This window comes from Odontesthes bonariensis, chromosome 10, assembly GCF_027942865.1.
Source record: "Odontesthes bonariensis isolate fOdoBon6 chromosome 10, fOdoBon6.hap1, whole genome shotgun sequence".
Lineage (NCBI taxonomy): Eukaryota > Metazoa > Chordata > Actinopteri > Atheriniformes > Atherinopsidae > Odontesthes > Odontesthes bonariensis.
In genome coordinates this window covers 3501424-3573093 of record NC_134515.1, presented here as the reverse complement: position 1 = coordinate 3573093, position 71670 = coordinate 3501424, and the positions used below count along the sequence as shown (strand labels likewise).

Below are 71670 nucleotides of genomic sequence, written 5' to 3'. Positions count from 1 at the left end.
ACCCTGTCCGTCTTCTTCCTGTTGTACTTCCTGTTGGCCTGCTGGACCTACGGTGTGTCCGTGCCCAGCGGCCTCTTTGTGCCGTCACTCCTCTGCGGGGCGGCGTTTGGACGTCTGGTGGCAAACATCCTCAAAGTGTAAGAACAAAGTTCTCTTTCTGTTATCACAAATCTAGTTTTATGCTTCTTATTCATTCGATGGAACCGTTACATCTGCGCTAGTTGAGCAACAAGAATGAAAGAATAAAAGAATGAAGGGAAAATCTGTGGATGCTACATTTACTATATTTAATTTCAAAGCAACCCGGGAGTTAGCAAACTGATCACATTTTACAGAAATGTTCATTTCACATTAATCTGACACTAGCTGCTGTTAGATTAAAAAGATGGGGCAGATGCTATCATTCTCTTTAATGGATTAAACCAAAATGCTCATTGTGCGGCTCCTCAAGCTTTAATTGGCGGCTCGCACTCGCATAGTAGCTTATAACAATATGGTAACAATAACAATACATTTTTTCAAATAACACACAGCGAATACTGCACAGTATTAAGTATTTTTATTAAGTATTAATTAAGGCTTAATGGTGTTTCCTAAAGGGGGCTCTGTTAAACCTGGCAACGCAGCCCGCTTAAACCACCGTCACACCTGACCTCAGAGCACGCTAGCTCCTTTAGCCAGAGCACGCTAGCTCCTTTAGCCAGCGCCAGATGCAGGCACAATGGATCGGTTTTTGATTAGAAAAGGGCAAAAACCAGCACAAAAACCATGCTCATCCTGAATGTCTCACTATGATTACAACAACAAACTACAAATACAACATGAAGAAAGTCGAGGACATGTACGCCAGCTTCCACTCATCCCAGTATTAAGGTAAATTTGATTGTAGTGACCATTTGTCCATAAAAAACAAATTAAACTTAAACCAAACTAAATGAAAAGGCCACTGATGCATCATGGGGGATGTGGTTTAACGCAGGCAAAAGGAGATGAATGTCCAAAATGAATTCTGGCGTTTTCTGATGATTTATTTCAAAACAATAAAAGAAACAATAGAACAAAGAAAACCTGCTGCTCTCTCCTTTTCCCTGTTAAAAAACCATCGGCCCACCCAGGTGCATGCTGGGACTCCAGGTGCCCAGTGTGACCCAATTACCAAAATATTCTAAACAAATAACTAACAAAGAATATTAGCAAAAAATCTAATCTAAATAAAGCACTGAAATGAATCAAATAAAGTTACTCATAATTAGCAAATTAAATTTACAACTAGAAGCAAAAAACAAAAACTAACTTTACAAAAAGCTCCTACAGTGGTCTGAATTGAAAATGTATTGGCTGTGTTGTTTCTTTTTTATATGTAGAAATGCATATTTGCAAAAGGGCACTTTAGTATGTAAAAGTGGCTCTTCCCTTGATTTTGCTGCCAATGTGGCTCTGGTGAAATAAATAGTGAGTATCACTGGATTAAAGGATCCATCTGCAGGTATACTTTTGCTGCTATTAACCCACGAAACCCCGCGGTACCCTTTGAATAAGTGACCTGCAGTAACCGCCGGCTGTGTAAAATGGACGGATGCATCATCGTTGGAGACGTGAAGTTACGAGCGAGCGGTGGATTGATGGAGAACAGCCCCCCCATTGCAAACTCTGCCCTGATGTACACCTGCTTCCTCCTCCGTTTGACTCTAAATGCGACTGTAATTCACTGTAATGTCATATAAGATAGATATAGATAGATACTTTATTGATCCCGAAGAAAATTCAAGCATCCAGTAGCAAGACATAATAAGCAATACAAATGTTATACAATTATAAACACTTTAAAAACAATCTAAGAATTTAAAAAAATAAATAAATTTTAAAAACAGTTTAAAAATCAGTTTAAAAATATAAAGTGACCAATGAAATGAGACCAAAGTGAAATATAAAGTGAAATTCAGAAGTGCCATCACTGAGAGCTGTTGTACAGCCTGATGACCGGAGGAACAAAAGAGTTTTTGAGTCTGTTGGTGGAGCAGGAAGTGAAATATAAGAAGTGAAACCTGTGATTTGGGCTTTCCGGCACACTGCCCCTCCGCTGACCTCAGCTGGGAGCTACAGTCCATCCATCATGTTTACACGGCCTAACGCTGTGATGACGTTCCCCCCGTTCATGGGTCAGTCCACCAGTGTAAAGCTAAACTATAGCAGAATAACTGTAGCTGTTTCCAGTCTTTGTGCTAAGCTAAGCTAACCATGAGCAAAAGTGTGATGTGCTGCCTGTAGGACTTTGGCCTCCTCGGCCGGGGGGGTCTGAGCCTTTATTGACTTCATGCTTCTCACAGCGAGTCTCTCCTCTGGCAGGAAACTGGGAATGGACATCTACTCCGGGACGTTTGCGCTGATCGGAGCCGCCGCCTTCCTCGGAGGCGTGGTCAGAATGACCATCAGCCTCACTGTCATCCTCATCGAATCCACCAATGAAATCACGTTCGGGCTGCCCATCATGATCACACTCATGGTAAGCAGTTCATGTGATGTTTGGCAGCAGTTTCAGACCTTTGGGAGAACATTTAAAGATGTTGTTGATCTACAATAACTACTACTATAATAATAATAATCTACAATAACCGTCTTTTTAACCAACACCAACAGACGTTTGCACATCACTCCTGTTCTTAACTCCCTCCATTGGCTTCCTGTCCTTTATAGAACTGATTTTAAACTTTTAATGTGTGTTTTTAAAGCTCTTATCGGCCTCGCCCCGTCGTATTTATCTGAGCTTTTAACAGTCCTGGCAGAGCTCTGAGGTCAGCAGATCAGTTTCTGCTGGAAGTGCCCAGGTCAGAATACAAACCCTGGGGTGAGCGAGCCTTTTCCCAAAGCTGCCCCCAGGCTCTGGAATAAGCCCCCCGTCCAGCTGCGTCTTATTTCTGACCCGGGCCTCTTCACATCCAGGCTCCGTGATCTTTTCTTCCTTTTAACATCGTAGAGCTTTTTATTTTCTATTTATTTTGATGTTGAAAAAAGCAAAAAAAAAGCTGGAAAAAGTGATAGTTTTGTGGCTTTTTGAAGGAATAAAAGAGCAATTTAATGTGAATCCTGTGGAAATAGCAGCAACTTCTGGAACTGTTGGCTTTCCACGACTCTATTTGCCTTTTGGATGTTATCGGAGAAAATGGATTGTGGCAGATATCTTTCCCCAGGTTTACTCCTCGCTAACAGCTGGAATCCCTAAGAATATAGACATTTGATCAAACAGGTCAAATGCTACGAGCGACTTCTATTCTGATCCGGGCTTGTTGGTAACAGGTTCACTTGTGTTGACTGTTAGGTTGCCAAGTGGACCGGAGACTTCTTCAACAAGGGCATCTATGACATCCACATCCAGCTGAGAGGAGTCCCGCTGCTGGAGTGGGAGACCGAGGTTGAAATGGACAAGTAAGAGTTCGGTTTCTGATGGTTTTATATAGATTTAAAGGGATAGTTCGCCTCTTTTGACATGAAGCTGTGTAACATCCCATATCAGCAACATCATTTCTGAACATCTTCTTACCCCCTGCTGCGTCCTGTGAGCAGAGTTCCAGCCTCGTTTTGGTGTTGATGAAGGTAGTCCGGCTAGTTGGCTGGGGCTTAAAAAATAAAGCGTCTTGCTTCTCAAAACAATATGCGTTCAACAGAGTAATACATTTGCATCACAAAATGGTTCTCCAGGAAAAAGTCAGACCTCACAATCGCTTGGCCCTATTTTCTCTCCCTTCGTATCACTGCCTGCTGCCGACAGCTGACAGAATCAGAATCAGAAAAGGTTTTATTGCCAAGGAATTTGGCCTGGTCTGTTTGGTGCCATAAAAACTAAAAATATAATAATAATAAAAAAAAGTAATAAATGTCAATAAATTAATCAGCCGCGCCTGTTACGGTGTTTGCTGCTCGGTCTACACAGCAGGCAGTGATACGAAGGGAGAGAAAATAGGGCCAAGAGATTGTGAGGTCTGACTTTTTCCTGGAGAACCATTTTGTGATGCAAATGTATTACTCTGTTGAACGCATATTGTTTTGAGAAGCAAAACTCTTTATTTTTTAAACCCCAGCCAACTAGCCGGACTACCTTCATCAACACCAAAACGAGGCTGGAACTCTGCTCACAGGACGCAGCAGGGGGTAAGAAGATGTTCAGAAATGATGTTGCTGATATGGGATGTCATACAGCTTCATGTCAAAAGAGGCGAACTATCCCTTTAAAGTATATGGAGAATTATCGTAAGCTGCCATCAAAAAAAAACAAAAAACAGAAGTTTCAGTTGCTTCCCTTTTTCCCTCCGAGGCTGACTGCCAGTGACATCATGGAGCCCAACTTGACCTACGTGTATCCCCACACCCGAGTGCAGTCCCTGGTCAGCATCCTGCGCACCACCGTGTACCACGCCTTCCCCGTGGTCACTGAAAACCGGCAGAACGAGCAGGACTTCATGAAGGGCAACATCCTGATCAGCAACAACATTCGCTTCAAGGTTGGTGCCACAACACTTTGAGGATTTTACTCTGACCGGCACACAGTAAATTCTTTCAGAAATGGCGGTGTTGTTGTTCTGAGAGGAAGGAGCTAAACCGGAAAAGTGATTCTGGAAATGATGTTGTTAGCCGACCAATCACAACCCTTGAGGTCTCCGCGAGTCTCCGACTCCTCGACGGATAGATAGATAGGAATGATGGAAATCAGGCCTTACACGACTACTTTCAGCACTACTTTATGTTAAACTTCAGCTTTCAGTTGTTAGTTTGAGCATTTGAACCACCTGGTTAGGTTTAGGCATCACAAACTATTTGGTTAGGATGAGGAAAACATCCCCACTTTTAGTATAAAAATAAAAATAAAAAAGCTTTTTTTTTTTATCTCCATTTACAAAATGTACAAACCAGATGCAGAAAAAGCCTTTTTTTTTTTTTTTTTTTTTGCTTCCAGCACATCAAGATTAAAAAATAAATGGCTGTTGCGTCTTCGGGAGGGTCGACCATAAATCAGCCTTTAGTTACATTGGATGGAAATCTGCAGCTGTTGGAGGAACTTAACTCTTTTTCATATGTATTTATGTCCTCAGTTAGAACAAACGTGTCAGGAAGTGTTGAGACTGACGCCTTGTTGGTTCTTGATCTTTTCAGGAATATTTCAGAGGACTGCAAATAAATGGCTGTACAAGCCAAAAACAGCCGTTCCTGTTTTAACAGTTTAGATTGGCCGTGACGACAGAACTGTTCCATGTCTGTAAACTGCTTGACTTTCGCACGCAGAAATCTAGCGTAGTGTCCCGTGCGGCGGAACAGCGGCGGCGCAGCCAGTCGATGAAGTCCTACCCGTCCAGCGAGCTGAGGAACGTCTGCGATGAGCAGAACGCCGTGTCGGAGCCGGCGGAGGAGGGCGAGGACATGCTTCAGCAGATGTTGGAGAGAAGGTGGGTCGGACTCCACCTGTTTGTTCAAGGTCCAACAGACAATCTTAGAAACCGCCGGGTGCCCGACAATTTCAGTCCAAATCTAATGAAACCGAAGCCAGAAGGGACATTTAACTTGGATCTCTTTATCTCAAGTAAACCAAAGCAAAGATGACTTTTCCTTCTCTTTCTGTGAGTCTTAACCCATTGGCGCCTAAAGCACCTGCAAAAAAAGCTGCTCAATGCCTAAGCCAGTTTTTAGAAAAGGTCCCCAATGCCTGAGGTTTTTTTTAACTAAAAACAATTAATTGAAAACACCTAAGAACAATTCAATAGTCTCAGCCTCTGAAACACATAAAGACATGAAATAATTTGCATTTTAAAGGTTAAATTCTCTGCTTTTATTCCGTCATGTTCATTCAGCATTAACACCAACACATTATCATTAAAAAAAAATAAAAAAGATGAGTCAATACACACACAAACACACACACAGACACACACACGATTCAGGATAATACCCAATGCTGCTATTTATTATACTACTATTACTATACTATAACTAATCATCATTACTATTATTATCATCATTATTATTATTAGTATTAGTAGTAAATGTAGGCACCACTTCAGCTACATTTCTGGCCATGATAGAGACGTCATTGCAAAATTATAATATCAGCAATAATAATGAATGATAAAAAGAAACTGCAATATATCTTGCATTTTGCAGTTATACTGTAAACTTCAGTGACACGACTTCTAAAACATCATAGTTATACTGCAGTAATTCGCACCGGGCTCTCTTTTTTTTTTTTTTACATAAAGGCAACGCCACTCAAATAAGAATGAGAATTGTCAGAATGAAGCGCAAGAATAAATAATTACCTCCAGATCATGTCAAAACGATCTCGTGCCATCACTCGGGCGACATTTGTCTGATACAGCCACTTGCTCTGCCTCCAGTAATCCCGGCGAGTTAGTAGTTTGATTATTCCAAAAGTTAGGCAGATACCGATGAAAGATTTCATCTCCTGCTTTGACACGGGGCTCCACTTCGTGTTGGGTGGTGTGTGGCCGCGCGCCTGATCCGCATATAAGTTTGTCTGTGTCACCAACATATCCCAAACTTCATCAGTGAAAATATGCGAGAACACATCTAAAGGACTTGCATCTTCAGATATTGGCACCTTCAGCCCCGGTGTACGAGTAAACTTTTGTTGACGTCGGGGGCAAAATCCAGCGGACTGCCAGTCTACTTGAAAGCCAAAAAATTCCTCGTCCTCATCCTCTCCAAACAAATACCAATCATTGTGCATTACATGCGCCTTGAAAATAATGATAAATGAACAATGTTGCGCTACGCAACAACTGGCGTTAGGGACCATGTTGCGCAACGCAACAACCGGCGTTAGGCACAATGTTGCGCTACGCAACATCCGGCGTCAATGGGTTAAACTGAGGACACTCAGGAAACCTGTAAGAAGGTTTCAAGCCTTAATCAAGTGGTCAAAATAACAATAATCAACAATCTGAGACAGTGCGACAACCTAAAGCTTAACTTTCCTTACGGTTTGATTTAAGGATTCCAAAATGTGAAATTTGTTGCGTAACACACGTTAAATCTTCTCAGTGAGGAAATGAGGAAAACGGACACTTCAAGAGAACCAGAGAGGAGTGTTTGGGTGTTCTCTGACAGCGAGAGCCTGTTCAACACACTGTGTTGAACCGTTTACGGTCACTTCACACCTCTGATTCAGGTTAATGGTCACTCTTCGGGTTTATACTGGGACATTTTTCCATTCAGTTATTGGGGAGTGATTTCATGTCCACAAATCAACAGTAGGCGGCTTCATTCACTGAGTCTCAGTCGCCTCCCGGCAGTGACGGCATACACATCAGGATTCAAGCACTTGTGCAACATGAGGATCGGCTGATTAACAGAAAGAATTGACATTTAATTCAATGACAAATTGGTTTGTAATCATGAAAAATTAAAAAAAAAAAAAAAACTATTTGCTCCAAAATTTGCTGTGTGCTGCTTGTTTGAGATGAAGACGATTGAAATAACTGGAAAGCAGCGCACCTTTGTGGTGTCGGAGCCCCTGGGAGTCTCAGGCCTGGGATGGTGCATCACAAAAGTCAAATTACTTCAAAATTAACCATAAACGCAGCGTTTTAGGGTCCACAAACTTCTCTAGTGTTGCTTTAAAAGCAGCGACAGTCACGCTAAGCATGAAGCAGTCTGTAGTAAAAGAGAAGAATCCTATCACAGTTCAGATGAAGGATGAATCCCTCGACTGAGGACACCTTTTAAGTGATCCTGTGCAGCACCGTTCAGATAAGGAGGTCCCTGAAATCCACGCAGTCTCACCCAAGTTAGCTTTCCAACATGAAAACTGTTCAATAATTCTCTACAAGTGTCATCCATCTCTGGAGCTTTTCTTCTTCTTCTTCTGTAGTCTACTCCAACCCAGGACTTAAGCCCCCAACAGAGTGTGACGATGGGGGTGTAAAACTCAGGTTTTAGTCCTTCAGGTGAAGAAGGAGGAGGAGGAGGAGGAGGCTAACTTTGTGTTGTTGCTGTCCACCCGCAGGCACGCTCCCTACCCTAACCTGTACCCGGATCAGTCTCCCAGCGAGGAGTGGACCATGGAGGAGCGCTTCAGACCGCTCACCTTCCACGGCCTGATCCTGCGCTCCCAGCTGGTCAACCTGCTCGTCCGAGGGGTTTGCTACTCTGAAAACCAGTCGGTCAGTCTCCGCCGCAGGTTGGTCTGCACGTCGCAGATGTTTCTGACTTCTCACGATGCCTTTTTCCCCGCAGAGCGCCACTCAGCCCAGGTTGTCGTATGCGGAGATGACTGAAGATTACCCCCGTTACCCTGACATCCACGACCTGGACCTCACCCTGCTGAATCCCCGCATGATAGTGGTACGACCCGTTTCACCGCCCGGTCAGACGACTGCTTCTCCAGAGAGAAAGTTAAAGGGATAGTTCGCCTCTTTTGACATGAAGCTGTATGACATCCCGTATCAGCAACATAATTTATGAACATCTTCTTACCCCCTGCTGCGTCCTGTGAGCAGAGTTCCAGCCTCGTTTTGGTGTTGATGAAGGTAGTCCGGCTAGTTGGCTGGGGCTTAAAAAATAAAGCGTTTTGCTTCTCAGAACAATATGCGTTCAACAGAGTAATACATTTGCATCACAAAATGGTTCTCCAGGAAAAAGTCAGACCTCACAATCGCTTGGCCCTATTTTCTCTCCCTTCGTATCACTGCCTGCTGTGCAGAGCGAGCAGCAAACACCGTAACAGGCGCGGCTGTCAGCAGGCGGCAGCAGGCAGGGATATGAAGGGAGAGAAAATAGGGCCAAGCGATTGTGAGCTCTGACTTTTTCCTGGAGAACCATTTTGTGATGCAAATGTATTACTCTGTTGAACGCATATTGTTCTGAGAAGCAAAACGCTTTATTTTTTAAACCCCAGCCAACTAGCCGGACTACCTTCATCAACACCAAAACGAGGCTGGAACTCTGCTCACAGGACGCAGCAGGGGGTAAGAAGATGTTCATAAATGATGTTGCTGATATGGGATGTCATACAGCTTCATGTCAAAAGAAGCGAACTATCCCTTTAAGGTTAAACTAGATCATTGAGTTGATAAACTAGACAATGATCCCTGTGTTCCCAGGATGTCACCCCCTACATGAACACGAGTCCTTACACGGTTTCACCCGACACCCGCATCTCCCAGGTGTTCAACCTGTTCAGGACTATGGGCCTGCGACACCTGCCGGTGGTCAATGCCGTCGGAGAAGTGAGTGAAAACAGGGGCTGCCTCTTTATTTCAGTGTGTAGATCAGGCAGAGGTGGGTAGAGTAGCCAAAAATTGTACTCAAGTAAAAGTACTGTTACCTCAGAATAATATGACTCAAGTAAAAGTAAAAAGTAGTCATCCAAATAATTACTTGAGTAAGAGTAAAAAAGTGCTTGGTGAAAAAACTACTCAAGTACTGAGTAACTGTTGAGTAACGTCTGATTTATTTGTTAACACAAGCATTCAATCAGACAGACAAAAATACTAAATAATCATCTTTAGGCCAATTAGAGTTCATCCAATTGATAAAATAAATTAAAATGAATTAATTCATTACAAAATAGCTTAAATTAAAATAATCCAGGTAAATTCAAGAACTTATATAAAAAATAAAAGAGACTTAGGAAATGTTTAAAACATGTGTAACCCATATGTAACCTAAAAAACAAACATTCACCTATCCATGGGGGGAAAACGAGTTTAGGAAACTTAGCGCTACATGTTTCCTCAAGTTAGATGTTGAGTTTCTGCTGAAATGTGCGTTTGTTTTGGTTGCCACAGAAGACACATAATGTAGCTGCTGTTTCTCACTCTTTGTAAGGTAAACATGCTTTCAGTATGAGGCCTCGTCTGCGTCTTCATTTCCCACCGTTGGTTCTGACATTTTTCATCTGTTTCTTTGTTTGTTTGCTACGACTGCTAATGCTAAAGCTAACCCGTCCCGCCGCTGAGATCGAGTACGGTCACGTGACCAGACCGCACGGCTGCGTCTGATTGGTGGAACACAGTCAGGTGGTAGAGCCTTTGGTGGAAGTCTAAGGCTGTGTTCGAAACTACATACTACATACTTCCATACAACATACTTCCATACTGCATACTCATCGATCAGACAGTATCCAGAGTGTTTACCCACAATGCATTTCGCTCCTGCCCAAGCCAAAATCAGCCAAATTCTCTTAAGCTCTAAACTCTGTAAACTTTAGCAACATTTGAAACATTTTCAGGTGAGAAAGTAGTCGTTTAGATCCCCAACGTGTTGAAAACCTGACAAAATACCGGCTGTTTACAATTTTGTTCCCACGAATTCGGCGCTACTAAAGCTAGCCGCAGTGAGCTAACGCACTTCCGGTTATTTTCACAAAATAAAATACCCGTTGCCTTTTATCATAGGGAAAGCCATTACCATACAATTGGTGCTTTTGTTTTGAAAACAGGAAGTGAACCTACCCTCGTTGTAGCTAGCTTGAAACTGCCGTTTTGACAGGAAATGACGATCGGCGACGTCACGTTACGTTGCATCTTGGGTAGTTTGAGTATGAGTAGTAACCTCATGATGCATACCCAACATTTCGGAGAATCTAGTATGCATCCGGGAACTTCTCGCTTACTCAAACTCGCATACTAACTCAAAAAGTTAGTAGGAGAAGTATGCAGTTTCGAACACAGTCTCTCTCTGTCAGAATAAAACATTAAAATGAGGCGTACGCGGGGGGATAAAAATAATGAGGCGTAGAATACCAAAGAGGTAAGAAGAAAAGTAACCAGCTCATTGTAGCCTAATGTAGCGGAGTAAGAGGACAGTTTCTGCTGCACACATCTACTCAAGTAAAAGTAAAAAGTATAGAGATTTAAAACTACTCCTAGAAGTATAATTATTTTAAAAAACTTACTAAAGTAAATGTAACTCGTTACTACCCACCTCTGAGATCAGGGCACATGAGGGGAAACTGTTCTAACTCTTATTTATCACCCGCCTTCTCCTCCAGATCGTCGGAATAATCACAAGACACAACCTAACCCACGAGTTCCTGGTGGCCAAACTGCGGCAGCACTACATCACCATCTGACCCGACTTTGGACATCCCGTCACAGCTCCGTTCAGCCCGGTTTCTCTCTCGGTTTGTCTCTGGTAAACATCTCCTTTCTCTCGCAGGTACAGCTGGGAGGACACGTTTCAGTTCAGTTTCCCTTCCTCTGCTTTTTTCCTCAGATGGTGGGAGTGTTCAGATAAATCTGTGTCAGTCTGACACGACCGATGAGCCTCAGGGCAGAAGTGTTCCCTGCAGTTATAAGACTTTGGTGATTAGACTGATGGCTGTTCACTAACTCCCCCTTTTTCATGTTTAAAATGATTATGTTGCTGCTGTGGTCGTACGTTTAAAAATAAAACTGGAATAACCGTCAGTACCGAACAAAACGCCAGCCTCAAAGCTTTCAGATTATTTTCCCACCGCCTGAAGAAGCCACCGGTTAAACAGTCTTTGGCTGTAATCTGCGTCCGGTGGCCAGATTTACTAAACCAGTCAGATAAGTGCGAGGTCGTTACCACGGCCATTTTGTAGCCAACTCATGGTGTGACCCTGCTCACCTCCAGTATATGGAAGCGGTGTTATTATTAAAGGTGAAGAAAACTCTTCAGGCCCAACAGGGGTCCATAAAAAAACAACAAAACCAGAAGAAGAAGTTCAAACTGCAAGAAGCTTTAGAGCAGCAGCTGTTGTGTGATCTTATTCTGATGTCATCTGTCACTTCTGGTTTTATTTCTTCACTTAACTCCTAAGAAAAGTGCTAAATAGGTTATGTTATGATCACAGCTGTGGGTACCTGAGGTCCGTTTCACAAAGCAGGTTTAGTGAAAACTGAGTTTATTAACCCTGAAATGAGGGAAACTCTGAGTTTTCCGTTTCACAAAGGGAGGCAACTCGACCAGAGAAAGAGGGGTAACTCCAGCCTGTTTCACAGAGAGAGGTAACTTAAGCTCTAGGTCAGTTACCATAGTAACGGACTCTATGAAGCCTGGTCGGGACCAGGTTTTACTCAATGAACCTGGAGTTTCTCTCTGTCTCCGCCCTCTTTCAGCCACATTATTGCGATTGCAAAGGACTATATTTTAAACTTCTTTCTAAAAATGTGTTGAAACTCATTAAGATTTCCAATTCGAGGTTGGTGAAAAACGTAGCCCCTCCTCTTCCCGTTGCCATGGTGACTCGTCGAATCGGGGCTCCATTGATGCTGGCTTTTTAAAGTTGTGGCGCACACGCTAAACTCGAGTTGATTAAACTCACTCAAATCAGCGTTTCTGGAACCGAAAACTCAGAGTTTTCTATCTCAGAGTTCAGGAATAGACTCAGAGTTTGTTGAACCTGCTTTGTGAAACGGACCCCAGGTCAGCTCAGATTTCTCCCGGTGAATATAGAAGGACATTCCTGGCTGAGCAGTGTGTACAGATGGCGTTTTCATGCTTTTTCCGTGCTGTTGAACTTACAAACCTTGGTCACACGGCACGATGCATTTAAATAATTTTTACTCTCTGAAAGGGAAGCAAACGTCTGGAGTCGCCTCCTGTTTGTTAAAATGCTGCCGTGCAAACGGGAAACAGCTGCAGGGATTTATTTAAATGCGCAAACATGAGTATAAATACGGTAAATAAGACAAAAACACCCTCTGAGACGAGCTTTCTGTCCTTTCTTTAAGGAGTCTTCAGGAATAGTTCTCCAGGCTTCTTGAAGGACATCCCAAAGCTCTTCTTTGGATGTGGGCTGCCTTTTGTTCCGTTCTCTGCCAACATGATCCCACACTGCTTCAGTAATGTTGAGCTCCGGGCTCTGGGGAGGATTCATCCCTCCATCAGACCTGCTGCCACTGATTTTCACTCCACTTCTTGTGTCCTTTGGCACAGCTCAGCCTTTTCTCCCTGTTTCCCTTCCTTAAAGGGACACTTTGTAATTTCTTCCCCCATCTAGTGGTGCAATTTTATTTTGCAAAGTTGAATGAATTTGCTCTCTAGCGCCTCACGTTTTCAAATGTGCGCTGCAACTTCTTGAACTACGGCAAGCGGAATGTGTCAAGATTCAAGAAGCTATAGCTTCAGACTCAAGGTCCATACAAACAAAAAGAAATCAAGACACACAGTACAAAGGATTACATAACACACATACAACAACACTATGAATACAGATGACAGATAACATGTCAGATAACATAACATCTCCTTTGGTGTGCAAGCAACGCAATTAGTCATATTCCGGGAGTTACCGGAAGTGACGTCGACACAGCGTTAGCATTAGCCTGCGTTAGCAATAGGAGCATTAGCAGCGGTAAATAAACTCCCGGTAAACTTACAAACTTTCTAATGCCTCGTTTTGTGAGTTAAGAGCCTATGTGTACTACGGCAGAAGTTTGGTAACAATCAATGCATTATTAGTGGGATAATTTATGAGATAAAATCTATTTAGCATTTTTTTATTTTTTTTTTTAAACTTTATTAGTAAATCAACAAAATAACAGTTTACAAATGTGAGCATAACGCCAAAAAGAAGATATCCAGGGGGAGCATAGGAATAATAATAAAAAGAAGAAGATGATGCACTTACAAAAAGAAAGCTAATGAACACAAAGACATATGTGCCAAGGAATAAAATCTATTTAGCATTAGCGGCTGTAATAAGCCATTTGGCGGAAATGACGTCACAATGACGTCATTTCTGCTTGTAGGCCTGGTGGGGAAATCGCGATTCGAAGTGCTTTATGTCCCTCTCGGCACTTCGTCGTTTTTCATAGACCAGAAGGACATGGCAGCCTCCATAGAGCTTACCCGCTCTATGTAGATGCAGACAAGTTATTCTTCACTCAGGAGGATAAGGGAGATTTTTGATAGAGATCATTTTACACCAATGAGGACTAACTTATGAATGAATATGTTGATTTGAGCTAATAAATGACTTAATTTATTACATAGTGTCCCTTTAAGAACGGCTTCTTGTGTCCTTTGGCACAGCTCAGCCTTTTCTCCCTGTTTCCCTTCCTTAAGAACGGCTTCCTGACAGCCACCCTTCCATGGAGCCCATTTCTGATGAGGCTTGGGCCAACAGCAGATGGATCAGCTGAAGGTCCAGATGCATCTCTCAGCTCCTGTGTCAGGTCTTTGCTGGATGTTTTCCTCTTTCTTAAGGACATCACTTTCAGATCCTGTTCATCTGCTGTAGATAGTTCTTTAGGCCTGACACTTCTTTTTCTGTCCTCCACTTGTCCAGTTTCCTCAAATGTTTTAAGGACACACTGCACACCATGCTGAGATATGGCAAGTTTTCAGCTAACAGCTCTTTGGGAATCACCTTGTTGCTGCAGAAATCCTGTTTTCTGTCTGTCAGACTGTGTTATCTTTGCTGTTTTTCACACATGCAGCTAAAGAAATGGGAACAAATGATGTGTCTCTGTGACAGGCTGCTGGGAACAAAGAGCCTAAAGATCCAGTTTAAAACAGCTTCTTTGCTAAGTTGGACACAACACTGGTTCATCCCTTGAGTTAGGAGCCTTTTTCCTGCCTGAATGGTTCATAGCTCAGAGTTAAGTGGCTTAATGAAGAAAAAAGGTTCAAGGGCTGGACTGAAAATGAGTGAAAAAGCAGAAAATGTCCAAAGAAATCTGGCTGTTTGGAAGGAAAATATAAAGAAAGGAAGGATAGATCCAGGAACTAAGTAGCTCTTCCAGAACTCTTAAATAAATCCTGTCAGCTCAAAGTCTTCCCAGACATCTTCAGCCATCTTAAGTGGCTTAACAAAGAAAAAACACATTCCTCTGAAGATGTTCGGGTACAAGGACTGAAGTTGAGGGGAAAAAGCAGAAAAATGTCCAAAGAGAAACTCTGAAAGAGCTTCAGGAAGCTGGAGAACTGTTGATCAGGACACTTTAAAGATGACAGGAAGTCTGGCTGCTCAGAGGGAAAAAATATGAAGAAATGAGAGACACGAGTCACCCCAGGTCCTCTGCTTTCAGTGCCACCGCACCTCTTAAATAAATTTAACACCACAGCAGGGTTTGTGCCAAACACAGACTGTTAGTAAATCTGTCATTTGGACCAGAAGAACGCGTTGCCAGTTTGAACTTTTGTCTTTTCCTTGTTTTTTTTTTTTGACTGAATGGCGTCTTTGCTCATTGTTGACTGAAGGTCATAAAAGCCCCCCACTGAACCGAACTTCCACCCGCAGAGGATTCACAACTCAATCTGTTCATTTTGCTTTGTTGTTGTTGTCACTGTAGCACTTTTGTGTTTGTTTGGAGGATTTAGTGTGACTGACTGGATTTTATGCACTAAAAGTGGACAGACCTGTGTTGAACTAAACCTCAGTTATGTTTTAGGTTTGCTTATTAACCATTCTGGTTCGTCCCAGTTTGGTCACATTTCTAACCACTTCAGCAGCCTGTGTGTCCATGGGCATTTGTTTTGCACTAATAACACGTATTAATCTGTTTTTTTTTATGTTGTGGTAAACACATTAAATGAGCTAAGAGGACTGTATTTGTCTCAGGTTGTGCTCACCAAGCTTGTTATTATGTACTGCAGACTTTCTAAGACTTGATTCCTAAAAATACAAACTGGAAAAATCCTGTTTGGTCCTGAATTATTAGTTTGTTCATTGGCGTAATATGTTTTGGTCTCATATCATTCCATCCTTCAGCAAATGAAGGTAAAAGGAAGCAGAATGAATCTGTTTATAACTGGATATACAGTCCTCTGGGTGTCAGGGATGAGAATTACTTGCAATCACAACGGCACATACATGTACATTATATATTATTTGTCTTATTATTTGCTTTATATTTAATTTAAGAGAGTATTTTTTTATACAATTTCTAATTGTATGATTTTTTTTTTTTTTTCTTTTTTTTTTTGATGATTAAGTCATGCAGTTGTGTTTTTTGTGGACCACAAAGTCGTTTTGTTTGGGGGGGCTGCTGAGCTCTCATTTCCATGTTGTTCATTCCAAATACCACATGTGGCGGCAGGCGAGGGGCAGAGTGTGAGATTAACGGAAACTCCTGGGGAGCTTGTTTGCCAAATATCGTTTTCTTGAGTTTCTCTTTTAACGGACTTGTGTAATTCCTACAAATCTGGAAAATTTGTCAACATGGCAACAAAATAAAAGAGGTCACTCTGTTTCCGTGGGAGAAAACAGGCAGGAGTCTTGTCTTGTTTTCATTATTGTTCAAATAAATAAAGTTTTTTTTTTTCCCTTCATGGACACTCTATGTCTGTCTTTGTTTTTATTTTAACCGGAGAAATGAGGCTGAAAACCAATTGAAGTTTTTCGAAGGACGTGCATCGTACTCAAAGTCGTCGTCAAAGTCTGATAAATATCCTGCCATGTTGCACTAAACTAGTAGCAGTAAACTCTGTGTGAAGTTAGCCGACCGTCACAGAGCTGTGTTCGAAACCGCATACTTCCAAACTACATTCTGCATACTCATCGATCAGACAGTATGCAGAGCGTTTACCCACAATGCATTTCGCTCCTGCCCGAGCCGAAATCAGCCGGCCTGAAGCTGATTTCCCTTAAGCTCTAAACTCTGTAAACTTTAGCAACATTTGAAACATTTTCAGGCGAGAAAGTAGTCGTTTAGATCCCCAACGTGTTGAAAACCTGACAAAATTACCGGCTATTTACAGTGTTGTTCCCACGAATTCAGCGCTACTAAAGCTAGCCGCAGTGAGCAACGCACTTCCGGTTATTTTCACAAAATAAAATACCCGTTGCCTTTTATCATAGGGAAAGCCATTACCATACAATTGGTGCTTTTGTTTTGAAAACAGGAAGTGAACCTGCCCTCGTTGTAGCTAGCTTGAAACTGCCGTTTTGACAGGAAATGACGATCGGCGACGTCACGTTACGTTGCATCTTGGGTAGTTTGAGTATGAGTAGTAACCTCATGATGCATACCCAACATTTCAGAGAATCTAGTATGCATCCGGGAACTTCTTGCTTACTCAAACTCGCATACTAACTCAAAAAGGTAGTATGAGTAGTAGGAGAAGTATGCGGTTTCGAACACAGCCTCTATAGCCCTATTCGGACGGGACTAGTTTAATGGGGGGACCTGGGGTAAAGTAATAATAACCGGGAAATCTAGTCCCGTCCGAACGCGCCATGTCAGTAAAGATAGCGGAGTATGTCGGTAAACTTTGCCGAGAATTCTACCTCCTGTGAAACGGTCCGGAGTATCTACCATAGGTAATACTAATCCCGTGCGAATGCGACCTTCGGTAATAAGTACGGAATATGTCGTCACATCCTTTTAAAGAGAGAAACAATTAGGTGTGTCTGTTTGCAAACATGGAGGTTCTGGATGAAGCGCTGCTTGCAAGCACGCATGCTTCGACCTGGTCGGCGCCATGTCTGTGTACAGATGGGGTTTACGGAAGTGAAATGAAGACGTGCATAGCATCCAGGATGTGACGGTTGTGCGTAACCAACAACTCCTCCCATGTTAGATGAATATTACAGGGATTTCTTGTCCCGTCCGAATTGGTCATTTCTTCTCCCTGGCGTCGTCTGGTTAACCAACATTAGCATACGTCCCCCCATTGAACTAGTCCCATCCGAATAGGGCTTATGTCTATGTCACAGAACACGGAGTGAATGAGCTGTGCTGCAGCGGTGCGCGTTGATGACATCATCCCAGTAGATGCGTATGTAGAAAGCTTCCTATAAGCCCCCCCGATAACAACAACACGGCAGCTCTGAGCTAACAGTGCAATAGTACGCGTTCATTCATTCATTGGTCTTAAAGTATCGGTGAAATAAAGACAGATAATGCCTTATTTAGAGGCTGTATTGTCTCTGCCCTGTTCACTCCCGTTATATGGATATACGCCGATCTCCAGTGATCTAAATATCTTCCGAAGGACGCCGACTTTCACTAAACTGTTATCGGTGAGTAGATGAAGGTATTTTATGCCAGAAATAAGGTCCAGATTTTAAAACAATGAACTTCTCCTTTAAATATGTTTTTATGTTTTTCTAAATGACAGTAAGACAGAAGTCACAGTGTTTGGCTGCCATGGACTTTACAGTGACTGTGTTGATGCTCCGCCCCTTACCTCGGTTCAAAAACTGCTCTGTCATGAGGAGCCTCAGCGTCACTATTGACACTGATTTTAAATTTGACAGGCAAGTTGGATCTGTAGTCCAAAGTGCCTTTTTCCAGCTGCGACTTCTGGCCAGGGGAAAACCTCACCTCTCTCCCAGTGACCTGGAGAAGGGGATTCATAATTTTATTTTTTCCAGACCGGATTATTGTAGCTCGTTGTACGTAGGTTTAGACTAGCAAAATGCTGCTGCTGCTCAGCTCTTAACAGGTACAGAGAGACGGGAACATATAACCCCAGCTCTGGCCTCTCTGCACTGGCTTCCTGTCTGCTTCAGAATTGATTTTAAGATCCTGATGTTTGTTTTTAAAATTTTAAACGGTCTGAACTCATACATGTTCACAGACCAATCAGAGCTCTGAGGTCGGCAAACAAACTTTACCTGGATGGGCCTAAATGCAGGCTAAAAACGAAAGGCCATCGAGCTTTTGCAGCGGCTGCCCCTAAACTGTGGAATGGGTCACCATGGTTACCGCTGCATATTCGTTCATCAGAAACGCACAAAATTTTTAAAACATCTCTTGAAACCCACCTTTTCTCCCAGGCTTTCAGACCTGGGTGAAACAAATGTTGTCTAATGTAAATGTAAATTGTTTTTATCTCTTGCTGGATTTCTTTGTTAAATGTATCTGTTGAATTTTATTGTTATTTATTTGTGTAAAGCACTTTGGTCAACCCAGGTTGTTTTAAGATGCTCTATAAATAAACCTGACCTTGACCTAAATATCTTCCGAAGGACGCCGACTTTCACCAAACTGTTATCGGTGAGTAGATGAACATATTTTATGGCAGAAATAAGGTCCAGCTTTAAAAAAAACGAACTTCCCCTTAAGTCACACAATCGAGTGCTTCTTGTCTTACTGATGACATGAGTCTTAAATTAGCAGAATTTGCTCCATGAAAGATTTTCAGCCTTTTCCTTCATATGATTGGTGAGATCATCTTTAGTTAGAAAAACTATACTTCTATTTTCTGATTTAAGAGTTAGTCATTTAAATTTTAAGGCTTTTATAGAGAAACTCTGCAGTTCAGGTGGATGAATCTGACTTGCTGTTTGTTTCCAGCTTGTAACTTCAGATCACTGTCTTTATAGGAACCCTGCTTCCAACCGTGTGTTTCTTAATGTAACCATGACAACAAAAGGCTTCTAATTACACACATTGAAAGCTCAGCATGCTGCAACTTGAGAAAATGAATGCAAATAGAAATAAGCAAAAAAAACAAAGAAATCTGCATTGATTTGACAGCGCGTGTTCTGCTAATACACACAACACATGATACACACAACACATGCAAATAGAGAACCACAGACGGCGCAGATTGCTGCAATGCATGCAAATTATCGCGATAATGCACTTTAGATTCTATGGGATGGTGTGGAGCTTCTGCATCAACTTTAATCCAGCTTATCGGTTGTTTTAAGCAGTTAAATCATCTGTAATCATTCATTTTGTGTGTGAAGTCATTATGATCTAAACATGTGACAAACTGTGTTTATGTGTGTTAGCTGCAGGCTTAAACCCTGAAGTCTGTGTGTAGCCGACATACGTTTATGTAGGTAACAGAATATATATGTATATAAATCGTGGGTGGTTGAGCTTTTATAATCATCATTGTAGTCTGAGAAGAACAGGAAGTGAGACTAAAAAGGAGTGAAAGAAGCTGACTGCTGTGGTAAGAGAGGGCAGAAAGCTGGTGACCAACTGTGCAGTAAAGACTGATTCTCTATCATTATGTGATGTTCGTACAGTGATTCATAAAGTTGACAACACATGACTTCATACAATAAACATGTCAATAAGTCTTTTTTGTGCTGGTATCATTAGTTAATTAGGAGATCTTACTGTCAGCGGTGCGTTGCTTCCTTTCTTTCTCAGATTTTCTGTCTCCATCTCTACATTACGGCTGATCAATTCTATCGATATTGCGATATATATCGATGTTTCGTTTCTCGATAAAGTATCTATTTTTCAGCCACGAATATCAATTCTTTTTTTTTTTTTTTAAAGCAAACTTTATTGAAACGTCAGATGTTACAATGAGTGAAAACACAGAACATTAAGGTAATACAATACAATGCCAGGTGGTCACATTATACAAAACAGTGATAAATTAGTTGATAAAAATGTTGTATAAACTCTCACGTTTGTGACATGTTCGTTTGTTTCTGTTTGTCTGGCTGTGTTTTCCTTCCGGTTCAAAGGTCGGACCACCGGTCCAATCAGTGACGATTCATGTCAGATCACACTGTCCCTTTTTTCCCCCCAGAAAATGATGTAAGTGTATTGAATCGTATCCAATCGTTTCGTTGGCTGAATATTGTGTATCGTGTCATATCATATCGTATCCTATTGAATCATATCGTATTGTATCCAATTGTATCGTAGCGAATGGTATCGTACCGTATCAAATCGTATCGTAACGTATTGTATCGTAACGTATTGTATCGAATCGTATTGTACCGTACCGTATCGAATTGTATCTAATCGAATCGTATCATATCGTTTCGTAGCGAATCGTATCGTTGGCTGAATTTCGTATATTGTATCGAATCGTTGGCTGAATATCGTGTATTGTATTGAATTGTTGGCTGAATATCGTGTATCATGTCGTATCAAATCGTATCGTTGACTGAATATCATGTATCGTATCGAATCATATCGTATCGAATCATATCGTATCTTATCGTATCATATTGAATCGTTGGCTGAATATCTTGTATTGTATCATATCGAATTGTCTCGTATCGTTGGCTGAATATCGTGTATCGTATCATATCGTATCGCATCGAATCTATTGTATCGTATCGTATCGTATCGTTGGCTGAATATCGTGTATGGTATGGAATCGTATCGTATTGTATTGTTGGCTGAATATCGTGTATCGTATCATATCGTATCGTATCACCATCGTATCGCATCGAATCTATTGTATCGTTGGCTGAATATCGTGTATCGTATCATATCGTATCGAATCGTATCGTATTGTATCGTTGGCTGAATATCGTGTATCGTATCGTATCATATCGTATCGAATCGTATCGTATTGTATCGTTGGCTGAATATCGTGTATCGTATCATGGTGTGCACTGGTAATCCATATCAAATTTCGTGGCGAAAAGTTGCTTCTGTCGTGTTTTATTTGACATTTTGTACTGGATGTTCGTGGATATTACTCCGCCACCGCTAAGAAAATAGTCCGAGCATGAACGCGCTGCCAAATAAAACACGCAAATTGATGCAAAAACAACAGGTACTGTCACATAAATATAAAATATAACAGGAACATGGTGCAAGTTTCATGAAAACAAGCAAAACCCAAAGCTGTATCTATGTATTTTTTCTTTTTGTGGGAGGAGGCCGGAGAGAGAACCCACGCATTCACGGGGAGAACATGTAAAACTTAGGTAAATCTGATCTCACTGAACTTTTAAAATCTAATTTAATTTAAAACCTACCAACAAACCAGACCAGCTAAGTTCAATCGTGTTAAATCTTGCTCGTTCCGAGCATGCACGGCTTCATTTATACAAGCATAAGAAAACTCATAAAATACACATTTCTAAATCAAACGTATGATTATTGTCTGTATAAATCAATGTAACCACACTTATTACAGGATGAAGCACTTCCAACAACATGGCTACAGCTCATCTTGTCCTTTGGTGGTCTCCTCCTCAGCCTTGTGAAAGACCTCCCCGTCGGCCTGCCTCCTCCAGCTCAGCCTGACGTCTCCACTCACTCCCCGCTCCATCAGCTTCTGTTTGATCTGAGAAAAAGGAAACGTAGAGGCCTGAAGTGCACCTGCTGTTGTTTACTTACATCCTGCATCCTGCTCTCAGCTGGTTATAATAAAACATTCTGTCAGTGGGGTCACATGGCACTGAAAGGATCGGATTATTGGCTAAATTACAATCAGACTGAGCTGAGCGAGGGTAATTCTCCTTGGATATATGGCGGTGAATGAATGGGATCAGAGGCACAAAGCGTGTCATACCCCGGTATGATAGGTGGCGCTGTACCCATTCCAGCTGTTGCTAATAGAGCCACTTCCTGTTGACCTCTTCACCACCAACAACAACAACAAACTCAGGCATTGGAGAAAGATGGAGAACGCAGAGCAAGATGAAGCTACGTCCCTCTACATTTGGTCTGTGATGAGCTGCTTGTTGCACAAACTCGATGCCCAACGGAGCATTCTCCATCAGCCAATAATCCGATCCTTTCAGCGCCATGTGACCCCGCTGAGTGACGGGGGCTGTGTTCGAAACCGCATACTACATACTTCCATACTGCATACTCATCGATCAGACAGTATGCAGAGCGTTTACCCACAATGCATTTCGCTCCTGCCCGAGCCGAAATCAGCCGGCCTGAAGCTGATTTCCCTTAAGCTCTAAACTCTGTAAACTTTAGCAACATTTGAAACATTTTCAGGCGAGAAAGTAGTCGTTTAGATCCCCAACGTGTTGAAAACCTGACAAAATACCGGCTATTTACTATTTTGTTCCCACGAATTAGGCGCTACTAAAGCTAGCCGCAGTGAGCAACGCACTTCCGGTTATTTTCACAAAATAAAATACCCGTTGCCTTTTATCATAGGGAAAGCCATTACCATACAATTGGTGCTTTTGTTTTGAAAACAGGAAGTGAACCTACCCTCGTTGTAGCTAGCTTGAAACTGCCGTTTTGACAGGAAATGACGATCGGCGACGTCACGTTACGTTGCATCTTGGGTAGTTTGAGTATGAGTAGTAACCTCATGATGCATACCCAACATTTCGGAGAATCTAGTATGCATCCGGGAACTTCTCGCTTACTCAAACTTGCTTACTAACTCAAAAAGGTAGTATGAGTAGTGGGAGTAGTATGCGGTTTCGAACACAGACGGGGTTTACCTGCTTCAGCATGTCGTCCTGCACAGCAGGGTCACTGAGATCCAGAGAGGAGGGTCTCACCAGCTTCAGTCTCATCACTTGCTTTAAAAGAGGTGTGTCTTTGAAAGCAAAAGGAAAAAGTTTCATCGGTCAGCAGGCTGAATTCAGTGAGGTTTCACTTTATGAATGAACACATAGTGATCGTGTTCTTAGTCGGTTAAACATCTCTGCTGAGGGTTCCCGGGGGGAGCTCAGGGTCAACGTTCCTCTGCTGATAACGACCCCCGAGGCTTTAAAACACTGCAGTGTTTGTTCTGAATAAAAAAGGCTGAATAAGGACATCTTTGCTGCCCTCATGCCACATCTGACGTCACAATAACTGGCACTTTGGTGTCATTTCAGCAAACCCAACCAGGAAGTGTTTTTGGAAACTGCAGGTGTGTCGCTGAAGAACAAACATCATCTACATAAGAGCAAAGAAAACGGAATGTTTTGATTTGTTGTTATTTTAACGTTTACCTAAAAGCAGAATTTTTATTTATTTTTTGTAGGATATTTCTTACAATGTATTATAATTTATTATAATATTATATATTTCATATTATAATTTTGTCAGGATATGTCTTTATGGAGAGCAAACTATTTGAACCCCTTAACGCCTGAATTTATATAGCTGTATATAAAAAAGAATGTTTTGTGTGTGTTTTAGCCTTTAAGTTGATGGTAAATAATGCTGAGATTATTAATTTCACTTTTGGACAAAAAATAAATAGAATTTTTGGTATGTTGCAAATTTGCGACAACAGGCATCCTGGTCAATTTGGAGTCAACGGTTACTCCGGCTACGGTTTGTAGCATATATGCGACAATAGGCGTTAAGGGGTTAAAATATTTAAATATAGTTATTTAAAGTTTAAGTTAATCTATTCTGGAATAATATTTCTGTCTGCTTTATTCATATTTATGTTAAAGAAAACATTTAGTTTCTGTGTGTTCAATAAATGTTCGTCCTGTTCGGCCCGCGACCTAAAGTGTGCTTTGAGTTTGACACCCCTGATCTACACGCTCACCTTCCTTCTCACAAAGACTTTGCTGCTCGTTAAAAGACTCAACGGTGAATTATGCTCTGAGGTGGATTCGCTCTTATGACTCGGTTCTTTACAGGGTGCCGCTTAGGGTCACATTCAAGGTTATGAACGAATGACTCATACGATCGTGTCAGTTGGAGGACTTGCTGTTGAAGCTCACCACCCAAATGTTTGCACTGCACCATCTACATTTAAATTTAAATGTCCTTTTTCTATCAGCTATAAAATCTTTACTCTGGCTTCCAGTCAGTCACAGAATAGATTTTAAAAGCCTGCTGATGGTTTACATCTGTGATGTGTTCAGAGAATATAAAGCCAGCAGAGCTCTTAGATCCAAGGACTCAGGTCAGCTGGTCCAGTCCAGAGTCCAGACTAAACATGGAGAAGCAGCATTTAGCTGTTATGCTGCAAACAAGTGGAACAAACTGCCACTGGAGATTAAACTTTCACCAAATGGAGACATTTTTAAATCCAGGTTAAAAACATTTCTGTTCTCATGTGTCTATGCATGAAATCTGCACGATATCTTTGAACTTATCTGGACTGTTGCTGGTTTTTAAATTCATTTAAATGATTTTATTTGTTTCTCTTTATATTCTTTTATGTATTTTTAATGCTTCTTCCACTCCCTGCTGCAATGCTTTTATTTTATGTAAAGCACTTTGAACTGTTTTGTACATGAAATGTGCTATATAAATAAATTTGATTGGATTGGATTGGATTGGATTGGATTGGATTTGATAAAACTCTTATTTTCTGGAGTAGACCCATCAGTGTCCAGTTTATGGTGCGGCACACTTTTCCTGAGACGTTCACAGTTTCTGACAATAAATCAGAATAACCTAAATCCTCTGACTCTTTCTGGAATGAGGTTCATAATTTATGGCTTCAAATCTATTAACCACAGCTGGTACAGACTATTACCAAACTACCAAACATCTGAATCAAATTCCCATCAACTTCAGCCAAACAAACTCATAGTAAACTTGTTGCTCCCATTGAGTCATGACTCACCAATAAGGCAAACAAATGGCAGTTTTGAGTCACAGTACCGGTCCTCCCATTTTCCAGAATCATCAAAGTTTGCTGCGACACAATGTTTGTCCAAGTTGTTCGGTTCCCCCGTTGACCAGTAGTTGAATGTGGACTGAGATCCATTCGGCAGCTTCCAGGAATTACTTTTGCGAAGCCCAATCCAGACCTTTGTTCCTGTAGGTATCAGCGCCTTAACGTCCTCGTTATGGGACCAGTTCCCGATGCTGGCCAAGTCTGTGTGATGCTGTCTGCAGTAACTCTGAGCCTCAGTCCAGCGCATGTCATCATTGATGTAGAGAAAGGTCACGTTCGATCCTGAAAACAGACCGCGGTGACAAGCAGTGTGGAACCATGAATGAATTATGCTACAATTCATGAGTCTACCGAACTAATTCTTTATTTTTTTTTGTACTTTATTTTTATAGAAAGAAACAATATACAGAAGAAACACATAGAACAAACAGTTCTTCACCTACACATTCAAACAGACATTATGCTGATGACACAAGTCGGTTCATACAGTAATGGCTCAGTGAGCATCTCTTGGGGCCACAAACACCAGAGATGGGGACTCGAGTCACTGTGACTTGGACTCGAGTCGACTCAAGTCGCTGTTTTGATGACTTGTGACTCGACAAAAAAGAAAAGACTTGAGACTTGACTCGGACTTGGAAGTTAAAGACTCGGCACTTGACTTGAGACACGATGACTTGAATGACTTGAGAGTTATTCAGTTCATGTTTTCAGTTTGAATATAAAATTAATAATTAAAAAAATAATATCGATTACCCAGCGGGACCGAGAGTCATTGTCTTCGGCTTTCCTAATTACCATTTTGACAGCAAAAGACGAACAGCACCGAGCAAGACATGCGGCATCAACATCTCAGACAGCCAGACGACAACTTCCAACTTTGTTCGTCATTTGAAGATCCATTCTGACCAGTAAGTGGTTGTCAAATGAGCTAATATTATCCTGTTAGCCTAGTCGGTAGTTAGCTAACGATAGCTTGAAATGATACGGGGTTGGGGGACAGTTACTTATATCTTGTCTTTTCACTTTATTAAGATCAGATTCTGAAAATTTAGCGTATAAAATTGCAATAAAAAGGTGACTTTGACTTGACTTGCCCAAGAAAAAAATACTTGAGACTTGAGACTTACTTGAGACTGGCACATGTGTGACTTGGTCCCATCTCTGACAAACACAATCCATTTTTACCAGTATTGCGCATACTTATCGCTCCGTAGACTTAGCGAAAAGGTCATCCTTTCTATATTTTGAATGTTTGTCACAACATCTGTCCAGTCTGTCTCTGTTGGGGGTGAAGCCTGCAGCCATTTCCGGGTTAGCCTACAGTTTTCTTGCTGGCTGCTAATAATATTTTTAAGAGATATTTGTCTCACATCAGTAAATGGGGGTGCAATATTGCCGAGATAGATTGTGGAAAAAAAGCAGTGAATTTCATGGCCAAAAATATTTTGGATTATCCGCATGATCTCTTGCCAGTATGGTTGAATAGCTGGGTTGCTCCAGAATATGTGAAAATGGTCTGCTAGCTGTTCTCCACAGTTCCTCCAGCATAAACCTCTGACTGTCTCCTCTGTCTGCACACATTTTAACTTAGGAGTTATGAAATATCTCTACCGAACTAATTCAATGAAATCAGAAGCAGAGAAAGCCATAACATTTGTTGTGCAAACACACTTTTAACATCAGCATCTTTCTGTAGTTTTTATGTAGAAGCCTCGCTCCACTGTCTGTTTCCTTGAATGACTTGCTGCTATCAGTTGTGTGTTTTGCCTTTAAGTGATATTTTAGACTGGAACTACTACGCTGAGAAGACAATTCAACTTGGCAGTGTTTACAGATGACTTTGGTTCTGTCGACTCCGCCGTCTGGAAGAACTTTAACATGAAAATGGCCGAGTAAAAGTTCCGTACCCTTCTCCATGTTTGGTGGATCCGCCGATTACTTTCTTTTCCTGTTCCACAGCAGACAGCAGCAGACTTTTACAAAATAAAAGCCTGTGAGCAACAGACTTTTACAAAATAAAAGCCTGTGAGCAACAGACTTTTACAAAATAAAAGCCTGTGAGCAACAGACTTTTACAATAATAAAAGCCTGTGAGCAACAGACTTTTACAATAATAAAATAAATAATAAAACAGGGCGTAGTGGTTTGAGCAGCCGCCCCATGTACAGAGGCTATAGTCCTCGCTGCAGCTGGCCCCGGTTCGAGTCCCGCATCAGATGGCCCTGTGCTGCGTGTTGTTCCCCCTCTCTCTGCCCCCTGCTTCCTGTCTCTTTGAACTTTCCTTTCAATCAAAGGCACATAAGCTCCCCTCCCCCTCCCCAAAAAATGCATTAATGCACGATAAAATATTTATTGGCATTAAATAACTAACGAGTTAACTCGATAATAACGAGTTAACTCGCCCAGCCCTGGATGTTTTAGCACTGAACAGAGAGTTTAACTGCAGAAATACCAAACTGCTGTTTTATCTTAAAGAAAAGGATTCAAAGGGAGGATTTATACGCCCTCTGTGTTTAAATAATTCATTCATGAGTAAAAGAGTCCAGATTAAATAAACAGGAAACGCACAAGCTTACAAACGCCAGTGCTGCTGGTTGAAAAACATTTTACATTTCTTGATTTGTCATTTCTCCACATATGGTTTTAAAAAAGGCATCACGTATTATTCTGGGTATCAGTTTGAAATTCTAATATGGTAAATAAAAAAAACTCCTCACCTCTCTCATAGCATATTGGCTTCAGGTAATTGTCACAATTATTATCATTCCACCCTCCACTGTCAAACATGGAAACGCAGTCTTCTTGACCATCCCAGTTGTTTGGTTGCCCATCGTTCCAGTTGCTGAAGCTCGTCACATCATAATGACTGTCGGACCAACTCCAGGAGTACTCCCCGCTGCTCAACCCGATCCAGGCTCGCTGCAAACAGCAGACGTGTCATCAGCCGCAGTTTTAAATGGACGTGTTTGACTTTATTCCAGCATATTACAGTTATTACGGTTATTACGGTTTTCACAGCAGGTTTCAGTTTCAACATTTTTCCCCTAAAAAAAAAAAAAAGGAAAATAAAGCTTCTCATTCCCAGCTAAGTCTCACCAGAAAATATGACATTTAAACATGTGTATCAAATCAAATCAAATCAAATTTATTTGTAGCACATTTCATGTACAAAACAGTTCAAAGTGCTTTACATAAAATAAAAGCATTGCAGCAGGGAGTGGAAGAAGCATTAAAAATACATAAAATAATATAAAGAGAAACAAATAAAATCATTTAAATGAATTTAAAAACAAGCAACAGTCCAGATAAGTTCAAAGATAGCGTGCAGATTTCATGCATAGACACATGAGAACAGAAATGTCTTTAACCTGGATTTAAAAATGTCTCCATTTGGTGAAAGTTTAATCTCCACTGGCAGTTTGTTCCACTTGTTTGCAGCATAACAGCTAAATGCTGCTTCTCCATGTTCAGTCTGGACTCTGGACTGGACCAGCTGGCCTGAGTCCTTGGATCTAAGAGCTCTGCTGGCTTTATATTCTCTGAACATGTCACAGATTGTAAACCATCAGCAGGCTTTTAAAATCTATTCTGTGACTGACTGGAAGCCAGAGTAAAGATTTTAAAGCTGCTGTGATGTGTTCAGATCTCTTAGTCCGGGTTAAAACTCCAGCAGCAGCGTTCTGGATGAGCTGCAGATGTTTAATGTGTACATGCAAGACGGCCTCAAGCAGCCGCGGCTGGAACCAGAGATCCGCTTCAGACCAACCAGGTGTTTATTCACCTACAAAGAACTGATAACAACACACCTGCAGACCCCCGTCTCACAGGTAGAATGAGGTCATTTTATCCACTAACACTCCCTCCTCCCCATATAACAAGGCCGCCTGAATTCCCCTAAAACCCACCAGAAATCTACAAACCTGATAACTTATCAAAACATTTTAACTGACATGTTTTATATAGGGCTGGGCAACGATTAAAATTTTTTTTTTAAGTATTTTTTGGGGCTTTTTATGCCTTTAATGTTAGGACAGTTCAAAAGAGACAGGAAGCAGAGAGAGGGGAAAGACATGCAGCAAAGGGCCGCTCGGTGCGGGAGTCGAACCGAGGCCAGCTGCAGCGAGGACTGTAGCCTCTGAACATGGGGCGCCTGCTCAACCCACTACGCCACTGACCGCCAATGATTAAAATGTTTAATCTAATTAATCACATGATTTCCCTGATTAATCACGATTAATCGCATTTGTACACAAAATCCAAAAATGAATCCAAAAGTAGTGTATAGCTTTTAGCATTTAGTTTTATTTTAAATGTGCTGCCATATGAATGAATGTGCCATAACATTTGTTGTGCAAACACACTTTTAACATCAGCATCTTTCTGTAGTTTTTATGTAGAAGCCTCGCTCCACTGTCTGTTTCCTTGAATGACTTGCTGCTATCAGTTGTGTGTTTTGCCTTTAAGTGATATTTTAGACTGGAACTACTACCCGTACCCTTCTCCATGTTTGGTGGATCCGCCGATTACTTTCTTTTCCTGTTCCACAGCAGACAGCAGCAGACTTTTACAAAATAAAAGCCTGTGAGCAACAGACTTTTACAAAATAAAATAAATAAATAATAAAACAGGGGTGGTTTGTGGCGTAGTGGGTTGAGCAGGCGCCCCATGTACAGAGGCTATAGTCCTCGCTGCAGCTGGCCCCGGTTCGAGTCCCGCATCGGACGGCCCTGTGCTGCATGTCGTTCCCCTTCTCTCTGCCCCCTGCTTCCTGTCTCTCTGAACTCCCCTATCCATTAAAGGCACAAAAGCCCCCTTAAAAAAAATTTGTCAATTTTTTTTTGTAATTGAAAAAAACGCGATAAAATATTTATCGGTGTTAAATAATTAACGAGTTTACTCTCCCAGCTCTGGTTTTATACAAATGGGAAATTATTAAAGGACTTCACTTAAATCTAATATCTCAGTTCAGATTTGTATCACATGTGTTATTTTGCAAACAAACTATGAAATACTCACAGCTGAGTTAGACATTTACAGATAGTGGCAGTAAAAGTAACTCTTGTGACTCATATAATCACCAAAAATACTTTTAAACAAGTAAGATGTGAAAAGTGAACTTACATTTAAGGTGGACGCGTCCAATTGGCTCAGATCTACCAGGTCGTTCAGGATGTCCACGTCCTCCATGCTGTTTACAGTGACCATGTCTATGTAGTTCTCTGTGCAGAAACTACGAGCTTCTTCCCAGGTCTTCAGCTCATAAACAAACCGGTACTGACGCTCAACGAGAAGGGAGCGGCCGCACAGGGCTGCAGGGACACACGTGAACACATCGATTAGCTTCCAGCTTCAACTCGACACAGGTTACATCCTGAAGGTGACATTCAGTTCACTTATGTGTTCTTCAGTGAAGAACTTCCAGTAAAACAGTCCCAAATGGTACGGAGTGCTTATCCTTATTCACTCGTAGCGTCTTCATTTAGGGGAAGTTTGTTTCTTTTTAAACCTGGACCTTATTTCTGGCATAAAATACGTTCATCTACTCACGATAACAGTTTGGTGAAAGTCGGTGTCCTTCGGAAGATATTTAGATCACTGGAGAGCGGCGTATATCCATATAACGGGAGAGAACAGGGCAGAGACAATACAGCCTCTAAATAAGGCATTATCTGTCTTTATTTCAATACTTTAAGACCAATGAATGAATGAACGCGTACTATTGCGCTGTTAGCTCAGAGCTGCCGTGTTGTTATCCGGGGCTATCGGGGGGCTTATAGGAAGCTATAGATCTCCAGAGATCTAAATATCTTCAGAAGGATGCCGACTTTCACCAAACTGTTATCAGTGAGGAGATGAACACATTTTATGCCAGAAATAAGGTCCAGGTTTAAAAAAACCGAACTTCTCCTTTAAATATGTTTTTCTTTCATATTTTCTAAAATAACACGTTTGTATCTGGTTCTGCCAGAGGTTTCTTCCTGTTCAAAGGAAGAAAGTTTCAGTTTCAGTGCAATCTCAACTTTCAACTTCAACTTTCCACTTTATTGTCTCCAAAATGGGCCATTGAATGTGCAGCAAGACAAAGCACAGAGAACAACAACAGATAACACAGGACAAACATAAAGTGCAATTGGTCAGTAAAAGGTTAAAAGGACCATAAATATGGTGTAAAATAAGATAAAAACATCATAAATAAATAAATAAAATAAGAAACATCATCACACCATAAAATGCCATAGACAACACCAGGGATCAGGTCAAGTGATCAATGAGGATGTGAATTTAAAAGGGAGATGGCACTGGGGACAAATGAATACTTAAATCTGTTGGTTTTTACAGAGGGGAACCTAAAGCGTGAGGCAGATGGAAGTAGCTGAAAATCAGAGTGGAGGGGGTGGGCACTGACTGATAAAATAGACTCAGCCTTCCTCAGGGTGGCTTTCTTGTACAGGTCAGTGAGACTGCTTTGCTGGGCACCTATAATTTTGCCACTGACCTTCACAATTTTGGCGAGGGAGTTTTTGGCTTTCATGCTGAGGTTGTTGAACCAACAGGACATAGAAAAAGATAAGACTGACTCAATGTAGGACCTATAAAAAAGCGTCATCATGGTCTTGTCCACATTGAATTTGGCTAGCTTGCGTAGACAAAACAGACGTTGTTGGCTTTTTTTACAAATGAGTTCTGTGTTGATGTTAAAATTCAGTTTGTTGTCAATCCAACTACCGAGGTACTTGTAAGAGTCTACCACTCCCACAGCCTGCCCCTTGATAGTAGTGGTCAGGGCAGGGAGGGGGTTGCGCCTTTTTTAGGTTCCCGGATGTACACTAGATGCATACTAGATTCGCCGAAGTGTTGAGTATTCATCATGAGGTTACTTGTCACACTCAAACTACCCAAGATGCAACGTAACGTGACGTCGCCCATCGCCATTTGAACGGTCAAATTCCGTTAACGGGACGAGAGCAGTCAAAACGGCATAACTGGAAGTGCGTTGCTCACTGCGGCTAGCTTTAGTAGCGCCGAATTCGTGGGAACAAAATTGTAAATAGCTGGTATTTTGTCAGATTTTCAACACCTTGGGGGTCTAAATGACTACTTTCTCGCCTGAAAATGTTTCAAATGTTGCTAAATTTATATATTTACAGAGTTTATAGCTGAAGCGAAATCAGCTTTTCAGGCCGGCTGATTTCGGCTCGGGCAGGAGTGAAGTGCACTGTGTGTAAACGCTCTGCATGCTGTCTGATCGATGAGTATGCCGTTTTCAAGTATGTAGTATGTAGTATGTAGTAGGCGGTTTCGAACACAGCCCATGTCTTTAGTTTTTGTGACATTCAGGTGAAGGTGCGAACTGTCGCACCAGGCCATAAAATCATCTAAAATGGGACCGTGATCTTTTTCGTTTCCATGGAGAAGGCTAAGAATGATTGAATCATCTGCAAATTTCAGGATGTGTCTGTTTGCATACTGGCTTCGGCAGTCATCAGTATACAGAATGTATAGCAGAGGAGACAAAACGCATCCCTGGGGTGATCCTGTGGAGGATGTCATTTTGTTAGAAAGTACCCCATTTACCTTCACCTGCTGGTATCTCTTAGTTAAAAAGTCCAGAATCCACCTCACTAAACCATTATCCAACTTAAAATTTCTTACCAACTTATCAACTAAAATGTGTGGTAATATTGTATTAAAAGCAGACGAGAAGTCTACAAATAAAATCTTCGCATGTCTGTTGGTTTCCTTAGCCAGGAAATAGTTTTTGAAATGGCTTTATATGAATGAATTGGATTATTTTGAAGATAATTATGATTACAATTAATTGAATTCCAATTGGCTTGAATTGGACTTTATTATTTAAGTGCCTTGAGATGACATTTGTTGTAATTTGGCGCTTTATAAATAAACTGAAACTGAATTGAATTGTATCTAACAGGGTTAATTTCATGCTGATTTTTCTTCCATCAGTCTTCCTTTTAATCATTGACAAGACACTCAAAATCAATCGATATATGATGTGTTTGTTGTTTTGATAAAATCAGTGAAGTCAGTTAATCTCGTACATAGAGAAAATCTCATCACATCTGTCCCCAAAGGTTGAAAATAAAGTACAACAAAAACAAGATTTTTACCATCTACCCTCAATTCATTTAGATTTAATTACATTTGATTAGCTCTGATATTTGGGATTCTCCATCTTATGTCTAAGTCTTTTAACGAAGAAAAGATCAAAATGATATATTCGTTTCAAAAAGTTGGAACTCCGTGTTGATTCATCCAGATCAGGGTCATCATAAGAGCTTGAAGAAGGGCGACTGGACTCCATCTTGGATCTCGAAGACGTGTCCCGTCTCACCTGAAAGGCTTAAGCCGTCTTCAGTTCTGGACTTCAGAGCTTCTTCAGGGTAAAAGAAGCCTTTCAGGTGAGACGGGACACAACTTCGAGATCCAAGATGGTGTCCAGTCGCCCTTCTTCAAGCCCGTAGGACTGGAACCCTGAGGCTGACATTACATACCTCATATTCTCACATCAGGACACAATAAGGAGTAAAACTAAAATGTGAAAAGTACGGAAGCCCAGAGCGGACGTGGTACGTATAAATCTTTTTCTGATGGTTTTCTCGAGATAACGAGTTAATTTACCGATGGTTTTCAAGGCCACTTTTTGTCCCCAGTCCGCCCCTGTTTATATGTGTTTATATGTATTTCTGGCAAAGCTTTTTACCCATTTTTACCCCCCTTTCATTGGAAACTGAATAAAGTAGCCTATGAATCAAACATTAGAGCGTTTGTGAAAATGCACAAAGCAAATCCCACTGGTGTGACGAGCATTTCGTTTTCTCCAGATAACGAGATAAATAACTCGTTATCTGGAGAAAACGATAACGGCACCTCTCGTCCATCGTTCGGTAACCATGGAGACGGCCTGATCCCCTCAGCAGCATCACTGAGGTGTAAACGCCTGCTGAGCTGCAGTCGAGCTGGCCGTCTCCTTAAAGGACGCGGGCTGATATGAAAGTTATCTCTACAAGACAAACAAACTGCGAACACATAAAACACATATAAACGGGCGGAGTAGGGAGAAAAAGTGGCCTCGAAAACCATCGGTAAAGTAACTCGTTATCTCGAGAAAACCATCAAAAAAAAGTTTATACGTACCACGTCCGCTCTGGGCTTCCGTAGGAAAGAAAGCAGAACTTGTATAAAACACTTGCCTGAAGCAGCGATGGCGTACAGAAGAACTTTCTCCATCCTCGCAGGTTCTGTCCTGCTCCTGCAGTCTGTGACTGCTGATATGCAGCTGCTGAAATGACGTTGGTCACGCTCATGCAAAATAAACATGCAAACTATTTTTGGCTACACATGATTAGCCTGATGTATGCAGGGGAGTCAAAACAATTCAAAGTGCTTTGATTTACATAACATGTAACAAATATGGAATTTTCTCCTTCGGAGTCTGTGAAGCGACGTCTTCAGATCGCAAAAAGAAAAACTACCCTGGAGACGAGGGGAAAAAGGTGGAAATCCATCTGTTTCAGTGAGACTTTTATTCCACTGAAGTGTAGCAACAACGCAAACACAACAATCATGTTTTCAGAGAGAAATCTTCCAAAAATCCCAAACAGTCGGAGCATCAAGCCTGAATGTCGGGTACTCCTCCTCCTCCTCCTCCTCCTCCTCCTCCTCCTCCTCCTCCTCCTCCTCCTCCTCCTCCTCCTCCTCCTCCTCATCTGTCCGACATCCTTTGTTTTCACCAGCTGTAGTGGCCATTTGTCTTTAAAAAACAATTTAAACTTAAACCAAACAGAATCAAAAGGCCACTGTTGCATCATGGGGGATGTGGTTTAACGCAGGCAAAAGGAGATGAATGTCCAAGATGAATTCTTGCGTTTTCTGATGATTTATTTCAAAACAATAAAAGAAACAAAAGAGCAAAGAAAACCTGCTGCTCTCTCCTTTTCCCTGGTAAAAAACCATTGACCCACCCAGGTGCATCAGTGGCCTCTTTTGATTTTCTTTGGTTTAAGTTTAATTTGTTTTTTATGGACAAATGGTAACGACATTCAAGTAAAAAACCATTGGCCCACCCAGGTGCATGCTGGGACTCCAGGTGCCCAGTGTGACCCAATTACCAAAATATTCTAAACAAATAACTAAAAGAATATTATCAAAAAATTTAATCTAAATAAAGCACTGAAATGAATCAAATAAAGTTACTCATAATTAGCTAATTCAATTTACAACTAGGACCAAAAAACAAAAACTAACTTTACAAATAGCTCCTACACCAGCTATCCGTGACTTACTGAAAAACGATTATTCTGCAGTTAGTGTAGTGAGAGGTGGACAGAAACACGGGATCCCAGGCAGGGGATAAGAAGGTAAACTTTATTACTATGGGCGCTGCTGTGGCTGACACAGAGAGCCAGGTGGATGTGGTTCCCATCAGCAGATCTCAGACAGATGTGGAACAAGTGGACAGATAACATTTTTACACCAAGAGCAGCGTATATAAACAGGTTTTTAAAATGCGGATACACTCGCTAAAATAAGCTGATTAAACCCTTTCTCACTGCCAGCAGCTGCCTGTTGGAACCCAGGGAGCAACAATTATTTGGCCAAAATATGACTCACATCTGCATTTTGCTTTGGGCTGTGATTTGGCCTTGTATAGGGTGTGGATTCAGGGTGAGTGTGATGGCTCAACCTCAGCCAAAGAGCCAGCACGAATGGGCCAAATCTGCATTTCACATATCTGGGCTGAAACTGAGCCATGTTTGGCCCAGATTAGGCCCAAATCTGCCTGATATCTGAGAAAGGACAACCCATTTCTCACTATTATCAGTTTCAGCTGATGTTCCAGCTGCCAAAAACCTGCATTCATAGAGAATGTGACGAGACGTCGCACCGTGTTGCATGCTGGGACGTCAGCGCCATCTTGTGAGGAATGCTCTCCCGTCACCTCTGTTGAAGACCATTGTTGTCTGGTTAGATTTAGTTTTCTTTGTCTAAACACGAACAAATGTAGAGTAGGGCTGTAGCGATACACTGATCTCACGATACGATTCGATACGATACGATTAGATACGATATGATACGATGCGATACGATACGATACGATGTGATACGATTCGATACGATACGATTCGATACGATTCGATACGATTCAATTCGATACACTTACATCATTTTCTGGGGGAAAAAAAGGGACAGTGTGATTTGACATGAATCATCGCTGATTGGACCGGTGGTCCGACCTTTGAACCGGAAGGAAAACACCGCCAGACAAACAGAAACAAATGAACATGAAGAGAGAGATTAAGAGATCCGATTTATTGTCATGCATACATGCATACACACGAAATTTGTCCTCCGCTTTTAACCCATCCAGGTTTATACAACATTTTTATCAACTAATTTATCACTGTTTTGTATAATGTGACCCCCTGTCATTGTATTGTATTACCTTAATGTTCTGTGTTTTCACTCATTGTAACGTCTGACTTTTCAATAAAGTTCGCTTTTAAAAAAAATTAAATAATATATATTTTTTTTTAAATCGATATTCGCGCCTGAAAAATCGATACTTTATCGGGAAACGAAATATCGATGTATATCGCAGTATCGATAGAATTGCTCAGCCCTAATGTAGAGATGGAGACAGAAAATCTGAGAAAGAAAGGAAGCAACGCACCGCTGAATGTAAGATCTACTAATTAACTAATGAAACTACCAAAAAAAAAGACTTATTGACATGTTTATTGTATGAAGTCATGTGTTGTCAACTTTATGAATCACTGTACTAACATCACATAATGATAGAGAATCAGTCTTTACTGCACAGTTGGTCACCAGTTTTCTGCCCTCTCTTACCACAGCAGTCAGCTTCTTTCACTCCTTTTTAGTCTCACTTCCTGTTCTTCTCAGACTACAATGATGATCATAAAAAGCTCAATCACCCACGATTTATATACATATATATTCTGTTACCTACATAAACGTATGTCGGCCGCACACAGACTTCAGGGTTTAATCCTGCAGCTAACACACCCACCAGTTTGTCAGATGTTTAGATTATAATGACTTCACACACAATATGAATGATTACAGATGATTTAACTGCTTAAAACAACTGATAAGCTGGATTGAAGTTGATGCAGAAGCTCCACACCATCCCATAGAATCTAAAGTGCATTATCGTGATAATTTGCATGCGTTGCAGCAATCTGCGCCATCTGTGGTTCTCTATTTGCATGTGTTGTGTGTATCATGTGTTGTGTGTATTAGCAGAACACGCGCTGTCAAATCAATGCAGATTTCTTTGTTTTTTTTGCTTATTTCTATTTGCATGCGTTTTCTCAAGTTGCAGCATGCTGAGCTTTCACTGTGTGTAATTAGAAGCCTTTTGTTGTCATGGTTACATTAAGAAACACACGGTTGGAAGCAGGGTTCCTATAAAGACAGTGATCTGAAGTTACAAGCTGGAAACAAACAGCAAGTCAGATTCATCCACCTGAACTGCAGAGTTTCTCTATAAAAACCTTAAAATTTAAATGACTAACTCTTAAATCAGAAAATAGAAGTATAGTTTTTCTAACTAAAGATGATCTCACCAATCATATGAAGGAAAAGGCTGAAAATCTTTCATGGAGCAAATTCTGCTGATTTAAGACTCATGTCATCAGTAAGACAAGAAGCATTCGATTGTGTGACTTAAAGGGGAAGTTAGTTTTTTTTAAAGCTGGACCTTATTTCTGCCATAAAATATGTTCATCTACTCACCGATAACAGTTTGGTGAAAGTCGGCGTCCTTCGGAAGATATTTAGGTCAAGGTCAGGTTTATTTATAGAGCATCTTAAAACAACCTGGATTGACCAAAGTGCTTTACACAAATAAATAACTATAAAATTCAACAGATACATTTAACAAAGAAATTCAGCAAGAGATAAAAACAATTTACATTTACATTAGACAACATTTGTTTCACCCAGGTCTGAAAGCCTGGGAGAAAAGGTGGGTTTCAAGAGATGTTTTAAAGATTTTGTGCGTTTCTGATGAACGAATATGCAGCGGTAACCATGGTAACCCATTCCACAGTTTAGGGGCAGCCGCTGCAAAAGCTCGATGGCCTTTCGTTTTTAGCCTGCATTTAGGCACATCCAGTTAAAGTTTGTTTGCCGACCTCAGAGCTCTGATTGGTCTGTGAACATGTATGAGTTCAGACCGTTTAAAATTTTAAAAACAAACATCAGGATCTTAAAATCAATTCTTATTTTTCTTTTTTTTCTAAAAAAATGGGTAACTTATTCAAAGCCTGTATTTAATCAAACATTATACGAAGACATATGAAATTATTTATCCTTTTTAGACTTAATTGAAAACAAATGTCCTTTCTTTTATTTGATGCCCAGTGCTAATATCAAATTCACCTTACAGAAGTGCAATTTAATATCCTAAATGTTGCATAGTTTTTTTAAATAAAAAGCACCTGGTCACAATTTGCCCAGTTGGCAATAAATCGTTTACGTGACATAAAAAGTGTATTGAAAGATGACCCCAGAGGGGCAGACTTTTTCAAAAGTGAAGTTGTTGAGGAGTTTACTGCTTTATGAAATACATCTACTGCGCATTCAGTTTATATTAAAAGATGAGAGAATCCAGATAAATGCCTTTAAACCAAGGCCAAGGCTGAAAAACGATTCTGAAAGGCCATCATTTTCAGGCCTTTTGGGAGTAATGCTTTAAAAACAGACACACAACACAGTTCATTACTGCATCAAATACAATTCAAAAGAGCTCACAGTTCAAAAGCTAGCATCTGTGGTGGCAAAGGGCCGTGAAGGCACAGTTTTTGATGAATGATACGTACAGGTTATGGAGAAACACATGTTGCCATGAAGATTATGTATTTTTAACAGAAGCCCTAGTTTAGTTCAGCAAGACAGTTAACTTCAAATTAACTTCTACATAAAGAGTGATGTATAAATATGGCTCATTAATTTAACTATTTGAAAGTAACATCAGCAGGCTGGAGACTGCATTTATAGTAAACACGTTAAATAGTTTAATTTCTTTCAGCTGTGCAATGGTGTGCAAAATGTTCAAAATCCAAATACAAAATAGAATCAAATGACATTCACATTATCTTACAGAAAAATAAAGTTAAATACTTAAATAATAAATACAATACTTAAATAATTTTGCCCAACGGTGGCAGCAGCCAACAGGAGGCATAAATTAACCTAGTATCAAAAGTTTGTCAAAATTAAAAAAAAAAAATTCTGGTGTAATACAATTTCGTTTAAATTATTCAATGTTATTTTAATTTCATGTATATATTTACTTTTTTATCACAACGTCTCGGTGCTCTCTGGGGCCCCCTGGTGGCGTGGGGGCCCTAAGCGACCGCATAGTTGGCATATGCCTTGGGCCGGCTCTGCCTGTAGTGGTCTAACTGTGACTCAGCAGAATGAAATTAAAAAACAGAACCTTCTTTAACATTTGAGGCTATTTTTTATTCTCCCTTTTCCACATTTTTGTCTTATTTCCTTGTGTTTACAAACTGGGACCAGTGAACATTTGACCCTGTAGGTATCATGCTGGAATCAGGACTATTGCTGACATAACATCTTTTAACCTGTGATCCATAAATCTATAAATCGTTAGAGTTCATGATATTTTCATACTCATGACTTCAAACAACAGACATCAGCTGGAAATAGTTTTACAGGTTTTGTCCTGTTTTGGTATGAAGAGTAGACTAATGAAGAATAAATAGAACAAAATTATTGAAGTATCTCTAAATCCTGTACCTACCTCTTATATACATAGCCTATTGTTGTATCTTTCCCTGTGTAGTTGATGCGTACCTTTTTCCGTCTGTGCACCTTCTTCTTTGTTCTTTTTTTCTTCTTGTTCTTTTTTTCTTGTTTCTACTTATATTGTAAATTGAAAAACTTAATAAAAATAAAGTTTTAAAAAAACAAACATCTCTTGCCTAAAATGTAAAATAGTTTGAACGTTTTTTCATGTTCGTGCTAAAAGTAGGAAGCTGAATATCAGCAGACTCAGACTGAAGCAGCACAACTAAGACAGAATGAGGACGGAGAAAGTTCTGTTAATGTTGTTAATATGTTGATCAGTTTTAAATTATATGTGTAATTAATGAGAAAACGATGTTATACAAACACATATCCTTTTTTTTTTTTGTAGTTTCAAACCGGTCTTCTCTGTATTATATCCGAGGGTACTTGAAGGCGGCATAGTGTCAGTTCGTTTTGGCTCGTCTCGTTTGTTGCCATGGAAACGGAGCAGCAACGGTCCATGTTTAGCCGTTGGGTTTAATTTAACGGTCATAAACGTTTGGTTAGTTAAAGTTAGTTAATTTACCACTAAAGACTGCTAATTTAGACCGGGCTGTTTTTAAAAAGCTTGTTTGGCTCTTTGAACTGAGCTAATTTAACAGTTTATAAGTTAGCTTGGGTAACTTAGCTAAGAGGCATTCACAGTTGGTGATTATCAGCTGAACCGTTACCAACAGACAAACAACCCAACTGGTATGTACAGTGTGAAATGTGTGAATCTGTGTGATATCTGTGAGCAAAGTGACCTTTTGTGACTGAAATTAATATCTTCAGTATTCTTCACATTCTTCCCTCAAGTAAAAATCCCATGTTCGTTCTCTCACTTTTTCTCCTAAAGGCCACATTGATCCTATGAACTGGTAAGTAACCTCATAGAATAAAAATGGGGACCAAAGGGGGAAAAAGATGGTGCAACATTTCTGTGTATAAAAGCATCTGCTAGATAAGTGTAATGTTTTTTGTTTTTTTCCCAACACAGAAGCTAAATCTGATCAGAATGGAGAAATCAGCTGATCCCAAATGATAGATCAATCGATTATCCAAACTTCTGGCGCCGTTAAAACGCTGTTCCCTGTAGTGGTCTAACTGTGACTCAGCAGAATGAAATTAAAAAACAGAACCTTCTTTAATATTTGAGGCTATTTTTTATTCTCCCCTTTCCACATTCTTTTCTCATTTCCTTGTGTTTACAAACTGGGACCAGTGGACATTTGACCCTGTAGGTATCATGCTGGAATCAGAACTACTGCTGACATAACATCTTTTAACCTGTGATCCATAAATCTATAAGTCGTCAGATTTCATGATATTTTCATACCAATGACTTCAAACAACAGACATCAGCTGGAAATAGTTTTACTAAAGTACAAGTTTTCACCTGCAAAATAGCAGTTTCTGTAGTTTTTCTGTGTGTAAACTTCAGATGCATTTAGACACGTTTAATCCTGTTGTGGAAGATGGCGACTAAGCTGGTGTCTGCCAAGGAGAAGCAACTCAGAGAGGAGGAGGAGGATGGCATGAACCTGGAGGAGACTCTTGTTGACGGCCATGATCCAGAACCTCCGGAGCTTCAGTGAGAGTCCACGACACACACAAACCGCGCACACCGAACAACCAGGAAGCAAATTTAATCTGTGCTCTCACATTATATTCTTTAAATCTCTAATATTACTGTACTGTATGTGTGTGTTAATCAACTTTTTAGTCGCTGTTCACGACACGATAAGCAGATCCAACAGTTTACCTCACCTGGAGGACTCTGAAGGCTCGCTGTTTGGTTCTGTTTAACATGAAAGAACCGAGCCAAACAAGAAAGAACAAAAGTTAGAGAGGCACACAACAAACCGGGCTGATGATGTGCTTTAATACTCCGAGACGAAAACTCAAATTATCACAGCAGAAATAGTGTCTCTACAAAACCACAAAACCAACCCACAGATGGGGTGTCGGTACTACCGAGAATTAAAGGGACAGTTCGCCTCTTTTGACATGAAGCTGTGTAACATCCCATATCAGCAACATCATTTCTGAACATCTTCTTACCCCCTGCTGCGTCCTGTGAGCAGAGTTCCAGCCTCGTTTTGGCGTTGATGAAGGTAGTCCGGCTAGTTGGCTGGGGTTTAAAAAATAAAGCGTTTTGCTTCTCAAAACAATATGCGTTCAACAGAGTAATACATTTGCATCACAAAATCGTTCTCCAGGAAAAAGTCAGACCTCACAATCGCTTGGCCCTATTTTCTCTCCCTTCGTATCACTGCCTGCTGTGTAGACCGTGCAGACCGAAGTGCAGACCGAGCAGCAAACACCGTAACAGGCGCGGCTGTCGGCAGGCGGCAGCAGGCAGTGATACGAAGGGAGAGAAAATAGGGCCAAGAGATACAGCTTCATGTCAAAAGAGGCGAACTATCCCTTTAAGGCTATGAACAGCCACTGCGGTGCCCCGTCAGAAGCACAAAAACCATGACTGAAGAATAGAAGTTAGAACAAGACGCGCTCCCAGCTGTTTCTGTCCGCAGGCTGGGCGGTCTGATGCAGAATTAACCCAAACCAAACCAAAACAAACCAAACCAAACCAAAAAAAGGAAACAGAGCAACTAATTGCTCATTAACTGTAAAACACAAACAATAATCACACCGATGAAATAACCTACTTTAATATTCACACTTTTACACTCTGTGCCACGTCCATTTGGTGGAAGGATACTCTCCTCTGCCAAGAGTCATCAGTTTTAAAGAAAGTAGTCCCAGTAGATGGGCTCCTTGGGCTGTGGCTCCTCACAGGCTTCCTGCAAATATATTTAAGTTATTTTTCGACAGCCAAACGTTATTGATCACATACTTCTGGAGTAATCAATACCAAACGTTCATACAGGAAATATTTTTCCATTTTCTTGACATTTTTAGGGGCCAAACAAGGTATTAAACAGATTTATCAATATAATTGATTCATGAATGATGATTGCTGATCATAGTCATGTTGCTTTGGGTTAATTATCTGTGCCTGAATGAACTTTGTTGGCATCTTTGAAGGCACTTTTAATTGTTAAGATTTTTAGAATATGCAAACAGGATATTTGTTTTTCTCTAAGAACTAATTAACCAATCAGGTAACATCTGTAGCAGCTGTCTGACTGTTAGAGCCAAAAGGAGACGAGTGTCAAACCGGTAAACAAGAAGGGTTTATTCAATAAGAAATAAAAGTAATTTACGTAGATAAATGTTTACCCATGTTCGACACCATCCACATGATGACAATAAACGACTTTGCATCGTGATTAGGGCTGGGCGAGTTAACTCGTTATTATCGCGTTAACTAGTTCATTATTTAACGTCGATAAATATTTTATCGCGCATTAACGCAGGAATTATTATTGTAAAAGTCTGTTTCTCACAGGCTTTTATTTTGTAAAAGTCTGTTGCTCACAGGCTTTTATTCTGTAAAAGTCTGTCGCTCACAGGCTTTTATTTTGTAAAAGTCTGTTGGTCACAGGCTTTTATTTTGTAAAAGTCTGTCACTCACAGGCTTTTATTTTGTAAAAGTCTGTTGCTCACAGGCTTTTATTTTGTAAAAGTCTGTTGCTGTCTGCTGTGGAACAGGAAAAGAAAGTAATCGGCGGATCCACCAAACATGGAGAAGGGTACGGAACTTTTACTCGGCCATTTTCATTTTAAAGTTCTTCCAGACGACGGAGTCGACAGAACCAAAGTCATCTGTAAACTCTGCCAAGTTGAATTGTCTTCTCAGCGTAGTAGTTCCAGTCTAAAATATCACTTAAAGGCAAAACACACAACTGATAGCAGCAAGTCATTCAAGGAAACAGACAGTGGAGCGAGGCTTCTACATAAAAACTACAGAAAGATGCTGATGTTAAAAGTGTGTTTGCACAACAAATGTTATGGCACTTTCATTCATATGGCAGCACATTTAAAATAAAACTAAATGCTAAAAGCTATACACTACTTTTGGATTCATTTTTGGATTCTGCATACAAATGCGATTAATCGTGATGAATTAGATTAAACATTTTAATCGGTGCCCAGCCTTGATGCCTGAAGCTGTGATGACTGTAAAACTTCAGGTTCTTCACCTTCTGTCCCTCCGCAGCCCCGAGTCCTACAGGATGAACTCTGCTGATGAGATGCGATTGTTGGCCATCGCAGACAACTTCCAGCGTCAGTATTCGCTCCTGTATCCTGACCGCAAACCACTGCTGCTCTGTCCTGCCAACGAATGTGGTGTTAAGGTAACGTACAACAGTCCAGAAATCATTTTTATCACGGTTTTCTCTCTCTGACAAAATGCCAGAGATCCTTTTTAACATGTTAACCCGGCTGACGTCTGTGTGTGTTTTCAAACGTTCAGAAGTTTGTCTCCACGACGGTTCGGCCCACGACGACGAGCCACTGCGAACTCCTGACCTGGCAGGGCTGTGCGTCGTTTCTGGCCGACTTCCTGCCCCTGGAACCTTTGGAGCCGCCTGTGGACCTGGTCAGAGTGGAAACAGAAAACTTTTTCATTTCGTACCAGCCAAACTTAAAGGGATAGTTCGCCTTTTTTGACATGAAGCTGTATGACATCCCATATAGCAGTATCATTAATGAACATTGACTTACCCCCCGCTGCGTCCTGTGAGCCGAATTCCAGCTGAGTTTTGCGTTCCACGAAGGTAGTCCGGCTAGTTGGCTGGGGTCAAAAAAATAAAGCGTTTTGCTTCTCAAAAAAATATCCGTTCAAAAGAGTAATACATTTGCATCACAAAATGTTGTCCAGGAAAAAGTCAGACCTCGCTTCGCTTGGCGCTATTTTTGCCTCCCTTGATATCAATGCGTCCAATGTAAAACTGTGCAGACCGAAGAGCAGACCCAGCAGTCCCCTGCTTCCGAGCAGCAAACACGGTAACAGGTGCGGCTATCGCTAGGTGGCTAGGGAGTGCTCGGTTTGCTCTTCGGTCTGCACTGTTTTACATTGGACGCATTGATATCAAGGGAGGCAAAAATAGCGCCAAGCGAAGCGAGGTCTGACTTTTTCCTGGACAACATTTTGTGATGCAAATGTATTACTCTTTTGAACGGATATTTTTTTGAGAAGCAAAACGCTTTATTTTTTTGACCCCAGCCAACTAGCCGGACTACCTTCGTGGAACGCAAAACTCAGCTGGGATTCGGCTCACAGGACGCAGCGGGGGGTAAGTCAATGTTCATAAATGATACTGCTATATGGGATGTCATACAGCTTCATGTCAAAAAAGGCGAACTATCCCTTTAAGCGTGTAGTGATGATTCTGTACCCGTGCTGGACCGGCTCCACAGTCATGGGTTGTGTGATGTAAAACGACCACAGCTCCAAGTGTCAGATAACCTGAAAATGTTTTTCAGTGAGCTGAAACAGGGTCTTGCTTTCATCTTCTATGTACTTTAGAAACAGAGGGTTCTGGGGACTCAGGTGAAAAAACAAGAAGGTTTAGATCTGTCGGATCAAAGCCCTTAAAATTAAATCCATAAAATCCATTTCCAGAGGTGGGTAGTAACGAGTTACATTTACTTGAGTAAGTTTTTGAAAAAATTATACTTCTAGGAGTAGTTTTAATTCTCTATACTTTTTACTTTTACTTGAGTAGATGTGTGCAGCAGAAACTGTCCTCTTGCTCCGCTACATTAGGCTACAATGACCTGGTTACTTTTCTTCTTACCTCTTTGGTATTCTACGCCTCATTATTTTTATCCCCCCGCGTACGCCTCATTTTAATGTTTTATTCTGACAGAGAGAGAGACTTCCACCAAAGGCTCTACCACCTGACTGTGTTCCACCAATCAGACGCAGCCGTGCAGTCTGGTCACGTGACCATACTCAATCTCAGCGGCGGGACGGGTTAGCTTTAGCATTAGCAGTCGTAGCAAACAAAGAAACAGATGAAAAATGTCAGAACCAACGGTGGGAAATGAAGACGCAGACGAGGCCTCATACTGAAAGCATGTTTACCTTACAAAGAGTGAGAAACAGCAGCTACATTATGTGTCTTCTGTGTCAACCAAAACAAACGCACATTTCAGCAGAAACTCAACATCTAACTTGAGGAAACATGTAGCGCTAAGTTTCCTAAAGTACTCAAGTAATTATTTGGATGACTACTTTTTACTTTTACTTGAGTCATATTATTCTAAAGTAACAGTACTTTTACTTGAGTACAATTTTTAGCTGCTCTACCCACCTCTGTCCATTTCTCTTGGTGATTCAGGATGACCTCAGAGTGCTTAGAGCAACAGCTCCCATAGATCTTTGATTTGGGTTATTAGGGACAAAGTTCTGGGCTGACTCCATCCCTGTCTGACATGAGTTGAAGTTGCTTAATTCTGATGAAATTTCCAGGCTCTTATTGCTGGACCTTCCTAAAGTTTACCAACAGATTGGTGCTCTGGATCCTTCCCATGAACTGATTCAAAGGCATTTATCTGGGAAAGATCCATTCAAAATTATTCAAAATTCTAGAAGAAACATAACTTTTAAGGGCGGCCGTGGCTCAGTGGTTAGAGTCAGTCGTCCAATAACCAGAAGGTTGGCGGTTTGTCACGGCTGAGGTGCCCTTGAGCAAGGCACCGTACCCCCATGCTCCCCGGGTGCTTCATGGCTGCCCACCCCTCCAGGTTGGCATCTGTCTCTGAGTGTGTGACCCTGTGCATGTGTGTGTCAACAGGTGACAACCTGGATGGGTTAAAAGCAGAGGACAAATTTTGTGTGTATGCATGACCAATAAATCGGATCTTAATCTTAAAAAAAAAACTTGTAACAAAGACTTCCTGTTGGTCAACCCTGAACGCTGATGATGTCACTGTGATGTAACCGGGGATCCCTGCGAAAAAGAGGTGACATTTATGTGTAAAAAGCTTATTTTCAGGAACGTTTCATCTCCTCGAGATGTTGGATGATAAAGGTCCTCTAAGAAACTTTGTATGCTCGGGCGCTGCTGGGCATTCAGAGCCTGGAAAAATGTGCTGTTTTTCAACACAATCATGTGGAAAAGTCAGGAAGCTGCTTCTGATCCTCAGTGTGTCTCCTGTTGCAGCCCAGGCAGCTGTCCTCCTCCACCTCTGTGCTGCGCAGGCAGAGAGCCACCTGCTTTGAATCGGCCACCCTGCTGTGCAGCCTGCTGCTCGGCGTCAACTACGACGCGTACTGCGTCAGCGGCTACGCCGTCAGAGAGATGTGTCTGCTGGACCAGAGCCTGCAGCAGTGCCCCCTGCTGGACACCGAGGCCAAGGTAGGCGCTGCAGGTGGAGCTGCGTGGTGGACTTTCCTTTTGGATAAACTTTCCTTTCTGATAAAGCTTATAGTTAGGGATGGCTCAGGTGATCCTGAAACCTCCCATAGTACAACCCACAAAGCTTTTTGTAAAGGGAAAGGAGTCAATCAGCTTGTTGAGCATACCTGCATTTGAAAATTGTAGGTTCTAAAGGGAATATTAGAAACTGTTGTGTTATTATGTGGCTGTTTTTTTTTCTTTGCTTTCTTTAAGAATGTTTGTTACGTTCCCTTAAATCAGTTATTGACATTTTGTATATTTTTTTTCTACATGTCATGTATTATGTATTGAATACACACAAATATTCAGTCCAACAGTGACCAAAAGGTTGTTTTTTTAGGTATTCAAAATGTTTTTTTTTCTTTTAGAGTTTCTAATTTCCATCCATTCATCCTTTTTCCATACTCGCTATCTATCTATCTATCTATCTATCTATCTATCTATCTATCTATCTATCTATCTATCTATCTATCTATCTATCTATCTATCTATCTATCTATCTATCTATCTATCTATCTATCTATCTATAAATTGAATTGAATTGAAGTGGTTTGAGTCCCCTGTCAGACAGATTTGAATCTGACTGCTTTGTTGTGTTTTTGCAGAGTGAGATTGGTGAGCAGGAGCGACAGGAGAATAAATACACCGTAAAGCCTCTGAGGGAGCTGAAGAGTCGCTTTCTGACCCAGCAGGAGAAGAAGCAGCAGGAGGCCGAAGCTGCGCTGCTTCTGGGTCAGACCCTGAAAGAGGTAAAAAACAAAAACAGCATTCACACTTTATATTACTCATCATTTTTGTCATATCTGACTTACTGTGTCGAAGTCTGGGGGAACACCTAAAAAACCACTCCGCAGCCGATATGCACCATACAGAAAAGAGCAATAAGGACAATAAACAAAACAGGACACAGAGACCACACAAGCCCACTGTTCATAAAGTCACATATGTTGAAGTTTGTGGATCTGGTCAAATTCAGAACAGCACAATTAATGTACAAAGCCAGAATAATCTATTGCCAAAAAACATACAAGGAATGTTTAGTGATAGGGAGGAGGGGTATAATCTCAGGGGAGACCTCCATCCATCCATCCATTATCTTCCGCTGGTCCGGGGATCGGGTCGCGGGGGCAGCAGCTTGAGCAAAGAGACCCAGACGTCCCTGTCCCCGGCCACTTCCTCCAGCTCTTCTGGGGGGACCCCGAGGCGTTCCCAGGCCAGCCGAGAGACATAGTCTCTCCAACGTGTCCTGGGTCTTCCCCGGGGCCTCCTCCCAGTGGGACGGGCCCGGAACACCTCACAGGGGAGGCGTCCAGGAGGCATTCTCACCAGGTGCCCGAGCCACCTCATCTGACTCCTCTCGATGCGGAGGAGCAGCGGTTCTACTCCGAGCCCCTCCCGGATGACCGAGCTTTTCACCCTATCTCTAAGGGAGAGCCCAGACACCCTGCGGAGGAAACTCATTTCGGCTGCTTGTATTCGCGATCTCGTTCTTTCGGTCACTACCCACAGCTCGTGACCATAGGTGAGGGTAGGAACATAGATTGACCGGTAAATCGAGAGCTTCGCCTTCTGGCTCAGCTCCTTCTTCACCACGACGGGCCGGTGCAGAGCCCGCATCACTGCAGACGCCGCACCGATCCGCCTGTCAATCTCCTGTTCCATTCGTCCCTCACTCGTGAACAAGACCCCGAGATACTTGAACTCCTCCACTTGGGGAAGGATCTCATTCCCGACCCGGAGAGAGCATTCCACCCTTTTCCGGCCGAAGACCATGGTCTCAGATTTGGAGGTGCTGATGGTCATCCCAGCCGCTTCACACTCGGCTGCGAACCGCTCCAGTGAGAGCTGAAGGTCACGGCCTGACGACGCCAACAGAACCACATCGTCCGCAAAAAGCAGAGACCCGATTCTGAGGTCGCCAAACCGGACCCACTCAACGCCCTGGCTGCGCCTAGAAATTCTGTCCATAAAAATTATGAACAGAATCGGTGACAAAGGGCAGCCCTGACGGAGTCCAACCCTCACAGGAAACATGTCCGACTTACTGCCGGCAATGCGGACCAAACTCTGACACCGGTCATACAGAGACCGAACAGCCCATATCAAGGAGTCCGGCACTCCATACTCCCGGAGCACCCCCCACAAGAGTCCCCGAGGGACACGGTCGAACGCCTTCTCTAAGTCCACAAAACACATGTAGACCGGTTGGGCGAACTCCCATGTTCCCTCCAGGATCCTGCGGAGGGTATAGAGCTGGTCCACTGTTCCACGGCCAGGACGAAAACCACACTGCACCTCCTGAATCCGAGATTCGACTATCCGGCGGATCCTCCTCTCCAGTACCCCCGAAAAGACCTTACCAGGGAGGCTGAGGAGTGTGATTCCCCCTATAGTTGGAACACACTCTCCGGTCCCCCTTTTTAAAGAGGGGGACCACCACCCCGATCTGCCAGTCCAGAGGCACTGCCCCCGATGTCCACGCGATCCTGCAGAGGCGTGTCAACCAAGACAGCCCTACAACATCCAGAGCCTTGAGGAACTCAGGACGGACCTCATCCGCCCCCGGTGCCACTGAGGAGTTTTTTAACCACCTCGGCAACCTCAGCCCCAGAAATGGGAGGCCCCAAGTCCGAGCCCCCCAACTCTGCTTCCTCATCGGAAGGCGTGTCGGTAGGATTGAGGAGGCCCTCGAAGTATTCCCCCCACCGACTCACGACGTCCCTAGTTCAAGTCAGCAGAGCCCCGCCCTCACCATACACGGTGTTGACGGTGCACCGCTTCCCCCCCCCTGAGCCGCCGGATGGTGGACCAGAATCTCCTCGAGGCTGTCCGGAAGTCGTTCTCCATGGCCTCCCCAAACTCCTCCCAAGCCCGAGTTTTTGCCTCAGCAACCGCCGAGGCTGCGTTCCGCTTGGCCTGTCGGTACCCATCAGCTGCTTCCAGAGTCCCACTGGCCAAAAAGGCCCGATAGGACTCCTTCTTCAGCTTGACGGCTTCCCTCACCACTGGGGTCCACCAGCGGGTTCGGGGATTGCTGCCACGACAGGCACCGACCACCTTGCGGCCACAGCTCCGGTTGGCCGCCTCAACAATGGAGGCACGGAACATGGCCCATTCGGGCTCAATGTCCCCCACCTCCCCCGGGACATGGTTGAAGCTCTGCCGGAGGTGGGAGTTGAAACTCCTCCTTACAGGGGATTCCGCCAGCCGTTCCCAGCAGACCCTCACAATACGTTTGGGCCTGCCAGGTCTGACCGGCTTCCTCCCCCACCAGCGGAGCCAACTCACCACCAGGTGGTGATCAGTTGACAGCTCCGCCCCTCTCTTCACCCGAGTGTCCAGGACATACGGCCGCAAGTCCGACGATACGACTACAAAGTCGATCATCGAGCTGCGGCCTAGGGTGTCCAGGTGCCAAGTGCACATATGGACACCCTTATGCCTGAACATGGTGTTCGTTGTGGACAGTCCGTGACGAGCACAGAAGTCCAACAACAAAGCACCACTCTGATTCAGATCGGGGGGGCCGTTCCTCCCAATCACGCCCCTCCAGGTCTCACTGTCATTGCCCACGTGAGCATTGAAGTCCCCCAGCAGGACGAGGGAGTCTCCCGGAGGAGCACTCTCCAGTGCCTCCTCCAGGGACTCCAAAAAGGGTGGGTACTCTGAACTGCCGTTCGGTGCATAAGCACAAACAACAGTCAGGACCCATCCCCCCACCCTAAGGCGGAGGGAGGCTACCCTCTCGTCTACCGGGGTGAACCCCAATGTACAGGCGCACAGCCGGGGGGCAATAAGTATGCCTACACCTGCTTTACGCCTCTCACCGCGGGCAACTCCAGAGTGGAAGAGAGTCCAACCCCTCTCGAGGAGGCTGGTTCCGGAGCCCAGGGGAGACCTAAATTTAAAAAAACAAAACAAAGGTCCGAACAAATATGAAAAGCAGGTGCGTATCGTGCTGTGGGGGGACTCTGTGGAACAGTCTGGAGACAGAAATATAACAAAGTGCAAATGTAATTCTGTTTAAAAAATGGTACGAAAAAATATTTTTAAACAAGTACATGGAAGAGGAAGGATGTTAACGGAGGACGATGAGGGATAAATGAATAAATAGAATAGGGTTAATTGTTATATTGTAATTTAATTAGTATATGGTATATATTTATTTGTGGGGATAGTCATATATATATATATACATATATATTTATATATATTCATATTTACATTTATATTTACAAGGATATGTGTGTAGTATATGTTTATTTTTGTGATTATATATTTATTTAGATATTTAGGTATATATGGCATATATTTATATAGGTTTACTGTAGTTAGGATATTTACAAACTGAAGAGTAGTTAAAAAGGGGTGGGAAACTAAAAACGTATTGTACTTCTTCCCATTCCTTTTTCCAACAATTTTTTGTTATGTATTAGCACTTTATGTGATTGCATTTTTTTTTTTAGTTTCTCTTTTTCTTTCTTTTGTATGTACAAATAGTTACATTCATTTTTTATTTTTTTTGATCAAGGTCTTTTTATTGAAGATTTTCACAATATACATAATACAAACAGTATACTGTATCTAGTCCAAACCCCAGTATCCACCCATCTTACCCACCCCACCCACCAGAGAGACACGCAAATGAAAAAACAAAAAAGCCCACAAAAAATCAACAACAAAACAAAAAAAAACAAAAAAAAAACAGACTGCACAAAATAAGTCTATGGGTTTACATTCTCTGCTTTTTTTTCTACAAATGTCAAGAAAGGCTGCCAAACTGCATAGAATCTCTGAGCAGACCCTTGGAGAGAGTATCTGATCTTCTCTAGTTTAAGATATTGCATAATCTCTTTGACCCAATGAGAATGCGTAGGGGGGAGAGGGTCTTTCCACCTGAACAGTATAAGTCTCCTGGCCAACAAGGTTCAAAAGGCCAACATGTTGCTCTTATAATTACTGAGACGTACATATTGCAGTGCAACTACAAATAGGGCAATAAAGGGAGAAGGGTCCAACGGCTCTTCTAGCACTTAAGAGAAAGTCTTGAAAATAGATTGCCAGAAATGATATAGTCTTGGACATGTCCAGAACATACTGTATGTAATAGACTTGCAGGAGCTTGCTTGCATCTATCGCATGTAGGGTCCAACTCTGGTCTAATTCTAGACAACCTGACCTTCGACCAGTGAAGTCGGTGTATTATCTTGAATTGCACAACAGCATGCCGTTGACAAATGGATGATGAGGGAATCCTTTGGATAATTTTCTGCCAGATTACATCTGGGATCTGCACATTTAAATCCTCTTCCCATTTGTTTTTGCATTTTCTTTTTTATACATGTTGGAAAATAAAAATCTATCTATCTATCTATTGTAAGCTTACAGGCACCCCATGAAAATGAAAAAGATGAATAATTATGGCTTCTGAGATATGTCGAACCAGACAGTGAGAGAGAATCCCAGCACATTATAAGAGATGTAACGGAGCTCAGTGAACCCTACACTCCCGATAAATCCTCATCACACTGGACTTTCGGTGCAATCTGTTGGTTTCTTTAGCTGGGAAATTGTTTTTGAATTGGCTCTATATGAATTAATTGGATTATTTTATAAATAATTATGATTACAATGAATTGAATTCCAATTGGCTTGAATTGAACTAAACTATTTATGTGCCTTGAGATGACATTTGTTGTATTTGGCGCTATATAAATAAAAATGAATTGAATTGGACTCTCTTGATAAAAGTCCCCTGAATAAAAGTTAATCAGAGACTTTAAGCCCTTGTTTCTGCTCATAAGCGGGAGAGTGAGCAGCGACCCGCCGACTTCCTGCGAGGCCTGCGGGTCCACTGCTGGGTGCTGGTGCTGTCGGGGAGTCACAGTGTCCAGGAGAACTTCTTTATCGACCCGCTGACCGGTAGCAGCTACCCGACGGACAGCGACAACTTCTTGGGCATCGAGAGTGTGTGGAACAACCTCAACTACTACGTAAACATGCAGGACTGCAGCAATGGCTGCTCTGTGAGTCCACAACAGCTCCACACATGACAGGCAGAAGCAGGCCTGAAAACAGGAAGAAGGAAGATTCCATGTATTACACTGCAAACCTGTCTGTTATCTGTGTGTGTGAGCAGGAGATGGTGTTTGACTTGGAAGATTTAAGGATGTGGGAGCCTGTATTGTATGGTGCAACCAGCAAAAAACAGCTGATTCTTGATGTCCTGAAGAGAAAAGAAAGAAAGATGATGAGCATAACCAGCTCTGAGGAGGAGGTACGAATGTGTGTGTTTTTAGCCTTTAAAGTGTGTTTATCTTTGTGTTTCGGTGGCAGTTCTGGGAGGTGTTTAGTGTCAGAAGAATAGAAATTTGATCCTACTAACAAGTCCTGGGTGTGTGTGCTGGTTTTCCGTACATGATGGGGATGAACATCTGACTGCAAACCTATTTATGGGGACTTCCTGTAAATGTGGGGACAGAATTCTTCCCCTTAAAGGGATAGTTCGCCTCTTTTGACATGAAGCTGTATGACATCCCATATCAGCAACATCATTTATGAACATCTTCTTACCCCCTGCTGCGTCCTGTGAGCAGAGTTCCAGCCTCGTTTTGGCGTTGATGAAGGTTGTCCGGCTAGCTGGCTGGGGTTTAAAAAATAAAGCGTTTTGCTTCTCAGAACAATATGCGTTCAAAAGAGTAATACATTTGCATCACAAAATGGTTCTCCAGGAAAAAGTCAGACCTCACAATCGCTTGGCCCTATTTTCTCTCCCTTCATAAATGATATTGCTAGTATGGGATGTCATACAGCTTCATGTCAAAAGAGGCAAACTATCCCTTTAAGTACAAAGTGAAGACTGAAGGTCAAGACTCAGTTAGGTTTTGGTAGCTGTTGGGTAAAGGTTACATTACATTACATTACGGTCATTCTGCAGACGCTTTTATCCAAAGAGACTTACAATAAGTGTGTTCCACATCGGTAGGCAAAAGAACTTCAGGTCACAAGAAATCACAAGTGCATTTCCTTCCAAAACCAAACAGCTAAGAGCATAACTAGTGCCAGAGTAAGTGCAGTAAGTTAGGTACCGAGACAAATAGGGGGAAAAAAGACAATTTAGGAAACAATAAGTGCGTAAGGAGCTGGGACGAAACAGGTGATGTCCTCAGAGGGCGGATCTGGGTAGTGTTTCCTGAAGAGATGGTTTGCAGCCTGCGGCCAAAGATGGGCAGCGACTCAGCTGTGCTGACATCAGTCGGGAGATCGTTCCACCATCGGGGCGCCAGAACAGAGAAAAGCCGTGACCGTGTGGATGGTGCGCAGGGGCCGCTGAGTGACGGGGCAGCCGGCCGCCTGGAGGACGCAGAGCGAAGCGGTCGGGCGGGGGTGTAGGGCTGGACCACAGCCTGGAGGTATGAAGGAGCTGATCCTTCCACTGCCCTGTAGGCCAGCACCAGAGTCTGAAACTGGATGCTGCAGCTACAGGGAGCCAGTGTAGAGAGCGGAGAAGGGGAGTGGTATGGGAGAACTCGGGGAGGTTGAACACCAGACGAGCAGCAGCTTTCTGAACCAGCTCCAGAGGTCTGATGGCAGAAGCCGGGGCGCCAGCAAGGAGCGAGCTGCAGTAGTCCAGGCGGGAGATGACCAGAGCCTGGAGGAGCACCTGCTGCCCTGTCGGTGAGGAAGGGGCGAATCCTCCGGATGTTATAGAGGAGGAATCGGCAGGAACGGGTCACTGATGCGATGTTTGGCGAGAACGACAGTTGGTCGTCCAGGGTCACACCCAGATTCCTCACAGTCCGAGATGACATCACCACGGAGTCACCATGGTGACGGGCTGGTCTCATACGGGCAGCCCTTCCCCGGGAGAAACACCAGCTCAGTCTGGTCCAGGTTGAGCTTAAGGTGGTGCATCGACATCCACCCCGAGATGTCTACCAGGCACGCAGCAATGCCTCCACTTGGGTGTCAGAAGGGGGAAAAGACAGAATCAGCTGGGTGTCATCTGCATAGCAGTGGTAGGAAAAGTTATGGGAGTGGATGATAGAACCAAGAGATGATGTGTAGAGGGAGAAAAGAGGTTAGGTTTAGGCCTGAAGCTACAGATCAATACACTTTTCATTTTGATTTGTGAATTAGAAACATAAGGAAAAAGATCTTCCCTATCCTTAAATGTTTCTTAAATGAGTTTTACTCCTTTTCCACTTGTGTCACATTTGCATAAAAGAAAACCTTTTGAAAACAGGGAAACGGGGCTTTTTAATAGTGATTCCTTTCACTAAATGTTCTGCTGTTGATGCAGCAGTGGCTAAGAAAGTAAAGAATTATTTTGGATGTTAAAATTTCTCACAAACTTGTCGTTTTCAGCTTAAGTGAACACCTGTATTGACAATAGAATCAGATTTTTACATTGAATGAAACGAACTGTGAACTCACCATCGTTTCTTTTGAAGGAGGAGCAGCCCAGAGTGTTTCAGATGCCGAGATCCTGGGTCAGTTACATCACTATTTCAAAAAAAGGTAAAAGAAGCAGTAAGAAACAGATGGCATGGCTTTAATTATTTAAAAGAATAATTACTTTGACATGTAATCAAATCCGTCATATCCACAGTACAGAACTGACTTGTCTTGTGGCCTGTTCACGTTCCCCAGTTGAATGAATGGTTTCTAAGGTCCTGCAGTTCTTCTTGGTGGGATAACGTACATCCCTACAGCTTTCATAGCCCTGACTTCTGGTCAAAATGATTGATTTTCAGTTAAAGATACCAGCCTTAAAATGGATTTTATGCTTAAAATGTGGCCTTATTATATGATTATATTTAGCGATTAGAATGCCAACGTTTGATCACTAATTGGCTTTTAAGATGACTTCGTGGTACTGGAAACGCTGACCATGTACCATGCTGAGCCATTCATCTTGCTGCACAGGACTCTTTTTGTTATTATTATTGTTTTTGGGGGCTTTTGTGCCTTTAATGGACAGGACAGTTGAAGAGAGACAGGAAGCAGGAGGCAGAGAGAGGGGGAATGACATGCAGCAAAGGGCCGTCCGATACAGGACTCGAACCGGGGCCCGCTGCAGCGAGGAATGTAGCCTCTGTACATGGGGCGCCTGCTGTACCCACTACGCCACCGACCGCCCCACTGTACTCTTAAACTGGTGTATTTTCTCCTTACTTTTCATTCAGACCTGGAGACTCGTTGGCCAGAAGGAAAGAAGGTGACCCACTACAGGAAAGCAAAGCTGGAGAGGTTTGTGCCATGTCTCAACCCAGATGGCCTCATCACAAGACTGACTACATACAAAGACCTGGACTGTGAGTGCCAAACAGAAACACTTCTCCATTCATTCTCTTCTGTTTTTTCTTTTATCAGTTATCCTACAAATACACTCAGCGGGGTTACATGGCACTGAAAGGATCGGATTATTGGCTAAATTACAGAGTTATTTAGTGCATGTAGACACCTTAATCTGACTAAGAATTGGATCGGATGGGATTCAGACCCCGAGATAACTGGGTTGAAAGTCACTCTGAACCTGCTTGTAGACGCTGAAGCACGTGGTGAATCAGACTTTGCGTTCTGCGCATGCTCCAGATGTTTTCCCGGGGTCGTGACCCGGAAGTCAAAGGAGACGATATTCCTGTTGTTGTCGCCGTCAGAAAGAAACAAACAACGCGATGGAGAATGCTCCGTTGGGCATCGAGTTTGTGCAACAAGCAGCTCATCACAGACCAAATGTAGAGGGACGTAGCTTCATCTGGCTCTGCGTTCTCCATCTTTCTCCAATGCCTGAGTTTGTTGTTGTTGTTGGTGGTGAAGAGGTCAACAGGAAGTGGCTCTATTAGCAACAGTTGGAATGGGTACAGCGCCACCTATCATACCGAGGTATGACACGCTTTGTGCCTCTGATCCCATTCATTCACCGCCAGATATCCAAGGACAATTACCCTCGCTCAACTCATTCTGATTGTAATTTAGCCAATAATCCGATCCTTTCGGTGCCATGTGACCCCACTGAGTGTAACAGCTGAGCTGTGTGTGTGTGTGGAAGGCACTGAGGTCACCGCGGTGAAGCAGTGGTATAAATACAGAAATGACAACCTGGAGGAGACACAGATCAACAAGACTGATAACTTCACCTCAGAACGCTTCAGACGGGGAAGAGCGTTCCACCTTTTATGTAAGTCTGCTGCTGCCGCCGCCGCTGCCTAACTTATCTCACACAATTTAACCACAAACCTGTACCAGGTGACACCTGAGTGCACCTTTAATCCTCATTCAGTAAAATAGTCTCTCTTTAACACTGTTCAAAAGAAGTGACTGTATGATAAGATTATTAATCCTTCCATCTCGTGCTGGTTACACATCACAGCATTTCTTTATATATGTTGCATAGTAAGACGATACCCTGCCATGCTCCTGTTTAAAAGATAAAATGACAGACGCAGCCACCATAATAGTTGTCCATCATTTTGAAGCCTGATGTTTAGTGATTTATTTCCACAGTCTTCTTGGATTGTGTCCACTGGTGATTTCCAAATTCCAAAACTATTCATCTTGATACTTCTTTGGACAAAACATTGCTCCTAAAGGCAGCTGTGTGTGACAGCTGGGAGTAAATTAGATTGCAGAGAGCATTGTGAGCCGAGCTAAAGTTAAAAGGTTAAAACGTGTCATTAAAAACGTTGTTCTGTTTATCTCATGTGTTCCCTCTGGCCCGGAGTGAAAGGCTGACCTCGTGATGTGAAGTGATGAGTTGTTTCTGCTGCACATGTGAGTCAGTCAGCTGAGTGGTGGTGTTCATGCTGCTCAGTTCACAGGTGGAGGTCCCTGCCCACCGGCACCGAGCGGCTGATGGAGTTCAGCAGCGCACATATTGAGTATCTGGTGCGGAGGGTGCTGTCGCCCAGTGAAATGGAGGAATACTTCCAGGGACGGAGCGACTTCCTCTGCTACCGACGTGTTGTTTTCAAACCACCAGATCAGCGTTCTGAACCGAGTTATCTGCAAACTGATCTGGAGAATCTACATGTACAGGTAAGCGGATTCTCACTCCGGCTCATGGACCTGCAGTGGTAGTGTTGCGCGGGTGAGTTGGGTAGCAGTTTTTTCTAAGTATTGCGGGTGCGGGCGGGGCGGGTCAAAATAGTCAAAACCCGCAACCCGGAAGTTTGGAAATATAGGTGAAATCGCAATTTTGAGTTACAGAACTTATCAATTGCATACATCCCGCTGTCACAAAGTCATTGCACTCAAAGCTCTCACTCATGCAGTTGTCGTCTGAATTACATAACCTGGGTGTAGGGCTGGGCGATATGGACCAAAAGTCATATCTCGATATATTTAGGTTGAATATCGATATACGATATATATCCCGATATTTTTTTCCGCAAAGTGAGAGCTGTGATATGAAATGCTCAGTCAAAGTCAAAGCCAAATACGAGTAGTTTTATTGAAAACTCACTATAAAATGTAAACATAAACACTGTATAACAAAGCTCCGTAAGGTGCACATTTAAATAAAAAAAATATCTTAAATAAAATTAGCCTATAAAATAAAATAGGTAAATCTTTTTCTGAGGGCAGCATTTATATATAAAGAGATAACAAAATAAAGTGCTCAGTTTAAGAAAAACGTTTTTAAACATCAGCTTGAGATTACCTGTTTCTTTTTGTTAACTTAATAGCTTCTCTGAACAGTCTCAACCAGTTGCCAAGCTGTTTTCATCTCCCAGTCTTGTATGAAGTGAACTGTCACGCTCATATAAGCTTCGCACAGGTTCTGCTTGACCACATATCGCTGGTCAACGCAAAATGGGTGACGTTAGCGAGCCGGCCCGCAACGTTCTGTCTGACTTCACTATACATTTGCGGCAGTGCTTCTCATGCAAAATAGTTGCGACTGGGAAGCTCGTATCTCGGGCCCAGCTTTTTAATTAGCTATTTGAACCCAACCTGTTCCACTGTTGCAACAGGGACCATGTCTTTGGCAATGTGAAAGGACACTTGTCGCTTTTCTTCTCATACGGCACACAGCGGGAAAATGAAGCTTGCAGTGAGCTTTGTTTTGGGGCTGGAGCTTTGTCAGGTTGGGGACGGCTTGTGCCTGTGGCTGCTGCAGCGCGCAGTTTCACACACTCTTCATATTGCACTTTGTGCTACGTTTTTAAGTGATAAAAAAGATTCGTAGTGCTTCCACCACTGGCTGCAATGTGCTTATGGCACTCCCTACATATAGCTTGGTTTTGTTGCTCGTCTGACAATTTGTATCCGAACCATCTCCAAATGATTGAGCCACTGCTTTTTCTTTTACCAACCAAGGGGCTCTCCTCCGTACGCTCCGCAGGTGTTGTTGCCTTCTCCATGTTTGTTAAGAGTGCCGGAGTGTTCCTCCCCCTCCCCCCTCTGTGCATGAGAGAGGAGGGGCGGAGCCGGAGCGAGGGAAGCAGTGCAGAGAGCTCTGATCAACGGCTTGCCTGAAGCAAGTATTACAGCGCAAATTTGAACTATATCGATATATGCTATATGGTCTAATTCCATATCTTATTTAAAAATCTATCGATATATCTTAAATATCGATATATCGCCCAGCCCTACCTGGGTGTCCACCTCACATTTTATTCTACACTTTATATTCTGTAAAATGTTACCTTTTAAAACGGTAGTTTAAGGGCTTTTCAGCTCGTTTGGAACAGTTTATCCCAACAGCTATCCGTAGTTTTTGTTTACACCGCCAAACTTCTAGGAGGACTCGGATGAAGATGGCTGACTTGATAAGAGATAAGATAAAAAAAAAGTCGATGCAAAGGTTGTGCGAAAAGGCGACCAAAAGAGCAAGGTGTGGGATAAATTTGGACAAGTTGTCCTGTCCGATGACACCATTGCACACTACGTCATGTGCTGGCATTGTGAGGCGCTGTACAATATGATGGACATAAGACAGGTACATCAAATCTGTTACGACATTCATGCCGTGGGTCTGCGCACGTTCAGTTCGGCAGGTTGCGTGTTGGAAGCGTGCAGAAATAGGCTAAATCCAGACACCGTGGATTCCATTCTCTTTCTCCACAGCGATTCTAAACAGCTGACATAGGCTAAATACAGTCGACCAGTATATGTATCCTTTTTTATTTTGAGTTTTTATTTTGCAGGAACCTATAGTAGTCAGGTGAACTATTGAGTAGGCTACTTGTTAGTGGATGCTCCACTTTTGTTTTAGAGAAAACTGCGCTGCGCTGAGTCGTTCATAACTGTTCTTCAATAAAGAATGGCGTAAAATCGAATTTTGCTGTCTTTGTTGTTGTTGTTTGATGTAGCCTACCGTTGAAGTTTCACAATAATGCGAGTCTAGCGCAAATCCTTCTCATTTAGGTTTTTTTTTGCGGGTCATATTTTGCGGGTCGGGCGGGGCGGTTTGGAAATTCTTGCGGGTCGGGTTGGGGCGGGTGTTCAAAAAAACCTCACCCGCGCAACACTATACAGTGGCTCTCTGGAGTGTTCGGTGGGATTCACAACACTTCCCACAGCTCTGTGAGAGCTCTGGTTGCATTTGCACTGGAGATAAATACGCTGAAGCAACAGCCAGGTGGCGGGTGGTAGATGATGTTGTATTATCCTGAAATTCCAACTGTATCCCTGGTTGTGGTCGGCAGCCCTCCATAACCACCGTAAACAGCATTGGTCAGGCACTTCTGCATTGAAGTGGTTTGCATCTTACTCGTCCAGTAGAACCTTCTCCATTATGGTTGGTGACCTTTCCTCTTGTGCTCCTCTCTCCTGTGGAGTCCCTCAAGGATCCATTCTTGGCCCCATCCTCTTCTCATTGTACATGCTAATACTTGGGTCAATTATAGCCAGGCACAAACTTTCCTTCCACTGTTATGCAGACGATTTACAAATTTATCTACCATTGAAGCCAAATAGTAACAGTGCACAATGTTCTTTGTTTAGTTGTATTGCTGATATTAGAAATAGAAATAGAATAGAATAGAAATAGAAAAATACTCTATTCATCCCCCAATGGGAGAAATTCAAATTAGTCAAGTAGCTCAACATTTTTTAAAATATTTACAATGATTGTATTAAGCAGTGGTTGGCCCAAAATTTTCTTCATTTAAAGCTGCGGTCGGCAACTTTTTTTTAGTCATATTAGCTTGAACTGTCATGGGATTCTGGAAGTAGAATATTAAATAGGCTGTTTAGGAAAAATAACGAAATCTGTAGCTCCCTCTGAAGCCTGTAATCATGCTTGCAAAAACCGAGCGCTCCCGGCTGTTTTTAACCAATCAAGTTAGGGAGGAGGAACCCTACCTGTCAATCACAGCTTGTGCACACGCTGCTGAGCGTGAGTCTGCCCCAGCTTGTGTGCGCTCACACTGGTGTGAACTCACGTGCACAAACTCGTCCAAAGAGGGGGAGGGGTTTGGGGGTCGATTCGGAGCTTGTTAGAGGTTGGGGGAGGGACCTGAAAGTTGTATCAGTTCGAATTTTCCGACTTTAGACTCGCAATTTTGAAAACCTGCCGACTGCAGCTTTAAATAAATGATGACAGAACTGAATGCATTTTGTTTGGGGACACTGTGACGGCTGGCTTTGGCACCTCGTCTTCAAAGCTTAGTTCAACCATCAGAAATCTGGGAGTGACCTATGACCTTTGATCTGAGGTCGGACAAACAAATGAACAATGTCGTCAGGACTAGTTTTTTCCAGCTGCGTGTCCTGGCCGAAGTTAAAATGTTTTTAAGTCGTCATGACCTTGAGAAAGCCATCCACGCCCTAATAAGTTCAAGGTCAGACTATTGCAATGCTCTTTATGTCGGCGTCTCCCAGTCTCCTCTCAGTTGCTTTCAGCTGGTGCAGAACGCTGCTGCCCGTCTTTTAACCAACACCAACAGACGGGTGCACATCACTCCTGTTCTTAACTCCCTCCATTGGCTTCCTGTCCTTTTATAGAACTGATTTTAAACTTTTAATGTTGGTTTGTAAAGCTCTTAACGGCCTCGCCCCGTCGTATTTATCTGAGCGTTTAACAGTCCTGGTAGAGCTCTGAGGTCAACAGATCAGTTTCTGCTGGAAGTGCCCAGGTCAGAATACAAACCCTGGGGTGAGCGAGCCTTTTCCCAAAGCTGCCCCCAGGCTCTGGAATAAGCCCCCCGTCCAGCTGCGTCTTATTTCTGACCTGGGCCTCTTCACACCTGGGCTAAAAACCTACTTATTTAGGATGGCTTTAATAACCAGTAGTATGATGACACTTTCATCTTATTTTATCTTAATCGATTTTGTTATATTTTATTGTTCTTTCATTGTTTTTATTTGTTTTGACTTATTCTTCTCTTTTTTTATTACCTGCTGTAAAGCACTTTGGTACACCGTAAGGATTGTCTGTAAAGGGCTGTATAAATAAAGTACATTTACATACATTTACTTCTCTAATAAAAACATTCGATCGTGTTTGGAATTTGTATGTGTAGAGATGCAAACGGAAAAAAATGAAATATGTAAACACCTGAATGTGTATTCTAGACATTTTGTTAAGGCTTTAATAGAACGGAAGACCACAAAGTGTCGGTAAGGTTGACCCAAACTCTGAAACAGCAGGCGGGCTGCACAGCGACCACCCAACTCCCCAGAACAAGCTCAACAAGCTCAACCTGATTAATTTGTTTCTGAGCCGCTTTTGGTTATAAAATCATATGAAAAGAGCTAAATGTGTTGGAGCAAAGAATGGTGTCTGTGTTCCAGCAGAGGACATAAATCTGTCGATGCAGACCACAAATATTTGATCTGTAACCTTAAATAAACCTTAGAAATGTCCTGAAACATCCGCCCTAACCAGTGAAAACCTCAGCAGTGTGTTAGTCCACATCTGCCAGCTTTGATTTTTATTCTCAATACTTGTTGTCAGGTTGTATTTAGTGTTTGTTTCATAGCAGAAATCTTCTGAGGTTGAGAGAAATAAAGTAGAAAACCAGACTTTAAGCAAATAGAAAAAGTCAGGATTTCTTTATCCCAACTGCCAGAGAAAATTCCTGACTTCACCTTTACCTGTGCTGAGTCAGATGTTCCAGGATGTGTTAGCAGAGGCTTCGTTCCTTTGAGCGACCCATAAACAAGTAGAAAGAGTGACGTGTTGGTCATGCTCTGTGTGTTTCAGACAGTAGTGGAGCACTTTGACAGGAACGCATCCAAACCAGCCAACGAGGACTTGGCCAAGCGGGTGTTCCAGGTGGCTCAGGATCGGATCAAGTTAACTTTTCACCTGATGGATCACAGATTTTTCCCCTCAAAGAGGTGCTTCCAGAAACCACGACCAGGCCAGAAATTCACGCAAGCCCTGGTCTCCACCTTTCAGGTACAGACTGCACAACTCATGGAAAAAAAATGAACGAGTTAAATTAATGAGTTAAAATTAGGGCTGGGCAACGATTAAAATGTTTAATCTAATTAATCACACGATTTCCCTGATTAATCGCGATTAATCGCATTTGTATGCAAAATCCAAAAATGAATCCAAAAGTAGTGTATAGCTTTTAGCATTTAGTTTTATTTTAAATGTGCTGCCATATGAATGAAAGTGCCATAACATTTGTTGTGCAAACACACTTTTAACATCAGCATCTTTCTGTAGTTTTTATGTAGAAGCCTCGCTCCACTGTCTGTTTCCTTGAATGACTTGCTGCTATCAGTTGTGTGTTTTGCCTTTAAGTGATATTTTAGACTGGAACTACTACGCTGAGAAGACAATTCAACTTGGCAGTGTTTACAGATGACTTTGGTTCTGTCGACTCCGCCGTCTGGAAGAACTTTAAAATGAAAATGGCCGAGTAAAAGTTCCGTACCCTTCTCCATGTTTGGTGGATCCGCCGATTACTTTCTTTTCCGGTTCCGCAGCAGACAGCAACAGACTTTTACAAAATAAAATAAATGATAAAACAGGGGGGGTCAGTGGCGTAGTGGGTTGAGCAGGTGCCCCATGTACAGAGGCTACAGTCCTCGCTGCAGCTGGCCTCGGTTCAAGTCCCGCATCGGGCGGCCCTGTGCTGCATGTCGTTCCCCCTCTCTCCACCCCCTGCTTCCTGTCTCTCTGAACTTTCCTATCCATTAAAGACACAAAAGTCCCAAAAAATAATATATTTAAAAAAAAGTTTTAAAAAATGAGTTAATGCGCGATAAAATATTTATCAGCGTTAAATAATTAACGAGTTAACGCGATAATAATGAGTTAACTTGCCCAGCCCTAGTTAAAAGCCTTTCAAAGTACAACTCTCTGAAATTTCTCCACAATTTGTAGACAGTTTTTCACAGATGGCTGACCATCTGCCCATCTTTACTTCTGAGAGGCTCTGCCTCTCTAAGGTGCTCTTTTTATACTCAGTCATGTTACTGACCTGTTGCCCATTAACCTACTTAGTTGCAACGTGTTCCTCCAGGTGTTTCTTTTTAGCACCACTTACTTTTCCAGTCATTTGTTGCCCATGTTCAGACTTTTTGTTGGACGTGTTGCTGCCATTAAATTCCAGATATTTGAGGCATTTTTCATATTTTTCATAAAACAAAAAAATGTCTCATTTTCAATGTTAGTAATGTCTCTTGTGAGTGAGAGATATTGGTTGATAAGATTTGCAAACTGCTGCGTTCTGTCTTCAGTTACATCCACGCAGCGTCCCATCTTTAAAGCAGGGTTATGAAACACGCTGATGATGTTTACGTGTGGATGTTCAGGTGGATCAATCTGAGGTGCCTCTTACGACCTTGAATCTGAACAGGATGCTGAATGAGCTGATAAAGGAGGAGGACAAAGTGGCGCTGCAAATTCAAAGGTCGCTGAAAGAGGTAATTATGCAACATTTATGTTACCAGATGCAACAATAAACCTGAGCGAGCTTAGTGGTGGAAAAGTTAACTTACGAGAAACCGCGTGAATGCAGAAGAATTTAAACTGCATCTGACATATCCTGATGTTTTACCTCTACAGTTTTTTACAGTTTTTTAATAATTTAAAAAAAAATTAACCCTTTAAAGCTGCAGTCTGCAACTCTTTTTCAAGCATAATGCCTGGAACTGTCCGGGGATTCTGAAAGTAGTACATTAAATACCCCAATACAAAAAAAAAGAGTTCTCTAGGTCCCCTATATGTCCCGCTAGGTCCCTCCAAAGCCAGCAGGTTTGTTTACAAAATTGCAGACCGGACCGGTAAAAGGTAACCAATCAGGTTACGAGCTGGGCTCTGCTGCCTGTCAATCACCGATTGTGCACGCGCGATACAAGGTAGGCTCGTCCCCACGCTTATAGAACTTCATTACGGGCTAGTCTACTTACTGTGTCTTCCATGATCGCAAATGACAGGTGAGTTGATGAATGAGGAGTCGTGTACGCGCATCTGGCGTGCACGTAGACGTGCACGAGTTCTCATGTGTTTTGATGGGGAGGGACAGGAAGTTGAATAACTTTTTATTTTTCGGTTAAAAAATAAGCTTTTCTTGCATTTTGCGACTACGGAGGTCACCGTTTTCAACTTCAAGCGTTCTGATAGATCATGTAAACTCTTAAAATGCCAAAAATTAGGACTTTACGTATGACAACAACAAATCCTGCAGACTGTAGCTTTAAAGCAGGGCTCAGTAATATGGGGTTTGTTTACCATGCAATACACAACCCAAAGCTGTAGGGGGAGCTCCGTAGAAAATAGGCGACAGTCTAGCCAGACTGTCGTAAACCCACCAGAGGCAATTTACGGTTTATTTTTCAAGACACTGGCACAGAGTTGGAGAAGTAGAGATGCTTAACTCGAATCTTTTGGGCAATCCGGGCTGATTGGATCATTTCGAGGAGGGGATTCGAGTTATACGGACCACTTGAATCACTTGAGTCACTTATTAAAAAAAAAAAAAACCCTTTCTGCCGTTTAGTGGCTATGCGCCTCGCCTTTTTTTTGTCCCATTTATCAATTCATTTTGATAAATTAAAGAGCAGCCTACGGCTACAAGTTCATTCATTTATTTTTGTCAAGTAATAATTCAATGCCATTTTATCTGAAAGCCAGACACAACAGCTAGTGTGTGCATTTACACAGCGACAAATGTGGTAGCATTAGGTGAGGCAATGCTGAGTTTAGACCTACAAGTAAACAACATGGAATGATCTTGCCCTCCCTATATCACTAAATGATTATTTTTCAACGACTGTACAAGATGCATGAAGCCACGCTAACCGAGCCTGTAGCTGCCTGTAGCTGCCTACTGTAGCTGCCGACTGTAGCTGCCGACTGTAGCTGCCGACTGTAGCTGCCTACTGTAGCTGCCTGTAGCTGCCTGTAGCTGCCTACTGTAGCTGCCTACTGTAGCTGCCTACTGTAGCTGCCGACTGTAGCTGCCTACTGTAGCTGCCGACTGTAGCTGCCTGTAGCTGCCTACTGTAGCTGCCTGTAGCTGCCTACTGTAGCTGCCTGTAGCTGCCGACTGTAGCTGCCTACTGTAGCTGCCTGTAGCTGCCTACTGTAGCTGCCTGTAGCTGCCTGTAGCTGCCGACTGTAGCTGCCGACTGTAGCTGCCGCCTGTAGCTGCCTGTAGCTGCCGCCTGTAGCTGCCTGTAGCTGCCTACTGTAGCTGCCTGTAGCTGCCGACTGTAGCTGCCTACTGTAGCTGCCTGTAGCTGCCTGTAGCTGCCGACTGTAGCTGCCGACTGTAGCTGCCTGTAGCTGCCGCCTGTAGCTGCCTGTAGCTGCCGCCTGTAGCTGCCTGTAGCTGCCTACTGTAGCTGCCTGTAGCTGCCGACTGTAGCTGCCTACGGTAGCTGCCTGTAGCTGCCTACTGTAGCTGCCGACTGTAGCTGCCGACTGTAGCTGCCTGTAGCTGCCGCCTGTAGCTGCCTGTAGCTGCCGACTGTAGCTGCCTGTAGCTGCCTACTGTAGCTGACTGTAGCTGCCGACTGTAGCTGCCTACTGTAGCTGCCTGTAGCTGCCTACTGTAGCTGCCTACTGTAGCTGCCTGTAGCTGCCTGTAGCTGCCGACTGTAGCTGCCGACTGTAGCTGCCTGTAGCTGCCGCCTGTAGCTGCCTGTAGCTGCCGCCTGTAGCTGCCTGTAGCTGCCGACTGGGCGCTCGCTCGTCAAGTCACGAGACAGAATCGAAACTTAAAAAGCTCCGAGTTGGCATGGATCCGCTACTTGCCCGTCTGACCGCTGAATCGCTGGCTCTGGGTGACTCAGCGGTCAGACGGGCAAGTAGCGGTGGTTCTGCCATCACGATATCTATTACAAACTATATTACAACTCTAGAAGCTAACCGCATTCAATTTAGCCGTCGACAGCTAATGGAGAGGGGGTGTGTCTCTCAGGCTACCTGGCTCGGCTCAGAGCCCTTTACGACCTGCCGTGAAGCAGTAGTTCTCGGCTCTCGTGTGTCCCGAGACTTCCAGAGCTAAACAAAGCACGCGGCGCCACAGGCAAAGTTGCAAGCGCTGTTTCGGGCTTGGGCCACCAGATGGAGATGGAAATGTCACCGTTTTCATCTGAACGGGTCAGCCAAGCAAACTGATGATTACCAAGCAATTTTATGACCATGAAAAAGTTGCATAGCATGTCTTTAAATACCAGTGTATATGAGGTAAACACCAATTTCTATTAAAACACATACACAAAATATTTATCATTTCAATGAATGATAAATAAAGTTGGGCCTGAATTTGGAACCTCAAGCAGCACATTGCCTCCAGAAGAGAACGACCATTGTAAAGGGTTTATTCATCTGGACTGAAGCAGTTTTTCTCTAAAATGAAAGGTTTTCTGAAACAAGAAAACATAGTTTTTAGTAGAACAGTAAGAAAAGCACTGAGCTGCCTTGTTTCATGTGTTACATTTGAATATGTCTTCCATGTGTGAGCAGGTGAACGATATTGTGGCTTGCAGAGAGCAGGAGGAGAAGGAAGTCGAGCTTTGGACCACATCAATAGCAGCAGCTGCGGCCCGCAGAGAAAGAAAGCAAAGGGTGAGACGCACGCACACCTTTAAAGGTTGAACAGAGCAACGCTGCCGTCCATCAGCAGCAGGCTCACGTGTCGGTCACACCTTTCCCTGGTGGTGTCTGCCGCTGCAGGAGCTCATGGCTGCACAGGAGAAGAGGTGGCATCAGCAGCAGGAGAGGGACGTCATGGCTCCCCTCCTGATCCGGCTCGGCAACCCAGAGGTTCTGAGTCCGGAGGAGGCCCAGCAGCTCTATGAAAGCTGTCTGTCTGAGTTCAGAGAGCGACTGGAGGAGAAGACCAACCTTCTGCAACAGAGCTATGAAAAGGTAACAGCCTGGCTTTACTTGTGACTGTCACGTTTCACCATTTCTTCGACTCCTTCGACTCTAAGGTTTCAGGATTTGGCAGCAGAGGTGTGAGCAGAATGGCATGTGTGGGTGGGCAGTTAGCTCATCTGGGGGGGCAGAAAACAATACCTGAAAAAAATCGGTGGAAAACCACTACTACAACTTCCAGCATAATAATAATAATAATAATAATACTAATAATAATAATGATAATAAGAATAAAAATAATAATAGTAATAATTCAATTCGGTAATGAAAATATGGTCACACTAGCATAAATCATGACCGTCAATTTTGTTAACAGTGTGGAAGTTTTTTTTTTTTTTTGTAAAGAAATGTAGAACTTGTATGATGCATGCAAACGCACCATTACAACGCTTACATTAGCTTTTGTTTACCATGCTCCACATTCTCCATTGAGGGTTTAAATTCAAGTAGATACTTTGGGGCAAGACATCCAGCCAACTCCAGCTTTTTATTACCTTCATTAAGTCTACATTTCAGATCATTATATACAACAAAAACATCCGAAAATGTGAAAATCGCTTTTTTTTTTTTTTCAGCAGCAAGGGGTTAAGGTTTCGGGGGGGGGGGGGGAATAAATAAAGCTATAAACTTTGCATATATATGCTTTTTTAAATTTACCACCTGCATTTATTCTATCAATACAAGACACAAAAAGAGATAATAAATCGTGGCCTTTTTTCTGGCCAGTTTTCTTTGGATGGACAGGGCATTTCTCAGGGGGGCAGGACTTGTTCTGCCCCCCCCCCCCCTAGCCATGCCCCTGTTTGGCAGCAGTGCTGTTATTATTTATCAGCAGTGTGTAATGGGGATAAGCAGCAGCAGCTTCCAGACACGCACGCTTTCACCGATCAGAATGAAAAAGAAAAGGGTGAGGCATGAAAATGAGACCAAACAGCCGTGGGGAGCAGCTGTAGACATTTATAAAAATATAAACCAGGAAGGAAAATGATTGTGGTTCTGCTCCTGAACTTGAACTGGAAAATATCTCCACAGAAAGTCTGATAGTCCGCTGATAGAGACAGAAAGAATGATGATGTTTCGGGTGTCTCTTTGCTACAGAGCACAATTTAGAAGATATGATAGACTGACTTCAGTAGGTTTTCAGGCAGAAGTTATTTAAGGCTAAAGCATCCAGCTGGTATTAAACTGCAGAGAAAGCAGATGTGGTTCTACATAGACGCGGTTATGAGAGGTTTCAGGTGATAATGTGTTGCGTTTCAAAGTGACTTGATCCTCTACACGGCGCTCCATCTTCTGCAGAGACAGTTGAAGCTTCTGAGGAAACATTCTACACAATATGTGCTGTTTGTTATCTATAATCAGCTCAAAGAATACCAGCAGGACTTTAAAGCATTAAGAAATGAAGGAGCATTCAGGGATCAAAGCCTCTGTTGGGCGCACTGACCCGGTCCCATGACTGTGTGTGCAGGAGACGATGCAGCTGCAGTCAGAGCAGCAGAGGTTCCAGCAGAGCCAGCACCACCTGACCCAAGAGGACATGCAGGATTATCGGAAGACCTGCGCTGATAAAACACTCCAGATCGCTGCCATCCAGAAACGGCTCAACAGGTACGCACACCGACACCTCATGAGTACCAGAAAGGTGCGCCGGCGTTAATGACATGTGTGCGTTTGTTACAGACACACCGAAACGGTCCAGGACAAATACGACGCTCTCGATCAGAAGCTGCGGCAGGACCCTCGACTCGCTGCTCACCTGAAGGCCTGAGCCGACGCCCGAGCCGACGCCTGATCAAACACCTGAGCCGACACCTGTGGATTTTATCCGCCTGCATACTGACCTTTGGGTGGTTATTCAGAGAGCCTTATTTCTTTTGTAAGATAATATTTGTCCCCCAAAGGCAAATTAGCCCCGAACACACAGCTGATTGTGTTTAGCAGCATCTACACCACAGTTATCAAACGTCTAATGTGGAAGAATAAAACACAAGATAAAAGAGTTACCTAATAAATACATGTAAGAAACTTGTTTTCTATGTGAAATGGAAATTATTGTGCTGTAATCCCCATTATCTGTACCAGGAGCAGCCGACAAGGATCCAATTATCACTGAATGTGTGACAGTGTGACAGTTCGCTGAGGTTCCCTGAGGTTAGCTGAGGTTCCCTGAGGTTCCCTGAGGTTCGCTGAGGTTCCCTGAGGTTTGCTGAGGTTTGCTGAGGTTCCCTGAGGTTAGCTGAGGTTCCCTGAGGTTTGCTGAGGTTTGCTGAGGTTCCCTGAGGTTAGCTGAGGTTCCCTGAGGTTCGCTGAGGTTCCCTGAGGTTCCCTGAGGTTTGCTGAGGTTCCCTGAGGTTCCCTGAGGTTCGCTGAGGTTCTCTGAGGTTTGCTGAGGTTCGCTGAGGTTTGCTGAGGTTCCCTGAGGTTCTCTGAGGTTCTCTGAGGTTCTCTGAGGTTCGCTAAGGTTCGCTAAGGTTCGCTGAGGTTCACAGACGTTAGCTGAGGTTAGCTGAGGTTCACAGAGGTTAGCTGAGGTTCGCTGAGGTTAGCTGAGGTTTGCTGAGGTTCCCTGAGGTTCTCTGATGTTCGCTGAGGTTCTTCTAAGGTTCGCTAAGATTCGCTGAGGTTCACAGACGTTAGCTGAGGTTAGCTGAGGTTCACAGAGGTTCCCTGAGGTTCGCTGAGGTTTGCTGAGGTTCGCTGAGGTTCACAGAGGTTCGCTGAGGTTTGCTGAGGTTCCCTGAGGTTCTCTGAGGTTCGCTGAGGTTTGCTGAGGTTCCCTGAGGTTCGCTGAGGTTCGCTGAGGTTCACAGACGTTAGCTGAGGTTAGCTGAGGTTCACAGAGGTTAGCTGAGGTTCGCTGAGGTTAGCTGAGGTTAACTGAGGTTCGCTGAGGTTCGCTGAGGTTCACAGACGTTAGCTGAGGTTAGCTGAGGTTCACAGAGGTTAGCTGAGGTTCGCTGAGGTTAGCTGAGGTTAGCTGAGGTTCGCTGAGGTTCCCTGAGGTTCGCTGAGGTTAGC

At 42.7% G+C, this 71670-nt stretch overlaps 3 protein-coding genes across 3 annotated transcripts in view; 2 read left to right on the top strand and 1 right to left on the bottom strand.

The window, feature by feature from the left end:
- Positions 1-11457, top strand: part of clcn6 (chloride channel 6) — a 27042-nt gene extending 15585 nt beyond the window's left edge. Inside the window, exons 15-23 of the mRNA XM_075475957.1 lie at positions 1-137; positions 2347-2503; positions 3317-3423; positions 4310-4496; positions 5275-5435; positions 8012-8168; positions 8242-8349; positions 9108-9233; positions 11000-11457. The exon at positions 1-137 is cut by the window's left edge and continues 17 nt beyond it. Of these exons, the coding sequence (XP_075332072.1) occupies positions 1-137; positions 2347-2503; positions 3317-3423; positions 4310-4496; positions 5275-5435; positions 8012-8168; positions 8242-8349; positions 9108-9233; positions 11000-11080 (1221 nt within the window). The 3' untranslated portion in view covers positions 11081-11457. The remainder of the gene's footprint in view (positions 138-2346; positions 2504-3316; positions 3424-4309; positions 4497-5274; positions 5436-8011; positions 8169-8241; positions 8350-9107; positions 9234-10999) is intronic.
- A 13669-nt stretch (positions 11458-25126) lies between these two features.
- On the bottom strand, positions 25127-34443 carry LOC142390087 (E-selectin-like). Its single transcript, XM_075475456.1, has 4 exons — positions 34407-34443; positions 30316-30503; positions 27912-28113; positions 25127-25473 (listed from the first exon to the last, which is right to left on the bottom strand). The coding sequence occupies exons 1-4, from the start codon at positions 34441-34443 to the stop codon at positions 25127-25129; spliced, it is 774 nt and encodes a 257-aa protein (XP_075331571.1).
- Positions 34444-41393: 6950 nt separating this feature from the next.
- Positions 41394-70644, top strand: ccdc135 (coiled-coil domain containing 135). Its single transcript, XM_075475455.1, has 17 exons — positions 41394-41629; positions 44162-44300; positions 44420-44545; positions 47118-47312; positions 47960-48103; positions 53159-53380; positions 53494-53631; positions 55808-55874; positions 56543-56671; positions 57409-57537; positions 58171-58394; positions 63511-63708; positions 65079-65189; positions 68239-68340; positions 68449-68643; positions 70121-70260; positions 70333-70644. The coding sequence occupies exons 1-17, from the start codon at positions 41514-41516 to the stop codon at positions 70418-70420; spliced, it is 2463 nt and encodes an 820-aa protein (XP_075331570.1). The 5' UTR covers positions 41394-41513; the 3' UTR covers positions 70421-70644.
- Positions 70645-71670: the final 1026 nt, after the last annotated feature.

Excerpts from the sequence above, each read along its gene's own strand:
- ccdc135 (XM_075475455.1), top strand. The coding sequence starts at position 41,514 with ATGGCGACTAAGCTGGTGTCTGCCAAGGAGAAGCAACTCAGAGAGGAG. Across the intron at positions 53,381-53,493 it reads ACTGCAGCAATGGCTGCTCT|GAGATGGTGTTTGACTTGGA; the intron begins GTGAGTCCACAA and ends GTGTGTGAGCAG. Across the intron at positions 70,261-70,332 it reads ATCCAGAAACGGCTCAACAG|ACACACCGAAACGGTCCAGG; the intron begins GTACGCACACCG and ends CGTTTGTTACAG.
- LOC142390087 (XM_075475456.1), bottom strand. The coding sequence starts at position 34,443 with ATGGAGAAAGTTCTTCTGTACGCCATCGCTGCTTCAG. Across the intron at positions 30,504-34,406 it reads GTACGCCATCGCTGCTTCAG|CCCTGTGCGGCCGCTCCCTT; the intron begins GCAAGTGTTTTA and ends GTGTCCCTGCAG. Across the intron at positions 28,114-30,315 it reads TGGACGCGTCCACCTTAAAT|CGAGCCTGGATCGGGTTGAG; the intron begins GTAAGTTCACTT and ends TGCTGTTTGCAG.